Raw genomic sequence first — 72089 nt, 5'->3', positions numbered from 1 at the left:
CTCCTTTTACAATATTTTCACGAAAGTTTAGCATCCGAAAAATGTTCTATGTTTAAATTCATGCGTCTTTCTTGGTGAAAGAACGCATAAAGGAATAAATAATAAAAAAAATAAAATGGCGGGAAAAAGGCTCAAATTTCAAGTCCGTCTAACTCCCTTTAATATTAAGCTATAATTTTCAAACTCGGGCGGAAAGTTGGCCTTTATGAGCCAAACCACCGTACCGAGATAAATTTTTATAGACCATATAAGGGGGCCACAAAGGCCCCTCAAGTATTTTTTTTTAGCTAACCGGGAGAGTGTACTTGAAGCTATGTAGTAGCCTGATCTCCGTATAAACGTGGTACAACGGCTAAGACCGCCTGCTAGTGATTTACGCCTTAAGCGAGGGGGTGCCGGTTCGAACCCGGGCCGAGGTCAATTTTCAAATTTTTTTTTATATTTTTTCTTTTTTTTTTGCATCATACTATTTATTTAATGTGTTTTTCGATACATTAAAGGATCCTACAAGCAAAAAAAAAAATTTTTTATTTGAGAAATTTCAAATACAGCTTAAAAACTGGAAAATTCCCGGAAAATTAGTCTTTTTATATTATTAATTTTTTTACTCCTTTTACAATATTTTCACGAAAGTTTAGCATCCGAAAAATGCTCTATGTTTAAAATCAAGCGTCTTTCATGGTGAAAGAACGCATCAAGGAATAAGGAATAAAACAAAATAAAATGGCGGGAAAAAGGCTCAAATTTCAAGTCCGTCTAACTCCCTTTAATATTAAGCTATAATTTTCAAACTAGAACGGAAAGTTGGCCTCTATGAGCCAAACCTCCCCACAGAGAAAATTTTTTATAGAATATATAGGGGGGCCTCAAAGTCCCCTCAAGTATTTTTTTAGCTAACCGGGAGAGGATACTTGAAGCTATGTAGTAGCCTGATCTCCGTATAAACGTGGTACAACGGCTAAGACCGCGTGCTAGTGACTTACGCCTTAAGCGAGGGGTTGCAGGTTCGAACCCAGGCTGAGGTCAATTTTTGAAATTTTTTATATTTTTTTCTTTTGTTTATTTTACATATTATTTATTTAATGTGTTTTTCGATACATTAAAGGATCCTATATGCAAAAAATAATTTTTTTTATTCGAAAAATTTCAAATACAGCTTAAAAACTGGAAAATTCCCGGAAAATTAGTTTATTTATATCATTTTTTTTTTACTCTTTTTACAATATTTTCACGAAAGTTTAGCATCCGAAAAATGCTCTATATTTAGAATCAAGCGTCTTTCTCGGTGAAAGAACGCATAAAAGAATAAATAATGAAACAAAATAAAATGGCGGGAAAAAGGCTCAAATTTCAAGTTCGTCTAACTCCCTTTAATATTAAGCTATAATTTTCAAACTCGGGCGGAAAGTTGGCCTCTATGAGCCAAACCACCCTACCGAGAAAATTTTTTTATAGACCATATAGGGGGGCCTCAAAGGCCCCTCAAGTATTTTTTTTAGCTAACCGGGAGAGGGTACTAGAAGCTATGTAGTAGCCTGATCTCCGTCTAAACGTGGTACAACGGCTAATACCGCGTGCTAGTCCCTTACGCCTTATGCGAGGGGGTGCAGGTTCGAACCCCGGCGGAGGTAAACTTTTAAATTTTTTATATTTTTTTCTTCTGTTTTTTTTTACATTATAATATTTATTTAAAGTGTTTTTAGATATATTAAAGGATCCTATATATAAAAAATTATTTTGTTTCATTCAGGAAATTTCAATTAATGCTTAAAAACTGGAAAAATCTCGGAAATTTAGTTTATTTATATTATAATATTTTTTTTACTCCTTTTACAATATTTTCACGATAGTTTAGCTTGCGAAATGTATTCTGTGTTTGAAATCAAGTGTCTTTCTTGGTGAAAGAAAGCATAATGGAATGAAAAATAAAATAAAATGGCGGGAAAAAGGTTCAAATTTCTAGTCAGTTTAACTCCCTTTAATATTAAGGGATAATTTTCAATTTCGGACAAATAGTTGGCCTCTATGAGATAAACCACCCAACCAAGAAAATTTTTTATAGACCATATAGGGGGGCCTCAAATGCCCCTTAAATCTTTTGTTTAGCTGACCGGGAGAGGGTACTTGAAGCTATGTAGTAGCCTGATGCCCGTATAAACGTGGTGCAACGGTTAAGACCGCGTGCTAGTGACTTACGCTATAAGCGATGGGGGGTGGGTTCGAATCCCGGCTGAGGTAAATTTTTAAAAAAAATTTTATATTTTTTCTTTTTTTTTTATTGCATTATACTTTTTATTTAACGTGTTTTTCGATACATTAAAGGATCCTACAGGCAAAAAAAAATTTTTTTTATTTGAGAAATTTCAAATACAGCTTAAAAACTGGAAAATTCGCGGAAAATTAGTTTATTTATATCATTTTTTTTTTACTCCTTTTACAATATTTTCACGAAAGTTTTGCATCCGAAAAATGCTCTATGTTTAAAATCAAGCGTCTTTCTTGGTGAAAGAACGCATAAAGGAATAAATAATGAAACAAAATATAATATCGGGAATAAAGCTCAAATTTCAAGTCCGTCTAACTCCCTTTAATATTAAGCTATAATTTTAAACTCGGGCGGAAAGGTGGCCATTATGAGCTAAACCACCCTACCGAGAAAAATTTTTATAGACCTTATAGGGGGGCCACAAAGGCCCCTCAAATATTTTTTCTTAGCTAAGCGGGAGAGGGTACTTGAAGCTATGTAGTAATCTGATCTCCGTATAAACATGGTACAACGGCTAAGACCGCGTGCTAGTGACTAACGCCTTAAGCGAGAGGGTGCAGGTTCGAACCAAGGTAGAGGTCAATTTTTAAAATTTTTTATATTTTTTTCTTTTGTTTTTTTTACATTATATTATTTATTTAATGTGTTTTTCGATACATTAAAGGAACCTACAAGCAAAAAAAAAATTTTTTTATTCAAGAAATTTCAAATAAAGCTTAAAAACTGGAAAATTCCCGGAAAATTGGTTTATTTATATCATATTTTTTTCTACTGCTTTTACAATATTTTCACGAAAGTTTAGCATCCGAAAAATGTTCTATGTTTAAATTCATGCGTCTTTCTTGGTGAAAGAACGCATAAAGGAATAAATAATAAAAAAAAAAAATGGCGGGAAAAAGGCTCAAATTTCAAGTCCGTCTAACTCCCTTTAATATTAAGCTATAATTTTCAAACTCGGGCGGAAAGTTGGCCTTTATGAGCCAAACCACCGTACCGAGATAAATTTTTATAGACCATATAAGGGGGCCACAAAGGCCCCTCAAGTATTTTTTTTTAGCTAACCGGGAGAGAGTACTTGAAGCTATGTAGTAGCCTGATCTCCGTATAAACGTGGTACAACGGCTAAGACCGCGTGCTAGTGATTTACGCCTTAAGCGAGGGGGTGCCGGTTCGAACCCGGGCCGAGGTCAATTTTCAAATTTTTTTTTATATTTTTTCTTTTTTTTTTGCATCATACTATTTATTTAATGTGTTTTTCGATACATTAAAGGATCCTACAAGCAAAAAAAAAATTTTTATTTGAGAAATTTCAAATACAGCTTAAAAACTGGAAAATTCCCGGAAAATTAGTCTTTTTATATTATTAATTTTTTTACTCCTTTTACAATATTTTCACGAAAGTTTAGCATCCGAAAAATGCTCTATGTTTAAAATCAAGCGTCTTTCATGGTGAAAGAACGCATCAAGGAATAAGGAATAAAACAAAATAAAATGGCGGGAAAAAGGCTCAAATTTCAAGTCCGTCTAACTCCCTTTAATATTAAGCTATAATTTTCAAACTAGAACGGAAAGTTGGCCTCTATGAGCCAAACCTCCCCACAGAGAAAATTTTTTATAGAATATATAGGGGGGCCTCAAAGTCCCCTCAAGTATTTTTTTAGCTAACCGGGAGAGGATACTTGAAGCTATGTAGTAGCCTGATCTCCGTATAAACGTGGTACAACGGCTAAGACCGCGTGCTAGTGACTTACGCCTTAAGCGAGGCGTTGCAGGTTCGAACCCAGGCTGAGGTCAATTTTTGAAATTTTTTATATTTTTTTCTTTTGTTTATTTTACATATTATTTATTTAATGTGTTTTTCGATACATTAAAGGATCCTATATGCAAAAAATAATTTTTTTTATTCGAAAAATTTCAAATACAGCTTAAAAACTGGAAAATTCCCGGAAAATTAGTTTATTTATATCATTTTTTTTTTACTCTTTTTACAATATTTTCACGAAAGTTTAGCATCCGAAAAATGCTCTATATTTAGAATCAAGCGTCTTTCTCGGTGAAAGAACGCATAAAAGAATAAATAATGAAACAAAATAAAATGGCGGGAAAAAGGCTCAAATTTCAAGTTCGTCTAACTCCCTTTAATATTAAGCTATAATTTTCAAACTCGGGCGGAAAGTTGGCCTCTATGAGCCAAACCACCCTACCGAGAAAATTTTTTTATAGACCATATAGGGGGGCCTCAAAGGCCCCTCAAGTATTTTTTTTAGCTAATCGGGAGAGGGTACTAGAAGCTATGTAGTAGCCTGATCTCCGTCTAAACGTGGTACAACGGCTAATACCGCGTGCTAGTCCCTTACGCCTTATGCGAGGGGGTGCAGGTTCGAACCCCGGCGGAGGTAAACTTTTAAATTTTTTATATTTTTTTCTTCTGTTTTTTTTTACATTATAATATTTATTTAAAGTGTTTTTAGATATATTAAAGGATCCTATATATAAAAAATTATTTTGTTTCATTCAGGAAATTTCAATTAATGCTTAAAAACTGGAAAAATCTCGGAAATTTAGTTTATTTATATTATAATATTTTTTTTACTCCTTTTACAATATTTTCACGATAGTTTAGCTTGCGAAATGTATTCTGTGTTTGAAATCAAGTGTCTTTCTTGGTGAAAGAAAGCATAATGGAATGAAAAATAAAATAAAATGGCGGGAAAAAGGTTCAAATTTCTAGTCAGTTTAACTCCCTTTAATATTAAGGGATAATTTTCAATTTCGGACAAATAGTTGGCCTCTATGAGATAAACCACCCAACCAAGAAAATTTTTTATAGACCATATAGGGGGGCCTCAAATGCCCCTTAAATCTTTTGTTTAGCTGACCGGGAGAGGGTACTTGAAGCTATGTAGTAGCCTGATGCCCGTATAAACGTGGTGCAACGGTTAAGACCGCGTGCTAGTGACTTACGCTATAAGCGATGGGGGGTGGGTTCGAATCCCGGCTGAGGTAAATTTTTAAAAAAAATTTTATATTTTTTCTTTTTTTTTATTGCATTATACTTTTTATTTAACGTGTTTTTCGATACATTAAAGGATCCTACAGGCAAAAAAAAAATTTTTTTATTTGAGAAATTTCAAATACAGCTTAAAAACTGGAAAATTCGCGGAAAATTAGTTTATTTATATCATTTTTTTTTTACTCCTTTTACAATATTTTCACGAAAGTTTTGCATCCGAAAAATGCTCTATGTTTAAAATCAAGCGTCTTTCTTGGTGAAAGAACGCATAAAGGAATAAATAATGAAACAAAATATAATATCGGGAATAAAGCTCAAATTTCAAGTCCGTCTAACTCCCTTTAATATTAAGCTATAATTTTAAACTCGGGCGGAAAGGTGGCCATTATGAGCTAAACCACCCTACCGAGAAAAATTTTTATAGACCTTATAGGGGGGCCACAAAGGCCCCTCAAATATTTTTTCTTAGCTAAGCGGGAGAGGGTACTTGAAGCTATGTAGTAATCTGATCTCCGTATAAACATGGTACAACGGCTAAGACCGCGTGCTAGTGACTAACGCCTTAAGCGAGAGGGTGCAGGTTCGAACCAAGGTAGAGGTCAATTTTTAAAATTTTTTATATTTTTTTCTTTTGTTTTTTTTACATTATATTATTTATTTAATGTGTTTTTCGATACATTAAAGGAACCTACAAGCAAAAAAAAAATTTTTTTATTCAAGAAATTTCAAATAAAGCTTAAAAACTGGAAAATTCCCGGAAAATTGGTTTATTTATATCATATTTTTTTCTACTCCTTTTACAATATTTTCACGAAAGTTTAGCATCCGAAAAATGTTCTATGTTTAAATTCATGCGTCTTTCTTGGTGAAAGAACGCATAAAGGAATAAATAATAAAAAAAATAAAATGGCGGGAAAAAGGCTCAAATTTCAAGTCCGTCTAACTCCCTTTAATATTAAGCTATAATTTTCAAACTCGGGCGGAAAGTTGGCCTTTATGAGCCAAACCACCGTACCGAGATAAATTTTTATAGACCATATAAGGGGGCCACAAAGGCCCCTCAAGTATTTTTTTTTAGCTAACCGGGAGAGTGTACTTGAAGCTATGTAGTAGCCTGATCTCCGTATAAACGTGGTACAACGGCTAAGACCGCCTGCTAGTGATTTACGCCTTAAGCGAGGGGGTGCCGGTTCGAACCCGGGCCGAGGTCAATTTTCAAATTTTTTTTTATATTTTTTCTTTTTTTTTTGCATCATACTATTTATTTAATGTGTTTTTCGATACATTAAAGGATCCTACAAGCAAAAAAAAAAATTTTTTATTTGAGAAATTTCAAATACAGCTTAAAAACTGGAAAATTCCCGGAAAATTAGTCTTTTTATATTATTAATTTTTTTACTCCTTTTACAATATTTTCACGAAAGTTTAGCATCCGAAAAATGCTCTATGTTTAAAATCAAGCGTCTTTCATGGTGAAAGAACGCATCAAGGAATAAGGAATAAAACAAAATAAAATGGCGGGAAAAAGGCTCAAATTTCAAGTCCGTCTAACTCCCTTTAATATTAAGCTATAATTTTCAAACTAGAACGGAAAGTTGGCCTCTATGAGCCAAACCTCCCCACAGAGAAAATTTTTTATAGAATATATAGGGGGGCCTCAAAGTCCCCTCAAGTATTTTTTTAGCTAACCGGGAGAGGATACTTGAAGCTATGTAGTAGCCTGATCTCCGTATAAACGTGGTACAACGGCTAAGACCGCGTGCTAGTGACTTACGCCTTAAGCGAGGGGTTGCAGGTTCGAACCCAGGCTGAGGTCAATTTTTGAAATTTTTTATATTTTTTTCTTTTGTTTATTTTACATATTATTTATTTAATGTGTTTTTCGATACATTAAAGGATCCTATATGCAAAAAATAATTTTTTTTATTCGAAAAATTTCAAATACAGCTTAAAAACTGGAAAATTCCCGGAAAATTAGTTTATTTATATCATTTTTTTTTTACTCTTTTTACAATATTTTCACGAAAGTTTAGCATCCGAAAAATGCTCTATATTTAGAATCAAGCGTCTTTCTCGGTGAAAGAACGCATAAAAGAATAAATAATGAAACAAAATAAAATGGCGGGAAAAAGGCTCAAATTTCAAGTTCGTCTAACTCCCTTTAATATTAAGCTATAATTTTCAAACTCGGGCGGAAAGTTGGCCTCTATGAGCCAAACCACCCTACCGAGAAAATTTTTTTATAGACCATATAGGGGGGCCTCAAAGGCCCCTCAAGTATTTTTTTTAGCTAACCGGGAGAGGGTACTAGAAGCTATGTAGTAGCCTGATCTCCGTCTAAACGTGGTACAACGGCTAATACCGCGTGCTAGTCCCTTACGCCTTATGCGAGGGGGTGCAGGTTCGAACCCCGGCGGAGGTAAACTTTTAAATTTTTTATATTTTTTTCTTCTGTTTTTTTTTACATTATAATATTTATTTAAAGTGTTTTTAGATATATTAAAGGATCCTATATATAAAAAATTATTTTGTTTCATTCAGGAAATTTCAATTAATGCTTAAAAACTGGAAAAATCTCGGAAATTTAGTTTATTTATATTATAATATTTTTTTTACTCCTTTTACAATATTTTCACGATAGTTTAGCTTGCGAAATGTATTCTGTGTTTGAAATCAAGTGTCTTTCTTGGTGAAAGAAAGCATAATGGAATGAAAAATAAAATAAAATGGCGGGAAAAAGGTTCAAATTTCTAGTCAGTTTAACTCCCTTTAATATTAAGGGATAATTTTCAATTTCGGACAAATAGTTGGCCTCTATGAGATAAACCACCCAACCAAGAAAATTTTTTATAGACCATATAGGGGGGCCTCAAATGCCCCTTAAATCTTTTGTTTAGCTGACCGGGAGAGGGTACTTGAAGCTATGTAGTAGCCTGATGCCCGTATAAACGTGGTGCAACGGTTAAGACCGCGTGCTAGTGACTTACGCTATAAGCGATGGGGGGTGGGTTCGAATCCCGGCTGAGGTAAATTTTTAAAAAAAATTTTATATTTTTTCTTTTTTTTTTATTGCATTATACTTTTTATTTAACGTGTTTTTCGATACATTAAAGGATCCTACAGGCAAAAAAAAATTTTTTTTATTTGAGAAATTTCAAATACAGCTTAAAAACTGGAAAATTCGCGGAAAATTAGTTTATTTATATCATTTTTTTTTTACTCCTTTTACAATATTTTCACGAAAGTTTTGCATCCGAAAAATGCTCTATGTTTAAAATCAAGCGTCTTTCTTGGTGAAAGAACGCATAAAGGAATAAATAATGAAACAAAATATAATATCGGGAATAAAGCTCAAATTTCAAGTCCGTCTAACTCCCTTTAATATTAAGCTATAATTTTAAACTCGGGCGGAAAGGTGGCCATTATGAGCTAAACCACCCTACCGAGAAAAATTTTTATAGACCTTATAGGGGGGCCACAAAGGCCCCTCAAATATTTTTTCTTAGCTAAGCGGGAGAGGGTACTTGAAGCTATGTAGTAATCTGATCTCCGTATAAACATGGTACAACGGCTAAGACCGCGTGCTAGTGACTAACGCCTTAAGCGAGAGGGTGCAGGTTCGAACCAAGGTAGAGGTCAATTTTTAAAATTTTTTATATTTTTTTCTTTTGTTTTTTTTACATTATATTATTTATTTAATGTGTTTTTCGATACATTAAAGGAACCTACAAGCAAAAAAAAAATTTTTTTATTCAAGAAATTTCAAATAAAGCTTAAAAACTGGAAAATTCCCGGAAAATTGGTTTATTTATATCATATTTTTTTCTACTGCTTTTACAATATTTTCACGAAAGTTTAGCATCCGAAAAATGTTCTATGTTTAAATTCATGCGTCTTTCTTGGTGAAAGAACGCATAAAGGAATAAATAATAAAAAAAAAAAATGGCGGGAAAAAGGCTCAAATTTCAAGTCCGTCTAACTCCCTTTAATATTAAGCTATAATTTTCAAACTCGGGCGGAAAGTTGGCCTTTATGAGCCAAACCACCGTACCGAGATAAATTTTTATAGACCATATAAGGGGGCCACAAAGGCCCCTCAAGTATTTTTTTTTAGCTAACCGGGAGAGAGTACTTGAAGCTATGTAGTAGCCTGATCTCCGTATAAACGTGGTACAACGGCTAAGACCGCGTGCTAGTGATTTACGCCTTAAGCGAGGGGGTGCCGGTTCGAACCCGGGCCGAGGTCAATTTTCAAATTTTTTTTTATATTTTTTCTTTTTTTTTTGCATCATACTATTTATTTAATGTGTTTTTCGATACATTAAAGGATCCTACAAGCAAAAAAAAAATTTTTATTTGAGAAATTTCAAATACAGCTTAAAAACTGGAAAATTCCCGGAAAATTAGTCTTTTTATATTATTAATTTTTTTACTCCTTTTACAATATTTTCACGAAAGTTTAGCATCCGAAAAATGCTCTATGTTTAAAATCAAGCGTCTTTCATGGTGAAAGAACGCATCAAGGAATAAGGAATAAAACAAAATAAAATGGCGGGAAAAAGGCTCAAATTTCAAGTCCGTCTAACTCCCTTTAATATTAAGCTATAATTTTCAAACTAGAACGGAAAGTTGGCCTCTATGAGCCAAACCTCCCCACAGAGAAAATTTTTTATAGAATATATAGGGGGGCCTCAAAGTCCCCTCAAGTATTTTTTTAGCTAACCGGGAGAGGATACTTGAAGCTATGTAGTAGCCTGATCTCCGTATAAACGTGGTACAACGGCTAAGACCGCGTGCTAGTGACTTACGCCTTAAGCGAGGGGTTGCAGGTTCGAACCCAGGCTGAGGTCAATTTTCGAAATTTTTTATATTTTTTTCTTTTGTTTATTTTACATATTATTTATTTAATGTGTTTTTCGATACATTAAAGGATCCTATATGCAAAAAATAATTTTTTTTATTCGAAAAATTTCAAATACAGCTTAAAAACTGGAAAATTCCCGGAAAATTAGTTTATTTATATCATTTTTTTTTACTCTTTTTACAATATTTTCACGAAAGTTTTGCATCCGAAAAATTCTCTATGTTTAAAATCAAGCGTCTTTCTTGGCGAAAGAACGCATAAAGGAATAAATAATGAAACAAAATAAAATGGCGGGAAAAAGGCTCAAATTTCAAGTCCGTCTAACTCCCTTTAATATTAAGCTATAATTTTCAAACTCGGGCGGAAAGTTGGCCATTATGAGCCAAACCACCCTACCGAGAAAAAATTTTATAGACCATATAGGGGGGCCACAAAGGCCCCTCAAATATTTTTTCTTAGCTAACCAGGAGAGGGTACTTGAAGCTATGTAGTAGACTGATCTCCGTATAAACATGGTACAATGGCTAAGACCGCGTGCTAGTGACTTACGCCTTAAGCGAGGGGGTGCAGGTTCGAACCAAGGCAGAGGGCAATTTTTAAAATTTTTTATATTTTTTTCTTTTGTTTTTTTTACATTATATAATTTTATATTATTTCGATACATTAAAGGATCCTACATGCAAAAAATAATTTTTTTATTCGAGAAATTTCAAATACAGTTTAAAAACTGAAAATTTCCCGGAAAATTAATTTATTTATATTATTATTTTTTTTTTACTCCTGTTACAATATTTTCACGAAAGTTTAGCATCCGAAAAATGCTATATGTTTAAAATCAAGCGTCTTTCTTGTTGAAAGAACGCATAAAGGAACAAATAATAAAACAAAATAAAATGGCGGGGAAAAAGGCTCAAATTTCAAGTCCGTCTAACTCCCTTTAATACTAAGCTATAATTTTTAAACTCGGGCGGAAAGTTGGCCTCTATGAGCCAAACCACCGTACCGAGATAAATTTTTATAGACCATATAAGGGGGCCCACAAAGGCCCCTCAAGTGTTTTTTTTTAGCTAACCGGGAGAGGGAACTTGAAGCTATGTAGTAGCCTGATCTCCGTATAAACGTGGTACAACGGCTAAGACCGCGTGCTAGTGATTTACGCCTTAAGCGAGGGGGTGCCGGTTCGAACCCGGGCTGAGGTCAATTTTAAAAATTTTTTTTATATTTTTTCTTTTTTTTTGCATCATACTATTTATTTAATGTGTTTTTCGATACATTAAAGGATCCTACAAGCAAAAAAAAAATTTTTATTTGAGAAATTTCAAATACAGCTTAAAAACTGGAAAATTCCCGGAAAGTTAGTCTATTTATATTATTACTTTTTTTACTCCTTTTACAATATTTTCACGAAAGTTTAGCATCCGAAAAATGCTCTATGTTTAAAATCAAGCGTCTTTCATGGTGAAAGAACGCATAAAGGAATAAATAATAAAACAAAATAAAATGGCGGGAAAAAGGCTCAAATTTCAAGTCCGTCTAACTCCCTTTAATATTAAGCTATAATTTTCAAACTAGAACGGAAAGTTGGCCTCTATAAGCCAAACCTCCCCACAGATAAATTTTTTTATAGAATATATAGGGGGGCCTCAAAGTCCCCTCAAGTATTTTTTTTAGCTAACCGGGAGAGGATACTTGAAGCTATGTAGTAGCCTGATCTCCGTATAAACGTGGTACAACGGCTAAGACCGCGTGCTAGTGACTTACGCCTTAAGCGAGGGGTTGCAGGTTCGAACCCAGGCAGAGGTCAATTTTTGAATTTTTTTATATTTTTTTCTTTTGTTTTTTTTACATATTATTTATTTAATGTGTTTTTCGATACATTAAAGGATCCTACATGCAAAAAATAATTTTTTTATTCGAGAAATTTCAAATACAGCTTAAAAACTGAAAATTTCCCGGAAAATTAATTTATTTATATTATTATTATTTTTTACTCCTGTTACAATATTTTCACAAAAGTTTAGCATCCGAAAAATGCTATATGTTTAAAATCAACCGTCTTTCTTGGTGAAAGAACGCATAAAGGAATAAATAATGAAACAAAATAAAATGGCGGGAAAAAGGCTCAAATTTCAAGTCCGTCTAATTCCCTTTAATATTAAGCTATAATTTTCAAACTCGGGCGGAAAGTTGGCGATTATGAGCCAAACCACCCTACTGAGAAAAATTTTTATAGACCATATAGGGGGACCACAAAGGCCCCTCAAGTATTTTTTTTAGCTAACCGGGAGAGGGTACTTGAAGCTATGTAGTAGCCTGATCTCTGTATAAACGTGGTCCAACGGCTAAGACCGCGTGCTAGTGACTTACGCCTTAAGCGAGGGGGTACAGGTTCGAACCCCGGCTGAGGTCAATTTTTAAAATTTTGTAAATTTTTTTGTTTTGTTTTTTTTTTTACATTATATTATTTATTTAATGTGTTTTTCGATACATTAAAGGATCCTATATGCAAAAAATAATTTTTTTATTCGAATAATTTCAAATGCAGCTTAAAAACTGGAAAATTCCCGGAAAATTAGTCTATTTATATTATTATTTTTTTTACTCCTTTTACAATATTTTCACGAAAGTTTAGCAACCGAAAAATGCTCTATGTTTAAAATCAAGCGTCTTTCATGGTGAAAGAACGCATAAAGGAATAATTAATAAAACAAAATAAAATGGCGGGAAAAAGGCTCAAATTTCAAGTCCGTCTAACTCCCTTTAATATTAAGCTATAATTTTCAAACTTGAACGGAAAGTTGGCCTCTATGAGCCAAACCTCCCCACAGAGAAAATTATTTATAGACTATATAGGGGGGCCTCAAAGGCCCCTCAAGAATTTTTTTTAGCTCACCGGGAGAGGGTACTTGAAGCTATGTAGTAGCCTGATCTCCGTATAAACGTGGTCCAACGGCTAAGACCGCGTGCTAGTGACTTACGCCTTAAGCGAGGGGGTACAGGTTCGAACCCCGGCTGAGGTGAATTTTTTAAATTTTTTATATTTTTTTCTTTTGTTTTTTTTACATTATATTATTTATTTAATGTGTTTTTCGATACATTAAAGGATCCTACATGCAAAAAAATTTTTTTTTATTCGAGAAATTTCAAATACAGCTTAAAAACTGGAAACTTCCCGGAAAATTAGTTTATTTATATTATTATTTTTTTTTACTCCTTTTACAATATTTACACGAAAGTTTAGCATCCGAAAAATGCTCTAGGTCTAAAATCAAGCGTCTTTCTTGGTGAAAGAACGCATAAAGGAATAAATAATAAAACAAAATAAAATGGTGGGAAAAAGGCTCAAATTTCAAGTCCGTCGAACTCTATTTAATATTAAGCTATAATTTTCAAACTCGGGCCGAAAGTTGGCCTATATGAGCCAATCCACCAAACCGAGAAAAATTTTTATAGACCATATAGAGGGGCCTCAAAGGCCCCTCAAGTATTTTTTTTAGCGAACCGGGAGAGGGTACTTGAAGCTATGTAGTAGCCTGAGCTCCGTATAAACGTGGTACAACGGCTAAGACCGCGTGCTAGTGCCTTATGCGAGGGGGTACAGGTTCGAACCCCGGTGGAGGTCAATTTTTAAAATTTTTTATATTTTTTTCTTTTGTTTTTTTTACATTATATTATTTATTTAATGTGTTTTTCGATACATTAAAGGATCCTACATGCAAAAAAAATTTTTTTTATTCGAGAAATTTCAAATACAGCTTACAAACTGGAAAATTCCCGGAAAATAAGTTTATTTATATTATTATTTTTTTTTACTCCTTTTACAATATTTTCACGAAAGTTTTGCATCCGAAAAATGCTCTGTGTTTAAAATCAAGCGTCTTTCTTGGCGAAAGAACGCATAAAGGAATAAATGATGAAACAAAATAAAATGGCGGGAAAAAGGCTCAAATTTCAAGTCCGTCTAACTCCCTTTAATATTAAGCTATAATTTTCAAACTCGGGCGGAAAGTTGGCCATTATGAGCCAAACCACCCTAGCGAGAAAAATTTTTATAGACCATATAGGGGGGCCACAAAGGCCCCTCAAATATTTTTTCTTAGCTAACCGGGAGAGGGTACTTGAAGCTATGTAGTAGACTGATCTCCGTATAAACATGGTACAACGGCTAAGACCGCGTGCTAGTGACTTACGCCTTAAGCGAGGGGGTGCAGGTTCGAACCAAGGCAGAGGTCAATTTTTAAAATTTTTTATATTTTTTTCTTTTGTTTTTTTTTTACATTATATTATTTATTTAATGTGTTTTTCGATACATTAAAGGATCCTACATGCAAAAAAAAATTTTTTTTATTCGAGAAATTTCAAATACCGCTTAAAAACTGGAAAATTCCCGGAAAATTAGTTTATTTATATTATTATTTTTTTTACTCCTTTTACAATATTTTCACGAAAGTTTAGCATCCGAAAAATGCTCTATGTTTAAAATCAAGCGTCTTTCTCGGTGAAAGAACGCATAAAGGAATAAATAATAAAACAAAATAAAATGGCGGGAAAAAGGCTCAAATTTCAAGTTCGTCTAACTCCCTTTAATATAAAGCTATAATTTTCAAACTCGGGCTGAAAGTTGGCCTCTATGTCCCAAACCACCCTACCGAGAAAATTTTTTATAGACCATATAGGGGGGCCACGAAGTCCCCTCAAGTATTTTTTCTTAGCTAACCGGGAGAGGGTACTTGAAGCTATGTAGTAGCCTTATCTCCGTATAAACATGGTTCAACGGCTAAGACCGCATGCTAGTGACTTACGCCTTAAGCGAGGTGGCGCGGGTGCAAAACCCGGCTGTGGTCAATTTTTAAAAAAAAAATTTTTTATTATTATATTATATTTTTAATGTGTTTTTCGATATATTAATGGATCCTATATGAAAGGAATAACTCTTTTTACTCGGGAAATTTCAAATAATTCTTAAAAACTGGAAAAATCCTGAAAAATTACTTTATTTGTATTATATTATTTTTATTAAACTCCTTTTACAATATTTTCACGATAGTTTAGCATGCGAAATGTGTTCTGTGTTTAAAATCAAGTGTCTTTCTTAGTAAAAGATCGCATAATGGAATAAAAAATAAAGTCCGAGGAACTAACGCTTCACCGTTATAAATTTTGAACATTTTAAGCCAGTATTATAAACGAAAAGGAGTTAGTGCTATAATTAAAACATTTCAAGCATGATTTGGCCTAGGAGAATAAATTAGATAAATTTGGAAGAGATGCATAAAATAGTAAAAAACAACAATCTCGAAGACACTTTTCCATACATTGACGTTTGTCATATGTTTTTCAAGCGTGACATTGGACAATTGTCATTCATGATAGCTAGATGCAGTGGCGCACGCTCATTCTCCATACTAAATTTGGTAAAAAATGACTTAAGAAAGAATGAGTCATCATGAGCATTGAATATGATGTGCTGGAAAATGATTTTAGCAATGTGATAGAAGGCTTCACCTCTCAAAAAGTATTGCTATCTTAAACTTTTGATGAAAATGATGTAATTAAAGCTTTTATAATAATGTATAAATGTTTTACTTTCTTAAAATTATTCAAAAGTAAAATTTTTTCTTTGATATTATTCATAAAGAGCCCCCTAATGAAGACAGGCCGAGATCCCCCAAAACGGCTCTGCCTTTTGGATTATAGATTTTCATTTAAAAAAGTTTAATATATTACCTTAACGCTAGTTTCTTGTACAAAATGAATAAATAATGAAAATGTGATCGAGCTTACACTTTATCGTTCTCATTTATCTGCTATATAACTGAAGTTTTTCTGGAGAGTATGCATAGCGCTATCGAAAGGCGGAGCTCCAAAACTAGCACAGCAGTACGTTGTAGTTCCGGGAGGTAATGTCCCAATAGTTTCGTCAAGAAAGCTGTCCAAAGTTTAGAACAATTAATGTTAATTTTACTTTGTGTGTATTTCATCATATCTCGAAAACTTATAAAAAGAATTAGAAAAATTTTTGCTCTCAGTTATAATGATCGTTTATCCAAAAGAAAATTCTATGCAAAATATAACTTATAGTAAATGCTAATTATTTTATTTAATAATAGTCGAAAAATTGAACTGCAGGGTAGAAATTTTTTTCAAAATTTAACTTTTCACTAATTGACCGATTTTGCTATTTAAAATTGCATTCTTTAAAATGATGTAAAAAAATTATCTACTATACAATTCAAAAATTTTAAGACTTATATTAAATAAAAAACCAATGATCATTTATTAAAAGATATATTTTGAGTGGAATTAAATTAAAATAAACGAATTTTACAACTGTGAACAAAAATCTTTCAATTCGTTTAAAAAGTACTAAAAAAAAAAATTAACATGAAGGAATCCAAATTTTGGAATTCTCTTCTGTCCAAACTATTGGAAGCATATTTCCAGAGTTCCGGCTGCCCCCAATATCTTGGGGGTCAGACATCTACATCACTAAAAAAAAAAAAAGTTGATTTACTCAGAGAAAGTGCATTTTTGTGTCTGATTTCATAAAATATTGTTACTGTAAGACTGTCTTTTTTGTGTTAAAAGGGCATTTATACTCTATTCTTTTATTACTTGTTAAAAGCCCCAAATACTGTCTTTGGAGATTCAGGACCTCATTTCAAATCAACTTAAATAGAGTTGAACCGTTTAATGCTCATTATATGAATTATTTGCTTATGCTTAACTGCTACTTCGTAACCTGAATTAATAGTGCTTTGTCTTTTTTAATAAAGTGGAAAACTGTATTCTTTCTTCTTAGAATAAATCAATTATATTTTAAATGGTGATAAAAAGTACATTAAGTGCTTAATTTCTGGATCACTTTTATCAATATTAATGTACTTAAGTGTGTACTCAATAAAAGTTAATTTAAAAAAAGGAGCTGTTTTTGTACAATTGTTTTTAAAAATTCTGCAAATCAAGTTTCGTTTCTTTTTTGCCTACTATGGCAGGTAACACAACTTTTATTTTTATAACAATTAATTTAAGGCAGAAAGTAAGATTTGTATACTATTGAATTTGTAATTTTTGTTGAGAAGAATATAATTACATGTAGAGAATCTGCATTTTATGTTTAAATTTCATATTGGTTCAAAATCAAAGTCACTGATCCTAACCTATTTCAAGCATTGATTTGAAATAAATACTGTACTAAAATTTGGATATATGTCCAATTTTATTGTGTTTTTAATCGATTTTATTAACACACTGCGTTTTTAATCGAATTTATTAACACAGAAACTGTTCGTGTAGAACAGTTTCTGTGTTAATAAATTAATTCAAATATGGTGTTTTATGCTTTTTAAAGTGTTGACCACGCTGTAATTGGTCTTGTACCAGGCAGGTTCTGGGTTCGAATCCCGCTTAGTGCATAGGTGTAATCTATCTGTCCTTTTAATGGTGACGTTGATCCACCTTAGTGGGACCCACAAAACAGAAATAAACAATAGTGCCTGTCACGTGCCATATGTTGCCAAAAGTGGTGGGCATTGAAATAATATTTCTGAAAAATATTAATCTTTGGAATATCTGGCACATCATTCATACAAAGTCATCTTAAAGACTAACAGTTAAAATTGAGTCAGCTACTTTAAAAAAAAAATCTTTCTTGTGTTTCAAATTTTATAAATTAGAATGTCTTTAAAGATTAACAGAATATTGTATTTTAAGTTTATACAATTGTATAATATTTTTATGCTCAATTGACTGAATTAAATGATAAATTCTATATTATGCCTTTTGAGGTAACAATATGTCTTTTTAAATCTGTTTTGGCTCTTTCTTTTAGTATCTTGCTTTTTTTTTGATGTGTCACGTTGATGCATTCTTTTATATATATCTAACGTCGTTGCCGAGAGGAAGGATAAAAACAGATCTTAGGCAGGGAAAGAGGGTACAATATTTAATTTTTAGAGAGAGAACAATCATCCAAGTGACACAAAATTGTTGTGTTCTTCAATAAAAGTTAGTTTCCCAAAACTGTGGCTTTTCTTCAAGTCAAGTGTTCTATTGTTCAATACTTATCAGTGTTTCAATCAAATGACTTCTACTAACGTACTATTGGACATATTTTCTAAATTTAAGAAGTTTTAAATTAAATACAGTAGCATTAAATTCTAAATTGAAATTTATTTCAACTGAAACAGTTGCAGTGAAATAGTAGTAAGCTTGTATATAAAGTGAACTAAGTACCTTGGATAGATATTCTATAAAATAGCAGCTTTCCCTTAATCTTCAAGAAATGATAAATAAATGAGATACATTTTCTTTTGATAATTTTTATTTTTACCTTTTTATTTATTTTTTAGTGGTAAGTAAGAGTACAGCATATATGTAAAAAGTACAAAATAGGACACAAAAAAAAAAGTTCTTATACAATATACAAAGAGTATTGGTAGACAGCTTGACTCTATGATGGTGCAATCACATAAGGTTTATGACAGCTACTAGTGGCAACATCCTGAGAAAAGGAGCACTAAAAGTCTTGTCTGCTTATTCAGCTGTAAAATAGAAGCATTTTTCTTGATAAAAAAATTTAAATCATGTTACCTTAAAGTTCTGCAGTGGGTCAGAATCTAATCTAAGACATAAATTATATTAATATCTGACAACTATGCCAAATAATGAAGAGCTTAATTATTTTTTATGAATTTAAAATATTTACAATTATATCTAATACATATAACAAAATTAATGACTAAATTTTGACTTGTTATGGCACAGAGATATTCTTCAAAGCGAATGAAAAAAAAAAAAAAGGTGCTTGTAAAGGAGGTATAAATTTCATGTTAAGGAGATTTTGTGTAAGTGGTGAAATTAAAATTTTTGATTAGCGAAATTCCGAGAAAATTTTGTTGAAATATAAATTATTGATTTACGAAAGTCCGTTAATCAATAATCTTGAGAATCGCGGAATTCTGCAAATTAACAGAAGAAACACATGCCTAATAAGAATAGAAATTCCCAATAATCGCAATTTAAAATGAATTTTAAAAATCAAATTGAATAAGTCAAATATATTAAAAAAATAATCGTAGATAAATAAAAAGGATTCTACCTATACATTATTAGCCCTTACTTTTTATATTCAAAACTGCAATGAATTTATCTTAAAAAAAACATACCTTTGGCATCTCCAAGATTAGAAAATATAGTTTTGATTTTACAAAGAATATTTTCAGTAAGTTCACGAGATTTTACTATCATTGGAAAAATATTTCTCTGATTATACACCAATTCCTAAAAGAAACAATATATAGCTGTAATGAAATATTACAAGTCATAAAATTATAATGTTAAGTTTTATAGTGTAATGAATAAAACAGTTCAACACATTGAATCAGCAATAATATATATATATATATACACACACACAACAAAATAAATAAATACAAGAAAACACGAAGAAAGTTAAGAAAAACAATAACTTTCATTTATTGTGCATAAGCTGCAAGTAAACAGAACTCATTAGATAAGTTCAAAATAAAGATAAAACAAAGGAAAATAATAGACATAAGAAGAAAAGAAAAAAAAAGGGAGAAATAACTTTTTTTCTCTTTATTATTCCCCCCTTTATTTCTTCCTATGTCTATTATTATCCTTTGTTTTATCTTCATTTTGAATATATATATATATATATATATATATATATATATATATATATATATATATATATATATATAACAATTGCATTCTAGAGATTAAAAATGCAATCTGAATATTTAGTAAAAATGGCTGCTCTAGACACAGAAGTTACCCATAAGATTTCTTTTTGCGAGTAATGCAGATTTTTGCTAAACATTTTTAAATAAAAAAATTACAATAATAAAAACAAATTCTGAACAAAAAAAAATCAAATTTAATTTAACAAAAAATAGCTAAAAAATAATATTGACCCAACGGGGGAACGATTAGGTAACAAGCAATTGTCCTTAATTAAGACAAATAACCTATTAAAAATACACATAAAGCATTTAAAAAATTTCGTCAAATAATGTTTTTTTTTTCCTGAAAAAACTCCCCCCCCCCAAAGATTTTTTTTACATAAATGAAAATTTCTTTTGGAAATATCAACTTTGCTATTATCTCATAAAAATAGAAGTATATTAAATTTAGAAATATTTTCATAATACTCTTTGTGAGTCTTGTTTTCTCATTTAATACTAAAATAATACTAAACATTTACATTCATTGTGTAAAACATTTACAAAAAAAAATGGATAGTTTAAAATCATATGTTGAATAAAAATAGGGTAATTATTTACACTTAATTCATGAATTCATTATAATAAATAATACAGATCTCAGTGAGCAATGAAGTAAACTCAGTGAACTGATGTGTCAAAATAATTACTGTTTTTTGAAATAAATTTCCCTTCAAGGTATAGAATTTTTTCTCTAGATACATCAAAAATAAATTTGAAAGCTAATTTAGATCATAGTTTAAAAAGTCTTTATTAACAAATTTCCTAACATAAATTTCTTCTCCTTCAATTTTTTAAAGTTGCAACACCCGATATTTTCTTTATGTTTCTCATGGCCAATCATAAAAAATGAATCATATGATCAGAATAAAAATTGCAATTTAAATATTGTTTTAAAATCACTGAGGTTTAAAGTAATTATTTCCTTAATTAAAACTTATCTTTAAAAATTATACTTACATTTAAATTATAATTATATTTTGTTAAAAAAAATTCATCAACACAAAAATTGTAGTTGGGTATAATATTAGGCAGGTGAAAAACTGAAAACTTCAGCCAAAACACCATCTTCTTCACGTATAAATAAACAGCAAATTCACAAAATACATAATATGAAACTTCTCATTGAAAAACAAATTATGAAAATAATTTTAGAAACTAACAAGTAGTAGGTAATAAAAAATTAAAAAAAAACTAATTATAAAGCTTAAGAACACAGACTCATTTCTTTTAAAAAAAATAAGTGATATAATTCAAAGATGATATGAAAAACTTGTGATACCTATGATATATTAACAAAACTCATGATATACTAAAAATTTACAAATGCAATAAATATTACTTTTAATATTTATCTGTGTTTAGAAATAAACACTTGTTGTTAAACGAAATTTGAAAATATTTACAACATTTAGATAAATGACTTAGTTTAAAAGAAAGAATGTATGTGAAATATTCAATTTAGAAATTTTTTTATAACAATGAGCTCATAAGTAAATTATCAATTTATTTTAAAAAAATGATATCAAAAATCTTTACTTAAATAATGATAGTAGAGAATAAAGATAGTAGAACTTATAAAATGTTAACTTTTTAAAATTGTTTTATATTTTAAGAATCAGGGATGAGAGCAGTTGGAAAGTAAGAAAGAGGAAATTCAAGAATATATATATATATAATACAAAAATTATAAATACTTTTGTATTAATAAAAGAATTAAAACTCTTTCGGTTTCATAAAATGTCTTTGTTAAAGAGTAAGCGGAGAGGTATTCTATTTTGGGAATTCAAGGTTGAAAACATACCCAGGGTTGCCACAGAAAAAAATGAACAAAATAGTTGCTTTTAGTAGCCTAAAGCATGAAAATAGTAGCCAAAAACTAGGAAAATAGTTGCCTAATAAGAACAAAAATTCATCAAAAATATGACTAAAATTTTGTTAATGACTTAATTGTCATATACCATCATCCATTCAGTCAAGTTGGTGGCAAATATGATAATTTTCATATAAATGTTTATATATATATATATATATATATATATATATATATATAAAGTGATTACTAAAATTCGAAATTCACGCATTGTAATACCGTTAAAATTTCTTTTTTTTTTTTTTTTTTAAAAATTTAAAAAATCATGCAGAATTTTTTAGTGATAATCATTAAAAAGGTGATCGAGATATGAAATAGACTTACAATGGAATTTGTGCAGATTGAACAAATTAAAAAGTGAAGACTCAAATTTGCAATTCAAAATTTTTAACATTTTTTATTTTTTATTCATTTTTTATTTTCTTTCACTAATTTATGCTTGAAAAAAAAAACATTTCTAGGAGTACAGAAAAGTCACCCAATAGTTTCCTTTTCTTGAAAATAGTTGCTTTTTTAGCCTTTTCAGGCAAGAAAAGTTGCCATAGTCGCCTACGCCTAAAATAGTTGCAAATAGTTGCATTTTGGTCGTCTGTGGCAACCCTATAATCAGGCATAATGATCACAGATTTGATAAACATTTAAAAAAAATATTTTACAGATTTCAGTTTTTATTTTTTTATTTCTTTAAAGAGCTTATTGATAAGAGAATAATAAAATTTTGCAAAATTATTTCAAACATAATGTTTGACAAACAAAACTACTTCATTGGAATACAGCTAGTAGAAGAGAAAAATGAAAAATTAAGTGAAGTAACAGAAATAAAAAAATTAGCATAAAATAATCCAAATCAAGACGTTTATTTACTGAAAATAATACCAGGACAAGAAGTTTGCTTAAAATTTTGTAAAAATATGTTAGTGCTCAGAACTAGCATTCAACTTTCTTAGTTTTGCTGACTAGTAAAAATTAAGACAATTAACGCTCGTTAGCACAACTCTCTCTATTACTACAACCCTTCCATTTTAACGACCAATATATGAAGTATCACAAGCTTTTCGATTCCATAGACGTAATGTTATTGTAATATCCACCAGAGAGCCCGAACTGAACTGTTCATTTTAATATAGCACCTGAAATTTTATCTTTTTGCTTAATTCTAAGAAAATTACTTCAAAAACAGAGGTTAAATATTATTATGTGCTTTTGAAGTAAACATTCTCTCCAGGAAATAATTCAAGCTAATATTTAGTTTGATGTTATATTATAATAGTTTTATGCCAATAAATCTCTATAAATCAAAAAAAGGACACTTTATTCTTACCCTAAGTAGTCAGGTCTACTTTATAGTCAAAGAGAGGGTGAAATATTGATAACTTTTCATTATAGAGATTTTGAAGCGTATATTGTGTTCCTATACGAAAATCGGAGTCACACCTGTTTGCATTCATAACATTTATAAATTTCTGTACAAACGTTCAATTAATTCATGAATCTTGTTTTTTTCATTTGAAGGTGGCATTTACTCTTTTGTAATGTGATTAAGTGGCTTATTTTGGAATAAAAACTCATAGTATTTATAACATTCTTCTTAATTTTATTTTTGCTAAGTATTTCTTTGGAGGTATGTTATTTAACGAAAATGGCTGCCTGTAACCAATGTAAACATCATACGTTTCAAACAAAAATTAAAAATGTTGAAGGAAGCTGATAAAAGAATAATCTTTTCGTTAAATTCTTTATCAATTATTATAATTGTTTCTTCATGAAGTATATGTTTCATTCTTATGATTTATCAATAATATGAAAAAATTATTGCTTACTCATCCATTGAAGTCATTTTTTCACATTCAACAGAAGTTGCTTTAGCATCAAACACCAGACTTTGTATTAAATCTTTTTCACCTAAAACAAAGAAGGAAATATTTAATGATTTCAATTTTTATAGGCTAACCATAACAGAAAGAAATATTTTTCAGTTCCAAAACAAAGAATAAAAGCAGTGGGTTTGCTTTTTTGGCAATGTCATAATAATATAGATAAATTTGAAGATAGTTAAAAGTAATATTAATAAATGTAATACGTTTGCTTCCAATCAGTAGTTAGTGAAAGTCACCTAGGAGTTAAGGGCATCAGCAGAAATTTTTCTCAGGGGGTGCAACTAGCAAAATGTTCCTTTAAATAATTCAAAAACCGTTTTTTATTGCAAAATATATTTATGTGTGTTGTAGATCAGAAATTTTCACAATTTCAATAATTTAACTGCAGCTACAAAGCAAACAATTTACAATTTTTATTAATATGCAAAAATTAAACAAATAATAAATAGCAAACTTTATTTAAGTTTTTTAATTAAAATATAGTATGAGCTCAACAGGAATAAACAGAGCTCTAGTGTTCCATAATTTTAAATTTAATATTAAATAATTGTTATATCTTCCAATCAGAAAAAAATATATTCATCTATCCATCGTTTCAACAATCAGTGCAGGTATAATAGTTAATTTTAAAGATATAAATTTAAAAATGTAACATTTGCAATAAGTTTATAAAACAGATATTTTTTTCTTCAAAACTTTGATTTTTATTGATTCTACAAATAACTTTACTAAGCTAGTGTTTTTTAAATTTAACCCGTTTAAGAACCAGTTATCCAGTTGAATTAATTATGTCTTAATTTTCTTGAAGTGATTATTTAAATTACATAAATGTCTGTCCTCAAGACATTAGTATGTTCCTGATTTTGTTTTTATGTCTTGTTATGAGCTATTATGCAATATAGAAAACAAATGTTCTTCCAAATACTACAGTTTTCTTACTTGAAAGTGACCTCATTTTTTATGGTTTTAGAATTGGTTAACAAAGAGAAATTTTACAACTGTTAAACTGTATTACATAACTAAGTGCTTATTTCTCAAATAAATCAATATTATGTATCAATTGTTATATTGATACATAAAGATTTAATGGCAAAGAAACTAAAAATTTATAAAAGTTTTTAGTCAAAACAAATTGTTTCATTAAAACAAATAATTATTTAATATCTACAAAATTAAATAAATATAAAATAAGAATGGGTTCAAAACGAGAAATTTTCAACGTTACATTGATACATAAAGATTTAATGGCAAAGAAACTAAAAATTTATAAAAGTTTTTAGTTAAAGCAAATAGTTTTATTCAAACAAATAATTATTTAATACCTACGAAATCAAATAAACATTTATACACTCACATATTGGTTTGTCAAATATTGGAAGGACGGGTGGTGCTTGTTCTCCATCTAAAATTTTGATTAGCAAGAGAGTCAGTTAAAAACGTTCTAATACTGTCTTCAGCAGATGTATAACCATCATCCTCTTTTTGGGGGTTTTCACAATATACCCTAATATAAACAGAAATTAACAAAAATGTATTACATAATGAAAAAATGGTAAACAGTAGAAAATTAAGTGTAAAAAAATACAGAATTGGAATAAATATACATCTGTAAATGAATACTTTGTACGCATAAAAGGCTAACATAACCCTAAAAAAAGGGACGGATTCGTTTCTTTCTGTTGGCCACAACAATGCCTTAATTGCATCAAGAAACGAAACACGAATAATTCCTGATCGCGAGCACTAAGTTAAATAGCAATGACTAAATGAAATTTGAGGATCAGGACCAAAAGTCATAGAATAATTCAGTTTTCGCCACTATTTAGCGCGACATAAATGAAAATTTTTGAATAAATTTTTTAGGCCTAAATGTGTGGAATTATGTTCCTTTTCATTCAGTTAAGAAATCAGTAAAATACAGATGATTGAAATATGCAAGAAAGACAGAAGTAAATGCAAAACATTTCCATGACTTGCACTAGTCATTTTCAAACTTATATTTTGGATATCTAAGTTAAACAAAATTAAACACATATGAAAGAAAAGTTTTATGCCTTTGTTAAGTGGAAATGTAGAATTTTTAAAAATTTAAAGTGTGTCATTTCCAAAATAAATAAAAAATGGCAAGTCAGCATAAGTTGCCAGTGCCGAATTGTTAATTTTAAATTATACAAACGATTATGATATTATTTGTAACTGATCATAATAACTATTAGTAAATAATTTAAGTTATTAAAAAAAATTACAACAATAGTTTTTTATTACTACTTGATAAATTCAATTCAGAATGTTTGTATAAAGGAAGGAAATAACTTTCTTCAAGCATACATTTGCAGCCAGAGTATAGTCCTTGAAATACTGCATGAATAAGAATAATATACTATTATGCTTCATTATCTAGTCAGCAAGCTAAACAAGTTGTTTGTGAGATGATTCAAAAGAATTAACAGAGAAAATTATTCCATGGCAGGGCCTGCGATAAAGATTTCAAATTATTAGCCAGTAAATTAACCAAATATCTTAAGTATTTGCCAATTTTTCGAAGTCTTTGCCAAATGCAAATCTTAAATTTTCATGATTCATTTTTTCTTCTCACAGAAAATTATTTTACGGTAATTTGTTTTAAGCTTATATTATTTGGACCCAATTCTAATTGGTTATGTTGCGCATCCCCGAAAATTACCGCAATTGAATAAAAATATTGATTTGTTTAGAAAAATTCATTTTGAGGGTCGAGTTAAATATAAATTTTTCTTTCCAGTGGAAAAAATAATTTGGCAAAACACAATTTAATACATCAAATTCACGATTTTATCACATTTTGTGAGGTGGCAAATACTTAGCACAGGCCCTGCATGGGTTGAAGAGCAAAGGTGAGCAGGGTTTGCAAACCCCTTGTTCATTAATAAAAACTTTTGCAAAGTATAGAGCTGTGCATTAGCTACTTATCACCCTTTTAGTTTTTTAAATTTAACTAAAACACTTCAGCCTAAAAGTTGATTGGTTAAAACTGTTGAATTAAAACATTATTAAAAATGAAAATTGTTCAATAAAACACGAATAAAAATGAAATAATTAGAGCTCAGTCTATTGTAATTTTCAAAGAAAATAAGAACATCTAATTATCAATTGAATTTTTCTTCAAAATGCACAAATTTATAAACAAAGATATAGTATATGACTAAAATTAAAAATATTTTTGTATCCTTAAAAAAGATTCATGGGCAGAGTTAATGCATTCATTATCAATGCATGAAGAATTTCAAAAAATATTTCTAAAAATTTTAAGGGATACATGCCTTTGGTAAGTTTATTCACAATGACTTAATAAACAGAGAGAAAGTAATAATAATAAATGAATAAATAGTATTAGCATGTTAATTTGAGTTTGAATCTCGATATTTACCAATCAGGATGGACTCGCCAGTTATCACCACGAAAATAGTCCATCCCTAAAACAAAGAAAATAATTTATGTGAACGGTCAAACAAATTAAAAATAAAAATACAAGAATGATTTGAAATGAAAATTTTATTTAAAAAAAGTTAAATTATGAAGACATAAAAAAAGTAGAAGAATTTTACATTAGTTTTGATTTTCTAAACATAAATAAATATAGACCATGAAGAAAAGGAGTATAAAAAATTCAGCACCTTTTCTTTACTTATGGAAAGCTAGTTTAAACTAGTCAATGTGTTAAAATAATAGTAACTCTCCAAACATTATTTAGACAAATGATTAATCTCTATGATCAATTATAACTTTCTTTCTTCTGCATGCAAGTCGAAAAAGGTTTTCCATCAGCAAGATTGTGCACATTAAAGAAATTTGAACTTATAATCCTCATAAAATAGTTAAAAAATAACAAATTAATGAAAATGCATTGTTTGTTGATAATACGAGGAAGAGTTTAAATAGAAAACAAATGTCAAAAGTAGAAAATAACAGATAGTAAACTATTAAAAAACAAAATTATTGTGACAATCTAATAGGTATTCAGCAAATAACAAATGAAATCTTATTAGGTCATGCTAAGTATAATAGAATATTAAATATTAAGTTTTAACTTTTGAGAGAGAACAACTAATCAAAAAATGAATTATTTATGTTAATCATACTTTTTATCCAAGGAAGCTCATGTTGCGTGAGTTTTAAATTTTTTCAATTATCCAAATATTTTATAATTTTGATCCTAATTCAACAGAGATAGATACATAAATTTGAAGTAATATCCTGTATGTAAAAATTGCTGATGCATTGGTCATTATAAATATACATATGTTTTTCCATAACTAAAAGTAGCACAAAAATAATAAAAAGGTTAAAGTATAATATAAAGCTGTTTCTATCATTACCTAAATGCTTATAAACTATGTCTCGATTTTTGCTTCTTATATGCATATAGGTTTATGTTTAAATAGAATCCTAAAACACATTCTAAAATTGAATTAATATCTAAATATTTTATAATCAAAATGTTTTTATCCCTAAAATCTAAATGCTTTCAAATATTGAAAAATTACATAATAAAATATAATTTTGGTGACAAAAAGTAACACCTACAATCTTCTTCTTTTCTTTTCACTTCAACTTTTCCGATTACTCTATAATGGCCATAAGGTTCAGGCAAAGAAACAGCTAATCTATAAGATACAATAAAATAAAAATGTTTCGTCAACACTTTGATAAGTAATAACAGTAATATAGAAAACTTAAATTTTCAGCATGAAAGAATCGAAACAGATGGCAACAAAATAGAAGTTAAGAATTCAAAACAAATTTTTCTATTTTGTTTTTTCCATTTGGTAATAGAATTTTTCATATTTATTTTGAATAACTTTCATGGACAACTAGCATTTTGTTATTAACTTTCACAATTGCTAATACCAATAATGATTTTTTTTCTTCTTTTTTCCAGAAATAAAGTAATGTAGAAAATCAAAATTTTTGGGTGCTCAAATATCAGGAATAAACATCTATCCTGCATATTCCAAGAAGTTAAGCTTTAACTCTCAGTTAAAATTATAGAATTAGAAAATTTTTATTTCTATATCTTTACATAATTATTTGAACAAACCCTTGTAGACAAAATTCCATACTTCTATGAGAGAGAATGATGAAATTTGAAGAATAAAAGTTGATAAAATGTTATGCTACGATAAAATGTATGATAAATGCTACAATAAAATGCTGTTAGTTTTAAGGACTGGAATTTGGAAAAGAAAAATATCCATATTTATTTTGAAAATATTGGCAAAAATCTTGGGTCCTAAATGATTTATTTTCTTAGGGACAGCAGAGAAAGAGAACACTTCAGGACCTGCTAAATGTTGTGCCTAAGACCTTACAAAGTCTAGAGATATTCTGAAATTGAATGTAATAAAACTTTTCATTACCGTAAATGAGTAAAAAAATTGTGAAGTGTACATTGAATGGAACTTTTAGTATAGATATAGGGGCATCAGATATAGTAAAAGACTCTGCCTCCTGTTTTCTAACACTCATCAATCGCTCGGAAAGGGACTCATAACAGAAAATTTTTTAATGCTTTGGCTTCGCTAAGGCTCCAACAATTTTAATATATATTTATATGTGATTTTTAATTTCAGATTTGAAACTTTTATTACAAAGAGAAACAAAATAAGCAAATAAATAAAAAAAAACGTAATCATCAGCTCACACTTAAAATATAAATTTAGTATAATTCCCAGTTCAGATAGTTGTTCATTCTTAAGAAAATAATTGAATCTAATAAACTTTCATTTAGAACTGATCTTAATTCATTAAATTACAAGAATAGCTTTTCTACCACAACTTGGGTAACAGACAATGTAGTTACAATGCAGCAGGTTTCTTGAATGTTTGTAGGACACGATGAAATTTCTGAAACATTGATGCATGAGTATGATAGAGCTGTCACTGCTTTGATTCTAACAAAAAGGAGCAGTAGCAAGGAAGCCACTGTTGGCTATAAAATCCCAAGACAGGGGGCAGCATCATAAAAAACATCACACTAGGATTGACCAGTGGTCAATTCCCACTTCCATGTTGAGACTATCCCTGCAAGTGTGGAGATGAAGGAGAATAGATTCGTTCAAAGGGAACTTATTTTATTTAAAAACAATTCTCTCAATTTTTATCATTATTTTGGAAGAGACACTGGAATGTTCACAAATTCCATTGTGACAGAGGGAACCTCAGATGAAGCATCTGCTCCCCTCTACGTACACTCTATAATAAATCTATTTCTTATTATATGTAAAAGTGATTAACTTATCCATATGAATTAGGCTGCATAAATTTAAGTCTAAGCTAAATCTTACTTCGAGCACGATCGACAATGGAATATGCGTCGATCCAGGTATTTGAGCTTGTTAAGGTTTACCTTTACAGTTAAATGGTAGGTACTAGGCACAATGGGAAAAGTAATTTAAGAAAATTAGGAAGTGGCCAGAAGGTTGAAACAGGGTGGGTGGGGGTGCTGTGATAGCATTAGCACAATGGGGGAAATTTAGGGCTACAGCACCAAGGAAAATAAAGCTTAGGAGTGATCTGGCTCTAGGTCTCTACCCAGGAGAATTGCTTCGCCATTCTACACTATTTCTTATACTATAATCATAATTACAATAAAATACTTTTGAAGAAAATATCATAAAGGGAAGCATGCTAACTTTACTATACAAGAGTTTAAAGGAAAATAAACAATATTAATAAAATATGAGAAACATAACAACATAGAAACTAGACAATAACTATTTCTGGAGACAATATGAAGGAAGACTCAAACACTTACGAAAAAGGAGTGTCATCAATAGGTCCATAGTAGTAAGAATTATTCCGAGTAACAATTCTTTTCTGCTCCAGATAAAAAAAGAACATTAAAATAAGTAACAAAGTAAAAAACCCAAGGAAACAGCAAAATTATTTGTATAATAAACAAAAGCAGTAATAAAGGTAAGAAAAATTCATAAAAATGAATTATATTAAAATCTTAATCGATTGCTAAATAGCAAGATAATTCTAAGATCATATTAGATCACTTCATTATCACAAATTAAAAGAATGCAAAAATTTAATTTATGAAATCTATTGGGAAAAATAATACATTATTTGTTATCATTATTATCTTTATAAATTTTTTTTTAATAATTAAATATGGTTATGAATAATATTTTAATAAAAAAATTCATGTTCACAAAAAATTGTAATTTACTTTAATTTTTTTTCTCCAGCAAGTAAATCTGTGACAGAATAAAATGTAAACAGTTTCTTAGAAATTGCTAAGCAACTAGAAAACTTTAGTTTCGTTTAGATGAGGCGAATTGCAAATAACATTACTTGCATGCATTACAGATGAGACAGGCTCAACCAAACCCCGATACCAGCATTATAACAAAACAAAAAAAAGTTTTCAGAAACTAATGGAGAACTTCCTATAAAATTTAAATATATTTTTTTTCTACATACAAGAATCTGTTTAGTTAAGTTATTTGGTATAAAATATATGCAAAGAGCATTAAGAATTTAGAAATTTTTAATATCACGGTCTGAAAATATTTAATTTTAAATAATGTATTCTATATGTCAGTAAACATTGGCCTTATAAATAGCTTTTAAGAAATTCTCAGCGTTTTTACTTATCAAATCTTTTGCTCAAATCAAAAGATTTTGGGATTACTCTCAAAGAGTGAGTTTGAGCTCACTAGTTTGAGTTGAGCTAATTTCAATACACTTGGACTGGCTACATTTTCCCCATAAGAAGTTTTAGTTAATGACATCATCATCATTGGCATGACAGCCCAGGGTGGGACATAGTCTTCTCTAGAAAATTTCTCCATGTCATTTTTCTTGTCACCAGATCTTACTAGTTCGAAATGCTGATTATTTTAAAATCCCAATGATTGAGTCATTCAAGTTTTGGATGTCCTCTAGCTTTACTAACAACTGGTTTGTGTAAGAATATCTTATGAGTTGGACTAGTTGTATCTAAACAAATGTGCCCAACAAATCTCATTATTCAAATTTTATTATATCTATGTCCTCATAAATTATGAAAATTTCTGTAGAAAGTGCCCTCTTTGACTTTGCCAAAAATGGTTTGCAAGATGTTTTTTTTTCCACAGATGGTTAACATAAGCTTCTTTCTTCGGGAGAGTCTAAGTTTCAGATGTATAGATAAGGATTGGGCATCTAATAGTTTTGCACAGGAGTAGTTTTGTATGTCTCTTTACGCATACTGATCTAAGGCCATTTAAACATTTTTAAAGTATTATTTTAACTTCTATTGCTTTATAAAACATAACATTGCTGCATAAAACATTAAGGTGAAATACTACACAAGGGTATCTCAAATTCCTTCCAGTCTTAAGTCATTGTTAAAAGGAAAAGGGTAACTAACAAAAAGGGTTTCTCTGAAATTAAATAAGTTCCATTTTTCTGAGGAAACAATTTGAGCACACCAACAAAAACTGGGGAAAATGTCGAAGCTAAGTGAATACAACACTAAAAAAAAATTGAGTGACATAAAAAAAGTTGCAAAACTTCTCTGGTTACTTGATGTCATAAAAAATTTCAAATTTTATTGACAATTAATTAAGGAGAACTACTTACAAAGCCTTCAATTGGAATTTTTACAGCCATTTTCCCCCAACCTATTCTTTTGTCTACCATGTTTTTTCTTATCTGAAACAACATAAAAAGTTCATTAGTAACGGAAACCAGTTTTAAAAGTAATTTTAAAATAAAATAAAATTTCATACTTACTATTAGCAACTGATCTTCAAATTCCTTGGAACAGACATAAAAAATACAAGTTGCAGTTAAAAAGAAAAATAAACAATTGATTATGAACACATACAAAAAGTAATAAATTTGCAAGCATTACAAATTAATAACTGTCAAATCTATCATAAGGATTAGATTACTTCAATGAAAATTCCATGCAAACAAAATGTAATAAATTAAAATATTCAGGGTTTATAGGAAATGTAATAATTTTGATGCTATGTCCATAATTACACACAGTCTCATATAAAAGTGTTTTATTATGTTCATGGAAATAGAATTTCCAACCTCTGCTAAATTTTATAAGTTTAAATTACCAGATTAGTCAGGGAATTTTCCAGAACATTTATGCACTGTTGTACATCCTTGGTAAAAATAATGCCATTACTAAAATATTCGATAATGAGTTTTTTTTAAAATTATAGCAGTTTGAGCACACAGTTTTCTGACACAATTTATAGTAAACGGAAACTGTTTCCAGAGATAAATATACCATTTATTAAATTATATATTAAACTACATAGTATTAAATATACACACACCATCTAATAAAGAAAATCGATGTGTATACAGCACCTAACTCTCAGCAGCTAGATTATTGAGGAAAAATACTACCAGTATTAGTTGAATTATGGATTAAAGTCTCCCATTTCTTCTACAAGCAATGCAAAACAAGATTTTCAAACAAAAAGTCTTTAATGAAGGAGTAGTGGTGAGTTTCAAGTCAATATTTCAAAATAGCAAGTTTGATAGTGAAGAATAACTTTAGATGTAACATGAAAATAAAATTTTTTGTCCTTTTTCATTAATTTTTACAGAATTACACAAGTTAAAAATGTACAGAAATATAAGTCACAATTAAGGGCCAGCACTGGATACGAGGCGACTAAATACAACAAATTGTGAATAAAAAATTGCCTGTCAGTTGCAACCGAATTGGCACTTTTTCGTCCAAAATGCACCCGCGTGCATTAGCAAGCAGGTTATTATTTTTTTTTAAATAAACATAGAATTATTCTGAATATTTTTTTATATTCTAAAAATTACTTTATTGCAGCCTTATTTTTTAAATTTTTTCTTCATTTTAGATATGAACACTGCAGCGTTTACCATATTTTGGGAAATGACTTAAATTATTAATAACAACACCTTTTTTAAATTGCTTAAAATTTTCATTTTTTGAAAAAACATAAACATGTTTAAAAAAATGGCTACGGTTGAAAATCCATTGACTAGTATCAAATTTTCTTAATTTTTTCCAATAACTCACAGCATTATTGCGTCTTCACTCTGAAATTTTTATGGGTTTTTATAAATTCCTAAATACAAGTCAAATTAAAGTTGCAAACCAGAAAATAATTTTAACAAAGAAGATCAGACTGAATATGGAGTTTAATAATACAAGACAAAACACTGTGGCAAATTTAAGCAATTAAACTAAGACTGTCAAAAAAAAAAAAAAAAAAAAAGAGAAAGACTACTGATGTATTTCAAAACAGAGGGAGTAATTTATATAAAGCTACTTAAAACTATAACTTTGTTTTGACAAAAAATAATCATATGAGTTGGCTATGTTAATAAGATTGAAATTTTCAAGGATATTAACACAGAGAACAAAAAATAGGAAAGAATAACTTACATACAAACCGGAATTTGTGTCAACTAATTCAACTTCTGTTAGGTCGACATTTCTGTATCCTGGCTTAAGTAACTCTTGAAACTATAAGAAAATATTTCATATCATCCCAGAATAGTACAAAAGATTGCATTTCAATCCAATGCTTCAATTAAAAAAAATTATTAAGGTCTTGGCATACTAAAACTGTACTAATGAACCAATTACATTTTTAAGGCAATTAATTTCTCAATTACTTCATTAGAAAAAAATTGTTTATATTACTTTCTTTAGTAAAATTATTTTTATACAAAGTACTATCTGAAATACAGTAAACATAATATGCACTGCAATAAAATCTACATATTGCATTGCAATGTATTTTACTTAATTTTTTCCCCTCAAAACTGCTAAAATAATGGTTATTAAGATGCTTCTCGTACAATGGACGCTTAATTATTTTGTTTTATGTAGATTTTACTTTGGATAAACGAGAGCTCGACGTGTATGTGTGTAAAATGTTTTTGACTTCCTAATTTGTTCCAGAGATATGGTGAAATATTCAAAACGTCAAATTAATATTAAGGGACCAAATTCTAAATCACACTCCTTTCTTAATTATTGAAATCATTTTTCAAGATTTCAGCTGTCCCCATATTTTGAGTGCCAAGAATTCCAATGAGCTGTAAAAAGTTATGGTTTAATCAAAGAAAGTATATTTTTGTGTGTTTGATTTAAATTTTAAGGAAATTGACAAGCATTTCAGCGTATTTAAAGTTAGTTTCTCAAATCATTAAGATTGCATTGTAGCATACCTGCCAACATTGGAGAAATAAAATAATGGAGATTTTACTAGTGACATTTTTTTAGGCTATAAGTAAAGTTTTGATACATCAAGCATAATGATGTAAGTCAAAATTGGAAATAATATAAGCACTTACCTTTAACGAAGTAAAAAATAAGTAAATAAATCTTAATCTAAAGAAGATCTTTTTAAATCATGATTTATAATTACTTAAACTATTAACACTCAATATACTGCATTACTGGCAATAGCACCATCTGTTGAGGACTAAGAAGTATTTTTGACATCAGCGGATATTTTATCGCCATTTTTTCAACAAAAAAAATTTCTTCAACATATATGGAGAAACTTGGATATGGAAAACTATATGGGTAAAAAGGAGATAGTCATAAAATACAGGAGCCTTCGTTAAAAAAACAGGAGACTTGGCAGGCATGTTGTAGTACACGAAACTCAGATCAAAAGTTATTAAAGCGTTCCATTTTCTTATTTTGCTACCATATATCATATGTTTTATTATGAGCATATCTAATTCCAGAATAATTTTTAAAAAAAACTACTAAAGGAATTAATATAGATAACATATATGCAAGTTCGAATCTATATTGTCAAATCTCAAAAAAAGTAAAAATTGGTCGGAAAATAAATCATAAAAACAATAAATAGGAAATATAAAGCTAATCTATAAGAGACAAAAGTTTTTTTCTCCTTCAAAAATTTTAACTCTCATTCCTATTTAGATTAGTGCCTATAATATAATAATTATTACAGTGCCTAATATGAGGAGGAAATACACAGTTTGCTTAATGCGTAAAATAATACAGAACAAAGAAAGGAGAGAATAGTAATTTGAAGGATGTTGAAAAGCGCTATATTTACAAAATTTGAAATCAATAAATTGATGATTGAGAAATGATTCGAGTTGTTTAAGATATGAATGAAAAATTCTGCACAACATTTTCTTTTAAAGTAATAGAAGAAATTATTCAATGAGACAAAAGAAATTACATTAAAATTTAGAAAAAGTTATAGGAAATGAATTTAATTTAAGAAATAAGTACTGATATTAGTTCAGAACATTTTAATAAACAAGTGATATTAAGTAGCATTGAAAAAAAGTTACCCTAAGCCAGGGATGGGCAAACTTTTTTGGTCGAGGGCCAAAAATCGAGAAAAAAAATTTTTGGTGGGACAAATAAGACTTTCAAAATTTAAAAAAAAAAAGCGATATACAAGTTTTAATTTAAATATTTTGTGAGATGAATGAAATTGCGATTTCGTTTTTAAAAGTTAATATATTAAGGTTCGAAGTGAGATGTGCCTATTTTACGGAACAAGGCTAAATGCTTTTCTGTTAGTCCACTTCTGAAATGATTCTTTCTAAGGTTCAAAGTTGAAAACTCTTGTTCACATATATAAGATTAAGCAAACATAGAGCTGATTTTCTGGGCATGAAATATTAAATTTTGGAAACTAGCTTTTGGTAATGATTTGTAAAATTTTCCGGATAAAACCTTCCGGTGGGCCACAGTTGGCCCACGGGCCATAGTTTGCCCATCCCTGGTCTAAGCTCTGGATGAAAAAGTACATGCTCATTATTTGTAATTGCAAATGAATAAGCATTGACTCCAATCTAAAAAAAAAAAGAATAAATATTTTTATGCACATAATACAAACTTTTAACAATACATGAAATACGACACACACTGCAACCGCCATATGAAATTATAAATAACAAGTGTCTGAAAAAAGCAACGTAAAAATGTTCAACATAGGTTTGAAACTTAGTTCTTGCCCCTACAATTTCTTAAATAAATGTAATAAAAATAATTGCAAATGTTACTTTGCGATAGTAAAATTAAGATAAATTTAAATATAAATCTTAAGATATTAGTAAAACTGTTTTAGTTAATAAGGGGATGTGTGTGTGTTTTTATGGCAAGCAAATTATTATGTTTTTAAAATTTGAAACTTTATTTAAAGTCAAACAGGAAAATACAGATATTTTTTTTTTCCTTAAATTTACAGAATAGTTAAAGACATCAAATTTCAAACATGTAGTAGAAGTAGAATGAGTCACACACTCAACATTATCTACCACAAAAATAATTTCAAGCATACAAAGTAGATTAAAAAATTTTTTTGTAGAAGATTCATTCAAAAAATTTAATTTTGCTGATAATTGGATTTCTAAGATAGTTTCAACTTCTTTTCAAATGTACAGTTTTGAATAGTATACATTGAAAAAACTGTAAGGTAACTTTATTGACCCTATGACAGTTAGAAATAGAAAAAGAAAGTCACATAATGACTTGTAGTTTGTTCTGCATTGTGAAATCAGAAAATAAACAGTGAAGTGGTGTACAGGACAGAACTTGCAAAGCAAATATATTGCAGAAGTGAATAACTTGATTAAGTATATTCTTCCATTAATGCATAAAAATTTCTTAAACACATAGTGAATATTTTAATGCTCTAAAATAAATTTTCTTAAAAAAATATAATTAAGAAGATTTGATTGTCAAAAATAATAAACAGCAATTATTAATAACAGCTGTTTTCCATACGCTAATATTTTCATTAATCTTCTAAGAAAAAAAAAACCTCACTTAATATCAAGTACTAAAAATTCCACATAAGAAGAAAAATGCAATCTTACTGCCATGATTATCAAAATTAAAAAATAAATAGAAAAAAGTTATACGAACAGAACCAATTCTGAGATTGGTCAAAATTTGCTTCAGCGCATTAAATATTATCGCACTGAGTGATCGATATAAAAGACATTCTGAATAAAAAAAATGCAGAGTTCAGAATCAGTTGCAATTAGTATCATGGTGATATTGGCCTTTTTTTCCCTTCAAAACCTTTTTTTCATGCAAAACTAATGCTAGCCTTTAAAACTTGAATCAAGTTTTATCAGAAAATGAGAACCCTATGCACTTTTAATAAATTTTGATTCTTAGTAATTCATTGTAATTTTGATACGAAAAACTGTTTCTATGTGAAAAAATAGCTTCTTGGCTGAAAAATGTTGAATTAAAAAAAAAGCATAAATAAAATAAAAACGCAATAAATGAAACTATATAAGGGCAATAATTCAAAGCAATAGTGTTTTTCAGGTTCAATAGCTAAACTTGAAAACTTTTGGTAAAAAAAAAAATTAGGAAAAATGAATTATTAAAAAATCAGTACATACTTTAAAAACATACTGATTTAAACAATGTTAAAAAATTATTTATATTTAATTTACTATACTGTAAAAAGAAAATCAAGTTTAAAGCTGATTTGATTTTTTTGACACAAATAATTATACTAATGTATATAGTGAATATGAAAGATACCTTATAAGCTCTTGTTAATTTAGTAATTTCCTCGATAGGAACATCAGTAGCAGCCACTCCCAATAAACTAGCAGACTTGATCTAAGAGAAAGTTTATTTCAACTCACAGAAAAATAAATAAATAATAAAAAAACTCTTACAAGAATAAAGAAGGGAAATATGCTGCAAGTTTCACAGTTTGCAACGTTAGGCCAGTATACTTACATTGCGTTTATCAAATACTGGAGTGGCAACTGTAGTCATTAATTGAAGAGGCTGAAAAGAGCAACACTTCATTAGAATTATAAACTTATTTACATAAAAATAACCTAGCTTTTTTATTACAGAGATTAATGGCACTACTTTTCGATTTGTTAAATAAAGATTTTTGCAAAAAAACCAACAATTATTAACACCAAAACGTTGTTAAAGCAAACATTCATTGAACCATTTGTCTTTTTGCATTCTTGTCTTTAGATGCTCTAAATAATAATTAACTAATTTTATTTTCTAAATAAAATGTATTAAAATGCTATGTGCAGGCTAGGGTTTGAAAAACGTTGCAGGGAAAAAAGAATCAAATTTCGTGGAAGATTCATGGTATGCAAAAATAAATAAATACAATAAAAGACTTAGATAATGCAATAATAATAAAATAAAATCCTTATTAAAGCAGCTGATTATTAACAAAAATTCATGCTGTGATATGCATGGCATGTTAAACAAAAGATTCTTTTTTCATTTGTTTTAGTTTGAAGTTATCTACTTTCGCTTTCTTATACTACTTTATACATTCTATCCAAGGTTATGCATTCTACAAAATGAGAATTAAAATTAAGAAAAAAACTCAGAATGTAAAAAAAGACATTATAAACAAAGAGCCTAGATGACTAAATACATCAAATTGTATGGAATTCATTAAAACAGGTGTTTATTTTCAGATTTTTTTGCAGTAATTTAATAATTCGGATGATGAGCAAAATACACCATTGCAGTACTTTAGACTAATTGCTACAAACTCAATAGTTACGTACAAAGTTAAAAAAAGTATAGCGCAAGCTTTAATGATGTTTGGAATTTTAATATATTTAGCATATTATTTTAAGAAATAATAAACATGACATTGATGTTTTTGATTTCAAAAATCAATCATTTTTATAATAATTTTGTAATATTATAATTTCCTGTCTAAGAGCTTTGTTAATCACATTGAAAACTCTTAAAAATAAAATATGACACAGTAGAACCTCAATCCAATGTTCCCCCATGTATCGTCTTGTTTGAACAGTTTTATCCCAAATGCTATTCTTATAATGTTAATAATATCAGTTTTTGTTATGAAACAGGCAGATTCCCACATCTGTTTTTCAGAAATTTTACAACACTAAAAAAAATATCAATAAGAAAAAAAATAGAAGTAATTTCTGATGATACCGATGGAGAAGAAGATAAGGATTTGTTACAGTTTGGGAAAAACGCCTCAATAATCACGCTTGATGTTTATGAATTCATTTCATAAAAATGGTGACATTTGTGGAGTTGTCAGCTTGAAAAATGGTTGCAGAAGCTGAAAAAGTGCAAAATGATACTGATGAGAATGAAATGGAACCACAACCACTGCCAACATTTGCGAAATGCTTTCAAAATAATGAGAGACTTTCCATAGCCACACGGAAATACAGATGAAGAACAATCTGTCGAAAATGTCAAAAGTTAGTTGTTGTTAGAGGAGTGATGTTTTCAATGAAATAGTTCCAAATATTTTAAATAAATATATAAATCAGTTATTCTTCTTTCCTTCGCATCTTAAATATTTTTGCAGCAAGAAAATTTCAATTAAAATTTTAATACTTATTTTAAATTTATTGATTTTCCAGTCTATTATTTCTTTACAACTTTTTATGTGTTTTCAGGTCATTATTTAATATTTTTGTTGACCTGCATTCGCCACTTTCCCGTATCTATACATTGTAATGAATTGTTCAACGGGAAACGAGCAATCGAGGTTCTACTGTACACGCTACTAGCAATGTATGAAATTCGGTATTTTACATAATACCTAGAATTGCCCCACAAAGAATGAAATGATTAAACATTATTTTACATAATATTCAGGCATTCTCTGGCATGTACAAGTATTCTATAGAACGTTTTATCTTCAAAGAGATATAGAATGGTTTACCTTTAAAGAGGTATTGCAATGCTTTCTATCAAGTGGTGGAGAGGTGTTAGAGGGTATATATCTATTTTTATCTATCCAAAACTGATGAAATCGATACAAAAAGGCTAAATGATTTAAAACTGTATCACGAAGAAATAGTGATATGCAGCAGCTTAAAAAAACTTCACATCTTTATTTTCAATTAGATAAATATAAAACAAAGGTATATATTAAATGCTATTTTTTTGTTGTTGTTATAATTATGTTAAGTTTAAATAAATATCAATGTGAATAGTTATTATAGATAATTTAATTATTTTATCTCAAATCCAATTAATGCCATCAATTATTCCAAACAATTAATGGCCTTAGCCTTCGTTGCTAGTGTACCTTTCCTGTAAATGGGCAACTCTCATTAACAGGCAATTTTTTAAGTCTCAAGAGTGTCTGCTTAACCAAGGTTTCCCTGTAATAATAATTTTCATGTTTCATACTTTGCCTCAAAACACTAGGCATCCTACATTATGTAGATGCTTTATATATTTCCAGTAACATACATATAAATAAATCATAACTACATTTTTTAAAGACAGAATCATATTACAGATATATTTCATTTAAAAATTCAGGAAAAATACAAGCCAAATAATGAAACAAAATTTTTAAAAAGGTTTTAAGGGTAAAAATAGAATAATTACACATAGTATAAATTACAATTCAAACATAATAGAGTACACACCTGTTTTTTCTTGAACCTACTACGAGGAATCTAATACATAAATAGCACATGCAGAATGTTTCATGAGATAATGTAAAATTCCAGAATGCAGCATGCAGAGAAATATAACAAAAGCACACTGTTAAAGAGTTATCCATTAATATTTCAAGTAATACAAAAGACATCTTCCATTATAATAATGCAAAAAAGCATCATTCCAAATTTTAGTTTTACACACAATTTTCATTGCTTGTTATAAAAAATCAAAGAAAGTTAAAATAATAAGATTAGTTCAAAACTAATTTTATTTTTCATAATTTTTATTAAAAAACACAATTTCCTTCGCTATAGTTAATTTTTTAAAATTAATTCATCAGTCTAAATGAGATTAAAGGTTTTCTTCAAGACCCTAAAGTGAATCAGTGAATGTTAAGGTAAACTTAGAAATTACAGGGTATGGATTCATGAAATTTGAAATCATTTGCTTGTTCAGTAATTTACTTGTTTAGTAATTTACTAGAAACAACAAACATCAGGATTTGAATTGGGAATCAAGCAAAACATAGGGTCATTAACTTTAGAACAAAACACAAACCCTAATCTCTTTTGTTTCGTGTTCGGGCTCAGGTGTACTATCAGGATCAGCATAATCTTCATCTTCTTGGGCAGAATGCCACTGCTGAATTCGCATTTGATTTAGTTTGATACGAATTTGTTCAAATTCTCTATCTTTCCATTCTGCTAGGTTGAGGCCAGTTGCCTGAATTTTGTTTAAAAGCAGTAAATATAAGAAATTATACCAAGTACTATTTTTGAAAATTAGATTGGCTCTAATTTTTTCTTAAACTGATGAGAAAAATAGTAATAAGAACTCAAATAAAATTTCATCAAAATTAACAATGAAAAAATAGATTAGTGCATAGTGTAAAATTATTAATCATGAAGCATTATGCATAAAATAATTTAGGTTTAAAAAATGATTTTTAAGATCCTTAAAGCTTTAAAAGAAATCCAAAAAACATGCAAGTTTTAAAGTAGTATAGCTGAAGTGGTATAAAAATTGCGGCTAAAATGATATAGCTGAGTTTATTAGCTTATTACTTAAAAAAGATGTTCCGATACATGCTCAAATACTATTATTTTAATAAATTTTTATAGCAGAAAAATGTAAAAATATGTCAAACGATTGTGGAAATATTTAACTTATGAACTTTAAATAAAAAATTATTAATTTAATAATAATAAAAGATAGTGAAGTAAAACTTCTTAAATTATATTTGTATTACAATATATAGAGGACATTCATTATTCATATATTGGATATTCGCAAAATATGAGACATTAAGAAACATTTATTCAATTATTAATTATAGTTCATATTAAATATATTGATAAAAACATCTGTGTTATAGAAACAGACATGTCACTAAAAGGAGGAGGAATAAAAATCTGACAGCACACAATGTGACAATTAAATTTCTTAAGAGTCTAGTTTTGACAAAAAATAAAACTTGTTCTCCAGTTTTTATTTATTGATTACTATAAAACAACTTGCATTATATTTCAGTGTTCTCTTAATGCTACTTATTTCAAAATTCAGAAAATAATTATTTCTATGAGAATGAATATCTCCGTGATCACTAATTTTTTGTAAATAGGAGAGATGGGCAAAATTGGGAAGAGGAATAAAATAGGGAGTAGTCAGTTTTGATTAAATTACTGCTGACATTTATCAGATATGACATGAAACTAGAAGTAGGTATTCATCATTTTATTCAGAGATGAATGAAAGAGAGTGCAGACTATTTCTCTGTCAATAGTAATTATTCGAAATAATTATCATAAAAGTTTTAATTTTTACATCATCAATATTACTCTGTAGTTTTTTGTTCTTTAAAGATTTATTTTCAGTAAAATCATCTGATAATGCCTTTTTTTTAGCAATTATTTAAGCAGATTTCGCATCAAGTTTAAAATAATATAACTCTCCCTTTCTGTTAAATGGCACTGTAGAATAAAACTGAGATTTAGTCAGTTGGACAAAATCAAGTAGTACAAAAGGTTATAAGTTACATGCTAGACCAAGTTAAAATCATAGGAAGGTTAGATACAGAGCCCCAAATGTAAATAATGGACACATGAAGCTAGTACCAATGCAGAGAAGTAGGATTAAAGTTTTATTTATGATTTTTGTTAGGTCAGTTACACATAATTTAATAAAAGTTACAAACATATGAAATTCATAATTACTTATGTTCCTCAATTTTCAAGTTTTTTGCTTAGCAGTGTACAGTTCGCAAAAAAAAGAGAAAGATATCACCCTGAATAACTTTCGTTCTAATGATCGGATTTTCACGAACTAAAAGTCAATGTTAATGGTTCCCGGGGGTGACCTCAAATATGCTAATTAATTAGTGCTAACTATTAATTAAGTTACAAAATCAGACACAAAAACGTACTTTCTCTGATAAAACATGTATTTTTTTTTTTACATATTTGGAATCTAGACACTTGAATTAGGGGGGATAGACAAAATTTTGAAAAAATTTGGTAGCAATAGAGGTTTATATATTTGGCGATAGTCCAGAAAACCGCCAAAAAAAGTCGCCAGCGCTAATGAATATTTTAAGATAACCCATTGACTAATTCAAAAGCTTAATGCTTAATTTTACTAGGTTGCTAGGCAACCTAATAAATGAACTCTGAATGTAAAAAAAATTGAAATAATGTTCTGTGATTGCTGGGAGAGGTTTAATTAATTGTTAATAGAAAATATCTCGAAGTTTCAAGGCAATAGACAATTTTTAAGCTGATTTCTGTAAAAAGCAGAAATTTTTTTTTTAAAATCTCCTTTGAAAAGAAAATTTGAATTGATTTATGAATTATTTATGATTTTTTAATCGTTTAGAATTTAAATACATGAACTTTTTATCTGATATTATTTAGATATGTTGCTTTTGCTATATTTATTCGAGGATTTCTTACTAAAATCAAATTGACATAACTTATTATAGCTAGATACAAAATTTTAGGGATAATCATTTTTACAGATTTAATCGAGTCTTCTAGGCAAGAAAGTTTGAAGAAACAAAAAGTGCTTGAAAAATAAAATGTAGATTGTATAGTAATTCTAATACACATTCACAAGGTTTTCTATAATTTACGATATTTCTTTTTTCTATAACTCTAGGAATTTCTGAATGTTTAGTGGCATTTTAAAAACATTGAAACATGTTATATTTAAGAAAAAAATATTGAAATAATATGTTGCAAATTGTATGATTCATTGTTTAAAAAATCGCTTCATTCTGCTAGATATTTAGGTTACATGGTTTTCTTTGGATAAAGATGATTAGCAAATAGCATGTTTCGATACATTCTGAAACTTACTTTCGCAAATTCACCATAAAATGTCGCACAACATATTCTTCAATTACGATAAGCTACATTTACCCCCAAATACTGCTACTATGATTACTTTTTTTCTTCTTATATATATCTGATACTCTCTTTTTAAGCAGAGCTCGTAAGATCCTTAAGATACTGCAATGGGGGCACAAAAAGTTAAAAGATAAAATATTTAATTTCATTAACTCAAAATATCGGGTCTCAAAATTTTAATTTTTAAGTTAAATATAACTTTTACAATATTGATGCTATTACGTTTTTAAAGACCACATAAATCCTGTTAAAATATGGAAATGCTTATGCTCACTTTAACGAGTGTAAAATCCTTATCAAAATAATGATCAAGACTCAAATGTAAAACGGTATAATTGATGATAAAAACTCACCTGGCCTCAAAAAATATGGAGAGGGAAGTAAAAGTCGACATGTTTCGAGCGTTTAAGTATAATCGCCCATTCTCAAAACTTGTCAAGCTTGAATAACTTGTGACTTTTATTATTGGACACTCAAAACATGTCTATTTTTATTATCATCTATTATTTTTTAAATCAATGAAGCTTTTATATTTTCGATTCAGTTTCTTAGGATTATCTATTTAGTTACACAACATATTAAATTATTTCACTCCATCAGGGTGCGTAGCGTTTGTAAAAAGTACTAAAAGGTGCTTTTTTGGGGATTTCGTTTTTAAAAGCTTTCAAAAGTGCATTTTTCATCTGGCATTTTTTGTCCTGAATAATTTCTTTTCCCTTCAGTGATATCTGGTGGATCCCATGCATTTCACGAAAAATGGGGTGTTTGCTACGTAATCATTCACGCGGACTTCATGTCGTACCCACGTTATGACTTGCGCTTTCATGCACACTTGAAACTGAAACCCGAGTGCTCCAATTCGGATGGAGAATATCAGATCCTTATGAAATGTTTTTCTTTTTAATTTATTTTAATTTTATTATTGTTTATTTTATTTTACTTCTAACACTTTTTTGACTTAGGGGGTACGGGTACTTTTGTTCTGAGTTCAGGGCCAAGTTGAATTCACTCGATGATGTGGGAAAGTACTGATTGTTTTGATTTACGTCTGTTTCTTTTTGGGTTTTTTTTAACGCTAAAACTGTTTACAAAAAGTTTTTGTTTTTCAATGATATCACTGATTGAATATGAATTTTTTGAGTGCTTGAAAATTTTTGTAAAGTGCTTGAAAAGTTTTTAAAAAGTGCTTATTTTCGATTCAAAGATTTGGCTACGCACCCTGTCGATATTAAAATAAGTTTTACATAAGCTATAGATACAGGTCCTTTGATGGAAAAAAATAATAATTCACTACTTTCTAAAAAAATCAATTCCTTTTTTTTTTTTTTTTGCTGCAAGCCTTAAATTTTAAAAGTCGAATGTGAAAATGGAATGTCCCCTAGCACCAGGAATCGAAATTAAATAGTTTCAAGGACAACTATTTCAAAAAATTTTGCGTTTCCGTCCTACTCAAAGTTGTTTGAAAAAGTATTTTTTATATATCGATTCCAAAGTTTATTCTTCATATATTTTAGGGTATACTTTCGGAGTATTTTGATCGAGTTTATTTTTACACCCTTATTTGCTTAAAATTATTAAATAATTTGCTTAAAATAAAATATTCAAGTTACCTGATTTAATGCATTTTTAGTATAATAGTAAACGGGGCTTCCATCGCATATCCTTAACCTTGATACCGCTATCATTAAATAAATGGAATAAGCTTAGATAAATAATAAAATTAATTGTTTTCCCGTTTTAATTTTCAAGGAAATATGTTTCGATCAAATAGATTTCATTCTGGAAATAGCGAAATTATTGAGTAGGTCCCTTGGAGCAATATCATTCTTATCCTCTTTTGACGAAATATAGGAAAAATTGGCTTTCACAATTTCTGAAAAAAGTAAGTTAGCCTTCTTGCCACGTTTTTTTTATTTTAATTTATTTTTATTTTTAATCAAAATAAGATCGGAAATTGCGTATTTTCTATTGCATTTTTTTTAAAAAAAATCAGATGGTTCCAAAATTGGCTCGGCTTCGGAATCTTCTTACAAATTTCAATTTTTATTATTTCCTGCTTAATGCAATGAGGCATTTCTCCTGATAACGAATTATACGACAATAATATCTTGGGAATCGTGCTAAAGAAAAAAATTAAACAAAATAGTTTAGCATATTATCCGGAAAAAAATTTACATGTAATCATAAAGAAAGAGTAAAAGATATAATGAAATAATTATTGAATCACGCGTGGTCAGATAATTAAAAATTTAATTTCACAACTAAGATGTTAGGACGACATTTAAGTTACTGAGATATTTTAAGACGCTTAAAAATTTTGGCTACGTAACCTACAGCTTTTTATGTTCGGTATCTTTAGACTCTTTGTAGTGACTTCTAAAGCATCAACGCTATTTTAGATAATCTATGTTGAAGTCACAAGAAACAAAACAAAAAAAAAGACTATCAATGATTTATATTCCTTTTTCGAAAAAAATAGTATGCTTAGCAAATAATCAGCTGTTTTGCATTAAATAATTGTAAACAGTGGAATGATTTTAATTTCTTAACAAGGTTTTATTCTTAGCTAACAGACAATAATTCTTTTAAAAAAAACTTGACTATAATTTAAAGAGGAACTTTACTTTAAAGAAAACCTAAATTAAAGTACTAAAAAATTGATTAGTATATTAATGAAGAAATAATAAACATAGTAGGGTAAAGAATAGGATTTTTAAAAATGCTAAAATTTGATTAAATAGTTGGTAAAATAGTTTTGCGAAACACTTCCGGACAGGTGATTAAAAAATTACTTCTAACATTAAGACGATATATAAGATGTTGAGAAATTTGCGATGATGTGAGGTATGCTTAAATAGGTTTACTACGTATTTTTACTAATATTTATAAAAAATTTATTCAAGAAATTGATAAATATTTTATTCCAAATCTATTCATACGTATGTATACTACTGAAATTGTATCAGTTATTGAGAAGAAAAAACTAAAAACTAAAAAATAATCACATTAAATAAGCACAATCTGGTGTATAATCATATTCTATCAGAAGCATGCCTGTATAAAACTCGACATTCGTTGAATAAAATGTTTTTTATTCAATAAGATGTTTTATTCAAATTTCTTTACTAAATTGCAAATAGAATTTTAGACTATTAAAAAAGAAACATCGTATTTTATAGTTTAAAAAAAATAAAAATAATAAGATTTGCAAACGATTATTAGCGAAAAAAATATGAATGAAATTTTCGCTACGCGCACAAAGTTAAGTTCCTCGTAAGTTTATCACATTTTAATATTTATCGCCCCACTTAATCATTTCTTCATTGTCGCCAAATTATTTTTTTTTAAATAATTAATTTTAATTTTTCTCATCTTCTAATAAATAAAAACAGTTGAAACTTTCGATTTTTCAATTGAAAAATAAGTTGATTAAAATGGTATAAAAAAATTCATACCTTATAATTCAACTTTTGTTCATCCTCACTTTAATTAAATAATAAAAAATAATAAATAATTATTAAAAATTATTTTTTTCATGAAATTATCTTTGGGTAAATGAGTTTTATGAGTGGGTGCAATTTTTTTTTGAATTGCCTCATTAGTTTTTAAAATATGACTGAAAACGCAAAAAGCGAAATTAACATTAAGGGGCCCGAACTTTGAATCGCTCTCTTGACCAAACTATGGGGACCACATTTCCCAGATTGCGGCTACCCCTTATATTTTGAAGATGAAAAATCCAAATATGTGAAAAAATTTTTTTGTTTATTCAGAGAAAGTACATTTTTGCATCTGATTTCGTAGCTTAATTAATAGTTAGCACTAGTTAATTAGCATAATTGATGTCACCCCCAGGAACCATTAAGATTGACACTTAGTTCGTGAAAATCCGATCATTAGAACGAAAGTTATTCAGGGTGATATCTTTTTTTTTTGCGGACTGTACAAGGTGATTGTGTAAATTTAATACTATAATCAAGCATTATTTCAATGCAAACCTGATTTTATTTGACTAGGTTGGATAAAACCAAGTACTAACATAGTTCCAAAAAAAAATGTATATATAAAAAAAAGACAAACCTTTATTTGCACAGGCCATCCAATTTACTTCATGTGATTCAGTAACTTCCTTACCAATTAGGTATGTAAATACTCTGACCTATAAATTAGTAGAAAAATTAAGCAAGATTGCTTCCATTTAATAAAATTATAAAAAAACATTATATTTAAATGATAACTGCTGTCTTACAATGACAAGAAAACTTACAGGTAAATTTGGGTAATTGTAACGCCTAAATATGTCTTCAAATGTATTAGGAGCTCCATCGGTAATTATCATAATTGTTTGATTACATTGAGTACCCAATCCAGATCGATTGTACTGCAACAATAAAGTAAAATTTATTTTTAGTTTTGATTGAAAACAATTGAAAAACAAAAATATTTTGATGATGATAAAATATCCGTTCCTGTTAACAATACCAAAGTTGATGCAAAAATTCATTAAAAAAAAATAGTGCATTCCTGGAGTCAAATTTTTTGTAATGAAAAGCAAATTAGATATCATGATACATGTGAAGTTGCTAGCAATTATTCAATAATCATAAAATTCGCACAAAACAAATTCAGAGCCATAATACCATTATTTACAACATCCAAATCCACTCTGTTAATGCAAGGCCGCTAATGATTAATATCTAATCTTACTATGGCCTCTCACATTATACGTACAAAACAATAAACATATTTTTCTTTTCCACAGGAAAACAGTCCAAACACTCAGTAAATACACTACTCTTGACAACATGAACATATAAATTTAGTTAAATTTCTAAATATGGTTGCTCCTATTCTTTTGTTGTCAAGGCGACTATAAGAAGTTTTTTAGTGTTGAAATTTAATATATTATGTAACATACATGATTAGATTTCTTAGTAGTGCCTTATGGATCACTGGAGTTGAGGTGTTACAGTGGATTAAATTTAGGTAAAGAGAAAGCTTGTAAACAGACGGTTACAATTAAGTTGTTTTGGTAGAACAGATCCTTAACACAAGGAAACATTTGGAGAAAGTAAACAGGTTTCGCTAACTTATTAAATTTTCTATATTATTTGATTGCAGATTTCACAGCTTTGGGGAAAAACATGTTAAATATTTTGAAAACACTCAAATTTCTGTAATTATGTGGTTTGTAAAAAAACAAAATATAGAATATTATTTTCTAAATGATTAAATTATATCATTAAAAAAAGATGTCTAATAAACAGATTCTTGATATTTTTGTATATTTCAAAACCAATTCTTCCAAATTCCACAAACTACCATTTTTCCTAATAGCATAGTCATTTCATATGAAACAATAGTAGGCAATATACTAAAACAACTTCGGAATTGATTTTTTAAAACACCATCTAGGCATTTTAGTCAGCTTCGAATAAAATCTTCTCTCAACTGTAAAATTTTCCAAGTATAGTAAAAATAAATTTTTTTCAAAACTTTTTTTGAAATTCAAAATTTAAAATAGATAAAAGATTGATCTCTATACTCACATATTCACAAGATTTTTTTTAGTCAAATTCAAAAACATTTAGTTATTGTGGAATGAGTCTTAAGTTTATTCTTTAAAAAAAAAAAAAAAAAACTTTTAATGTTTAAAAAATCTAAATATACAACACATTTTAGTTTTTAAGCTCAAATATGTATATAAGTTCAAAAACAAAGTTTAGAGTGAAAATGTCAGAACAAAATATCGATGAATAAAATATATTTAAAACTTGGAATATATTTGAAAACTATAATTGTTAGATTGAGGTTTTCATAACAATTCCAAGAAACTTAAGCATTGCACTTCATAAATGACTTATTATTATTATTTTTAAATTAGATGACTAAAATTTGTCTTATATTTATGACTAGGAGGCTTCGCCCCCTGCTCGCTCGCGCTCGCCAACCCCCGGAACTGCTTTTGTAGTTCATTTCGGATTGCTTCGCAATCCAATGCTCGCTCATTGGATACGTTCTTAACGTCTAGCTTTTGCATACTTTTTTTAATACTGAAGTTTCGAAAACTTTTCACTGTAGAAAATTCTAAACCTGTACATTTCAATATTATTTTAAAAATCCTAGCAGTTCACATATTTTTCTTAATCACACTATTCTAAATTTCAGTTGTTGAGAAAAGTAACTGTTGTAAGTTTTGTTTCAAAGTCATTCCCACCAGAGGGCTAAAGCCATGTGTTGTAAAACAATATGAAATAGTAGTCTGCCACTGAACGCCGGATGTAAAGCATCGGCTTTGATGAAGATAATTTTGTATTTTTAATTCTCTGAAGGGCGCCACCCTATTAATATAGAATTTGTGAAATAAATGTAGATATTTTTGATTGTTGATGAAGCCCATCATTTTGTGTTTTCATCAGTGTTCAGAAGCAGAACAACTATAAGTTTTTTATTTTATCACAAAAATATAAAATGTATAAAAAACAAAGAAAAGAATAAGAAAATGAGTATAGTCATAGAAAAAGTTAAAATTATAATATAGTATTTGTCAGTAAAAATAAAACTTTTGTTTAAGTCATTTCTAACAATTCAAATTTCTCCGAGGCAATTCTAAAGTATAAATTAAGGTAGTATTGTTAAGTTGAAACACAATATTTTTAGTTTTGATGTCAGCAATACAATTCAATTTTTCACAATTCAAATTTTTCTGAGGCAACTCTTAACCTCTAAATATTACTTTTTTATGTATACATTTCTAAACGTCAGTATTCAACCACAAAACAACTTTTAAGTCCTCAAATTTAGCATGAAGTTGTAAAATGTAATGAAAGAGGGCCATAGCAATAATGAAAGTAGAAGTAAAGTTAGTATTGCAAAATTAAAACAATATTTTTAATCAATGAGCCAAGTTCTTCAAGAAGCAGTTGTAGAAGTAGGTTGTTTATTTAAAACTTTTTATAGAATTTCTTTAAAAACACAATTGTTAATTTGGGCATTTGGCGATACAACACTTATATAATTGAAGGATTTGTTACGTCAAGCGCTCAGGTATCATAATTTTGATCTAGTTGCGCTTCTATGTCATTTTGATTTATGTTGCTAAGTTAACTTTCAAAAAATTCTATGCCTGGCAACAGCATTTTTATTTTTTAACTGGTTTATTTTTATTTCTTTTAGAATTCGTTATTTTTTTAGCGAAATGTTTTTTAACCTAACAGAATTCTTTGCCGACTGATATATGAAGAAAATAAAGTAAATATTTAAGTGTTGTGAAAAGAACCTTATTTAGTTGTACAAAGTACTTCAGCCAAAATTTGGGAGCCACGTAAGAGAATTATATATATTAGATCAGAAACACATCATTAAAAGGCAGAATGCTTTGGTGTTTTCAAAACGTAAACAAAACAAAGCAAACGTTGCCACCGGCGGAAAAGAAATACAGCCAAAATTTGGGAGCCACGTAAGAGAATTATATATAATAGATTATATAAGTAATATTTTTAGAGATAAATTTTTTTTTTGTTGATAAATTTAAAACCACAGGGACAACTTTTTATCACCCTGTAAATTTGAGAATAAAGTTTCTCATGATACACTATTCTGCATGGCATTAATTTCACGATTTCTAGCAGTGAGAAACTAGTTTGGTAGGAATTAAACTATGTCTTATGTTGATTGGAGTTTAGAATTGACAGTTAAAAGGGATAGATGAAATTTTAGTCATATATATTTGTGAACAGAGAATGTTAGGCTGTTAGGTTAAAACAAGGAGAATTAAATGGACAAAAAAGATAAAACAGAGAGTGAAATAATACTATTGAGGCTAAAAGATACACTAATTTTTAAAATATCAATTTTCATAAATTTCCATCAAACTTTTTAGAGGTTTTTGTAAAAGTAATATGAGTTACAGATTTATTGTTCTGATCAGAAGAAAACACACAGAAAATATGCTAAAAATTTTAGGAAAAATATCACTTATTATATCACAGTATTATAAAATTGAAATATTTTATCACTTATTCATTATAGAATTGATAGATTCACAACCATTGAAAACAGATATTTCATGTTTATATCTGTTTTCAGAGGGAAAAAAAATTACAAATCAATCACTGCACAAAATATTAGTTTCAATGATAATTTCAGCAAGCAAATGATAATATTATTTAATTTTAAAACATATGAAACTTACTTTTTAGAGAGCTTCAAAGGCTGTTATCAAGCTCAATGTAAAATTTGCTATATTTGCTGTCTCCATTTTTTTCATATGCTTCATAAATTCCTAAAAAGTATGATATTTAAAATAATGGTATGTATCACAAAAAATAAATACATAAATATTGTTTAACTTCATGACATAACATGCATTAAGAGAAAACCAATTTGAAAGAAAAATTTAAGACTAAATTTTTGTTCTTCAAAAAAGTGACACATGGCTTATTGTAATGAATTTAATTTAAAAAAATTCTTCTTCATAACATTCTTAAATGAAGAAATTGAACAGTTGAGCACTCAAATGATCAAGAATTTCAAAGCAATCACAATCCCAAAAAATATTCAACTAAGATTGAGATGTGAATTCTAGTTTAGTTGAGAAGTCCCAGCCATCCAATTAATTAACAGCAAATTACTACTATCTTATCTTACACAGACAGCTAAGACTATCTTCATAGACAGGATAGTTTTAGTTAAAATAGGATAATTTATAAATATAAGGTAACAATATGCTAAATTATACAACTGATTGAATTGTACAATAGAAAATATGTTAAATAGAGAAAAAAAGTAGAGAATATAGAGGTGTTTTAGTTAGAAATGCTCTCTGAATATTTGGTTTGAAATTTTGATTTTAAATTCACATATCAAACACCGCATTTTATTTATTTAATTGTGTATAAAGATTTGAAATAAGTTAAATCAGATAAATGAATAAGCTGTGGAATAAAAATTACATTATACATTGAATTTTAATGAAAGATAGATCCAAATATCTTTCATGAAACAGAAATTTATAAGAACTTCTGCTAAAGCAAAAAACGTTTTTTTGACGTGCTAAAAAATTGACTAATGAAATGATAAATACATAAAATGTGAACAGTTAAAAAACATACAAACAGTTTCAAAACATTATTCATTAAAAAAAAGACAGATTTATAATTGAAATGTACAAATAAATTTCATGTAAACAATTTAACTCTCATACTCGTACATTTTCTTCATTTGCTTGGACCAAAGCATTTTCAAAGCAAGGAACAACAGGAGTGACTTCCTCCGAAAACTAGGGATGAACATAGTTATCATTCATTATAATCAAAACTTTAGGAACAATTCTTATTTTTCTTAATTTTCTAGTTTGCATAATGAAAATAATTTAAACAATACAGATAAATTTATGAACCGATAGCAATAACAGAAAATAGTAGACAAGTTTAAAATTGACAACATAAGTAACAAGCACTTATTTTTTAAAGCATAATAGACATTTATGATAATAGAATAAATGTTTCAAATATCGCAGAAAATGATAAAAATAAATTTAGACAAATGAGCAAAAACTTATAAAGCATTTTTGGAATCTTTATATATTTTTAGTCACAGTAATTATTCTAGATGATCCATTACTTATCATTAGTACATTTTTGGATTAAAAGTTATTAACAAAGATTAAATGAAATCTAGAAATAAACTTTTTAATAATTCTAATTAATATACAAAGTTGTCTTACACCAAGAATAGTGACAAAATCATCTTCTGTTAATGTTAAAAGAATATCAGTCACAGCATTCCTTGCTATTTCTTTTCTAATTCCTGTCATAGATCCACTACTATCAACAAGTATAACTATGTCTTTTGCTGAGACTGCAGCTTTTACATACCTGAAAATACAAAGTAAATATATCAGAAAACAGAGGATACAGTTAACTTGAATATATATATATATATACATAAGAGACAAATAAAAGAAAAGAGAAAGTTTGAAAGAAAAATTAAGATTTTATTAACTGTGCATAAGCTGCAAGTACATAGAACCCATAATGTAAGTTAAAAACACAAAGAGAACAAGGAAACAAACAAAAAAAGGGAGAATTTTAAGGAAAAAAAGAAAAAACTATTGTAAATTAAAAAAAGTAAAAATTATTGAAAATTAAAAAAGTAAATTTAAATTTAACAATAAAAATATATAATCTAGTAATAAGCTCAAACAATTATAGCTGCAAACCTAGTGCTTTCTAATATTACATTAATATAACAAAAACAAAATATATCAATACAATAGCATAAAAAAAGGCAGTGTGAGAGGCTGATTCACAAACAAAATTTATATATATACACACATTTATATAAATGCACAAAATATGTTTAATTAACACTATCTTACTTATTTAAAGAACTTTTAAATAGCGAAAAGCAATAAAGAGATCTGCGTGAAGGTAAAGAAACTTAATCTTTAAAACAAAGACAGATAACATACGTTAAATGTGAATCAAACTGATATTAAGTCAGTTGCAAACTAAAACTGAAAAATTTAAGTTGGCACTCCCTGTAAGCTACATTTGCATGTGTGTTGCATTTGAGGAATTGCTAATGCATTTGAGGAAAACTTCCCAAATTTTACACATTTTGATCTGCAATCTAAATAGTTATACTTGAAATATTAGGTTTCTTCCAATTATACATATATATATCAGTTTCATAAAAAAAATAGAAAATTGTGGTCGACGAATACCTTATTACAAGCTACAGTTTTGTAAACCTTTTCATTTTTTTCACGAACTAATGCATTTCTCTCATAGTTAGTTGCAATAGGGTAATTTCACGATATACAAATATCAGATTTGAGGATTTTAAAACCATACAGCTCAGTTTAGAAAAAAAAGCAGTTTGAGTAATTTTTGTTAAATCAATTCTTAGTATCATTTATATTTACTCCAATCTATAGTATCTTTCATAAGTTTAAAAAAAAAAAAAAAACCAGACGTTACGATATGTAAAAACTGTAAAAGCCATGTTTTAATTCTTTTTTTTTTTTTTAAAAATTACATTTCTAAAGGTTGGTAAATATTAGTAGAACTGCTTGATTTTATTAAACTAGGTGAAAGTTTTATACATCTGAAGACTGCAAAGATATAAAGGATGGTATTGCCCTATATTAATATTCATATATAGTGCTATACTAATATGCTTCATGGAAGGAATGATGACTATGTCCCATCCATGAAGCATAATACTAAAGGTTGAAACATGGGAAATGTAAAATAACTTATAATGATGCTATGAGAATAATTAAATAAAGTAACACCATTATTAAGTGACATTATTTAATTTTTGTCACCACTTATTAAAATTAAGACCCCTGGGAATCCTGTAAAAATACATATTTAGATTTCTCATCAAAATTTTAAATCTCACCAAGAGCGAGTTCGGCAATCATAAATGTCTGGCTTTTCCCTGCCTTCTTTCACCCAAGTAGTGGCTGTAAAAATGAAGAAAAAATTTTGAAACTGAAGATAGCTTAAAAATAGTAACAATAATTAATTGCCTAACAAAATGGAAACATTTATGATTTTTTAAATTTTTTATATTGCAGAGATTGGATCTGAAATAAAGATAAATTGAAACAGTATTACTCAAAAACTAGTTAACTAATATAAAGCACTTATTAATTACATTTGAGTATTATTAATTTAAAATAATTTGTATAAAAGAAACACACAAAAATTAGATAATTTAAAAAACATGAAGTGACATTATTAGATATAAGTTATCAGAGACTAATATGGTCAATTTTACTAGTTTACTATTTCCATTTCTAAACTAGGAATACATCAATTATAACTATAGTTAAATGCTTCTGCACTTAAAAAAAAGTATCCAACAAAATAATTTGTCACGGTCTTCTGAATTGATGACAGTTGCAGTTTCAGCATTTATTTAATCAACAATAGCTAATTGCAGCTATTTTTTTAATGCAAAATCAATATAATATGATAGTAGTAAAATATTTAGGGACAATTTTAGGGGAAATTTACTTTTTAATCACATACACACACACATGAAAAAAAAAATTAATACCAATAAGAGAAGGGAATTGTTTTGCTTTACACACAATACTTATTGTAAAGTCTAAGTTTATTGCTAGGTTTTAAATCATATTTTCAGAAACCTAACTGGCTAAAAGTTAACATTACATATTTTTTCCCCCAACAAGAATAAGTCTTATTTATTAAAAAAATGACCATAAATTTTTCCTTACCAGGAAATGTGCATAAAAAACCAGTATTACTCCCAAAATATTGCCAATTAAGGAATGGATCAACGGCAAGATTATTTCGAAATGCAGGAGTGAGATATTCTGACCATTTATGGAGTTGAGAACCTTGGGATCTAAATATGAAAATAGCAATGTAACAAAAATATCCACTAAAAAAAAAATAGTTCTAACTACTATGAATAAAATAGATAAATAAAAAATTCCAAAAGAAGGAGCTTTTGAGAAGCTTTAAAAATAGTTAAAACATTCTTCAAAAATCAAATAAATTGAAAAATACACAGCTTAAAAAAAAGAGATGATTTTGTTTAATAAAATAAAAATTACAAACTAATCAAGAAGTAACATTTTATTATGCCTAATATTTATGGCTATTCAAGTCCAACCATTTGAAGATAACTAAGTGAAAGTGGAAATTTGCAGATTATAACAAAAGAAATAATAAAGTATTTTTTTACATTTACAATTTATTATAGAGTCATAGGACAAAACAGTTTCCTAAGTTAATCAGGTTTTAATAAAAACTTGGTTATAATTTTTTATTCCTTAGGTAGTAAATTAGTAGAAAAAGATTTTGTGAAAATTTAATTAGGGCATAAAGAAAATAAGGCAGAAATATACAGCCCGTTGTACCTAAGAAGACAGATGAAAGTTAAATCATGGTATGAATAAATAATTTTAAAGGAAGTTTAAAAGTTTTTTATTTTTTAATTCATAAATACCAATAAAGTACCACTTTAATTGGAGGTAGAAGTTTTCAAGTAAGTTTAATTATTAACGAATTATGACAAAAGTAATCTCTCTACCACCATTTGAAGATTATTGAAAGTTAAATTATAGTAGAGTACAGGTAGCTTAGTTTAAAAGATTTTAAATTCAAAAGTACCAGTAACATACCATTACAATTGGTAGCAAAATTTTTTGAGTAAGTTCAATTAGTAAATAAATACAATATGACAACAGTCTTTACTATAACAAGAATAAGCTAATTGAAAGTCAAAAGACGTTTAATTAAAGTAGTGGTTATGTAAAAACTAAGGATGTAATGAATAGTGATTTGGCAGAATACCAAATGTTCGGGCAAAAATATTGGCCAAATACCGAATATTCGGCACCCAAATAGTAACCTTTTTTTAAAATTATTAATAAATGATAGTTTTTATACATAAATAAGTTTAGTCCTTATTGGTCGGTAGGGCGCTGGGCCCATATCCAAGAGGTCGTGGGTTCGATCCTCGCTGGCCGAAGACTCCCCGTGTAGTAAATGGTGACTGATGCACGTTAAATCTGTCGAGTCTCAAAGTCCTCCATGTTCCCACAACAAATCAATACCTCTGGGGGTACTGATCCAGGAGTTTCCTTGTCTTCTGGATTGGTTCAAAATTACAAGGCTACGGAGTTGAACGTAAGTAGTCGTAAACCCATGAAATTGGGTCGGCTGTTCAACGACGGTTATAAAATAAAATATTTAGCCGTATTATTAGTATGGGGTAAAGGAAAAAAAACTTCAATAAAAATGCTTAAGATAATAAAGATAATTAGATATTAAAATAATTAAAAACATTTAAGATTAAAAAAAAACTATCTAACAGCTATTAAAAAAACTAAAATTGCAAAGTTGAAAAAAAAATATTGTCTTCATTTTTAAAACAAAATTTTAATGCTAAAAATAATATTTTCCAGAAAAAATTATCTGTAACACATTGAAAGAGAAAAAAACTGTATCAGAAACGTTTTTAAAAAAGCACCAGTATCATAAAAACGCCCATATAAAAAAAGGTTATAGAAAAAAGCAAAACCGAAAAAATAAAATTCGATGATTTCTCAAAGAAAAATCGATGACTTTTTGAAAGAAAATTTTAAAGCTAAGCATCTCAGTTTTCCAATTACCTTATTTTCAAGAAAAAATGAAGTTTAAAAGATTAATAGAAATACTCTTAATTGTCGTGCCATAATAAAAACAAAAATATTTTTGAAAAAGCTAGATAGAAGTCAAAACAAGAATTTTTCTAATTTTTAAATGAAAGATTTAATACTAAAAATCTCAATTCAACTTTTTTACAAAAAAGTGACCATAAAAGAATAACGTTCATTAGAGATGCTCTTTAAAAAATGCTGTAATAATAAAAACGACGATAAAAATGAAAGTTAGCAAAAGAGAAGCAGAAATGTTTTTTCTTCTTAATTCTGAAATATAACTTTAACGTTGAGAATAATAGTTTCCATGTCATTGGTTATCTGTCTTATTGTACAGGAAAAAAGTGACAATAAAAGAATTAAGTCTATTAGAAATGCACTGTTAAAATGCTCTGCTATAGTTAATACAGAAAAAAAAAGACAAAAATGAAAAATTAAGAAAAAGTTCTCAATTTTTAAGACACAAAATTTTTAAAACACGGCAAAACTGATTTGCCTGAATGTAAACAAATAAATTAAAAAAACAAATCAGCATTACAAAGCTCATGGTTCAGTATAAAGTAATCTAGTTGCGATTCTTCACATTTCGTTTTTCCATATGTCTTTCAGAACCTATACTAACTAATTAACTTAACTTGAACTTACAAATATGCGTAAAAATATCTTTAAATAATGTTTAGTAAAAAATTCGATTTCAGATATTCTTTATTAAATCTATTCAAATTAACCTTCCTCTTCCAAAAAAAAAAAAAAAAAAAAAACATTTTATTGAAAAATAAATTTCTAGATAATACTTTGCCGAATATTTGGCAATGCCAACCGAATATTACGCAAAAGGATCGAAATTCTCCCATATCCGTTAATTACATCCTTAGTAAAAACTAAAACCAAAGGAAGATAAAAGAAATGATAGTAAGCTGGAAGAAAGCTTTGCGCCAATGAGGATAGTTTAGCAAAATGACATTCCAGTCACAAAAGTTGTTTGAAAATAAATAGTCTTCCAATGGTGGACAGGCAGTAAAATCTGTTTATATCTAAGAAATAAAAATTATTATTAATGATTTTTACTTCTTTAATGCAAGTTAATGTAAGCTTCTTTAATGCAACAACATTTATTTTATGTTTATATTACCTTTATCATAAACATTTGTAGGTACATGAACAGAGCTATGTTTAAAATTTACAGGAGCATTAGCAAAATTTCTGTGCGGTTTCATATCTAGATCTCTAATACTCTTTTTGGGCTTTCTTTTAGTTACTACATCATTAGAATCAATTTCATTATTTTCTACTTCAACCTCTTTCTCTTCCATTCGAGCATTATAATATTCATGCTGAAATGACAAAAATTTATTTTATTGTATATGGTTTGTTTTTTATTTAACAAACTTAAGAAAGCATCATTAAACAGAATGTGTGGAAAAACAATATTTGAACCCTTCATAAATGCTGTGTTTAGCTCTCGAATTTGATTTCTTTTTTTCTTCTTAAATTTTATCAAACTAATCACATATGTTAACAGGAAAATAAAGTAAAAATATCAGGTAAATAAAGTCAAATTAAAAAAAAAAAAAACCTTAACTCAAAATTCCCTCAAACACGTAAATCAGCTGCTAAAAATTAACTTGTAAATCTCAAAACATTTAGAGAACAAGCTTTGCAAAGGCCGATAAAAGATAGGAGGGATATTTTTTTTTAACTGCGAAACAGAGACATTCCTAAGTCGAAATAAAAGTTTGTTAAAAGAGATATATGCTTGATAAATATCATCCTTAAATAGAATTTAATGTTAAATAAAGCAACACTTTTTTTAAATGTAGAATAACAATGCTTAAATAATATTAATGAAAATAAAAAGAGATAGAAACATTTAAGAAACATACAATAAATGTTTTAAAATAAAACAAAGAAGCTTTTTCATTTCAGGAAGCACAAATAAAGATTTATCTATTAAAATATCCATAAGCATCATAATACATACATATGACAATGCAAGAAATATTTTTTATTTAACATTTTTGTTCCAAATGTGCATGGTATAAAAATTAAGCTCCTTATAACCGATATTTTAATTACATAATAAATACACAAGGACTTTAATATAAAAAGTACCATCAATTTTCTACCAATGCCTTTAGGCATTTCCGATCTAATCTTTAAATCCTTTCAAGATAAAAATATTAGCCCACTCAGCTTATGTTTTTTTTAAATTTTATTTTTAGCATATTTGCTGAAGCTTTGTTTTTATTTGCCCTAAGGTGTCAAATTAATACCAGCTGAATTAACTTTTCTCCTTACTTTCAAGAAATATTTATTGAATCTAAAACCAAAGTGAATAGGGAAATAAACTTAAGAAGATCATTATTTTCTTTTTTTAAAAAAAGTTTTTAGATTCAGAAAATACTTTTTTAATTTCAATTAAATATATATATATTTTTAACGTAAAATCATTCTAATTTTTCTAAAAGCTTTCAAAATGATAAAAAAAAATACTTAGCAATTTTAATGCTTATAATGCCATAAAAGGGAGTTTAAAATTTTTTAATAAATTTAAATTGGTCTTTTTAAAGTATATAGGAGATAAAATAATGGTAAGTCAGCTGAAAATTAACATTTAAACTTTATAATCAGTTTTTATTTTATTTAAAGTTAGTGAACACTAACTTCTTAACATGTTTTTTTTCATAAATTTTTCAAAGAATTTATAATAATGTGCTTAAGTTTGAAACAAGATACAAAGAAGCCTAATCCAAGAATCTAAAACCAAAGAGACTAGGGAAATAAACTTGAGAAAATCATCACCTTTTTTAAGAAGTTTTTAAGATTCAGAAAATACTTTTTTAATTTCAATTAAATATTTTTTTTAAAAGTAAAATCATTCTAATTTCTCCAAAAGCTTTTAAAATGATAAAAAATAAAAATTAAAAAAAAAATACTTAGCAGTTTTAATGCTTAAAATGCCATAAAAGGGAGATTTTAAAAATTTGTAATAAATTTAAATAGGTCATTTAAAAGTATATAGGAGATAAAATAATGGTAAGTCAGCTGAAAATTAACATTTAAACTTCATAAAAGTTTTAATCAGTTTTTATTTTATTTAAAAGTTAGTGAACAATAACTTCTTAACATGTTTTTTTTTCATAAATTTTTCAAAGAATTTATAATAATGTGCTTAAGTTTGAAACAAGATACAAAGTCGCCTAACCCAAGAATCTAAAACCAAAGTGACTGGGGAAATAAACTTGAGAAGATCATTATTTTCTTTTTTTAAAAAAAGTTTTTAGATTCAGAAAATACTTTTTTTAATTTCAATTAAATAAATTTTTTTAAATGTAAAATCATTCTAATTTCTCTAAAAGCTTTTAAAATGATAAAAAAAAATACTTAGTAGTTTTAATGCTTAAAATGCCATAAAAGAAAGTTTAAATTTTTTTAATAAATTTAAATTGGTCATTTAAAAGTATATAGGAGATAAAATAATGATAAGTCAGCAGAAAATTAACATTTAAACTTTATAATCAGTTTTTATTTTATTTAAAGTTAGTGAACACTAACTTCTTAACATGTTTTTTTTTTTTAATAAATTTTTCAATGAATTTATAATAATGTGCTTAAGTTTAAAACAAGAAAGAAGCCTAATAAACATTCGAAATAATCATGGAACAATAATGAAAAATGTAATTATTACTAACTTTAATATTTTAATCAAATTGATATCCAGCAGCTGCATGTTCTGCCACTTCTGCAATTCGCTGAGAAAGGGAAAAAAAATCCACATAAGGCATAAAATATGAATACATACATTTTAGGTTTAATTTTTTTTCTGCAAGAAATAAAAGAACAGTAGTACCCGAATTATTCCAGACATTTCTTGACTTGCTACCAAACCTACTTGAAAAGTTTGCTAAAGACTCAACCATTATTTTTAGCTATATTCTGATTTCCACTCATAAATTACTGTTCCAATGCTTAATCAGTAATCATTATTCATATGAATTACAATGTTCAAATCATCTAACATCTACAATTTATAAAGCATAAAAATATGAATGGTGATTTAGTATTAAAAAGCAATATTTAATTATACTTATGACTCTTTTTATTATTAGCTTCAGGTATAGCACCTTCATAATAAATCAGAGTTTGTACACTTAGTAAAATGTTATAAACTACAAATTAATTGGCAATTTCGATAATCAAGGTTTTACTACGTCAATTGGAAAGGTTTAAATAGGAAAGTTGAATGATGTACAGCAATAATAAATATTATATTAGAAAATTACAAACTTGTAAATTTTTTATAAAACTTTTATATTATCGTCTAAGCTATTTGAAATAGCCAATTTAATATTGTACTAATTTAATATAAATAGAACTTTCTTTTTCATGTAACTAAAATAAAGGACATAATATCTTTTCAGGATTGATAGAATTATAATAGCTCACTTTTCCTTTAAAGTGTTAAATTTTCATAAGAAAGTAAAATACTCCAAATTTTACACAAATTTATTCTTAATGATCTAAGTACATATTAAATACAAGTGAAAAATAATTGTAATTCTGTAAACTGTAAACATATATAAATAAAACAAAATCAGTGGTCAGAAAAACTAAATTTTTTTTTGTAGTTAATTAGTCATTTTTTTCTTCCGAATAGAGTGACTACTAGCAATGTTTGAAATGCAGTCACTATTTCAGGCAATAAACTTTGCTAATCTCAGTGGCGCGACAGCCCATAGAGGGCCAAGGACTACCTCAGCTTTCTTGACTTTGGGCTCTGGGGTGCAGGAGCAGATGTTCCGGTCAGGCTGTCAGCCAAACGCGGAACCCCCAGTTTTTAGTTCCCAAGCATGCTTGGTACTCATTTATCGACCCACTGAAGGGATGCAAGTCTGAGTCAACTGAGTTGCCCGGACTGAGGATCGAACCCAGGGCCTGTGGTGCGGGAGTGCGAAGCGCTACCACTCAGCCACCGGGTGTCATGAACTTTGCTAGAGAACTTAATTTTCACCTATATTTATGATGGTTTAGAAAACTAAATTGAACTTACAAGAAAGAACATAACATCAGATCTTTTGACTGTTATCAACTTTTTAAATGTCAACAACTTGATGAAATTCAGAAAAGGATTAGAGACAACAATGAAGTACATAACACTGAAGTACTATGAGAATTCATAGAGTAAAATATGTTCCCTTCAATTGTATTAACATGCACACATTCTTTAAGTATTTCACTAGTTCACTGTTCCCAAATAATTTAATTTTATTTTTTACAAATAAAGCCATATTTATATTAACTTGCTATTTGCAAACACAGATTTCCATAACATAACAATCCCACTCATGTAAGGTCAAAACCAATTTTTCAGACATAAGTAGGTTTGCTTCAAAAGTTATGATTAGACAGCGGATAATATGCAATTGCATACATGGATATGCAATTGCATATTTTAGCACTTTTTGCCTTTTGTGCATATAAATGCATAAAAAGGTATATTTGCTCTTATAACTGCATATTTTCAGCATTTTATGGCTTTTCCCTCATAAAACCATATCACTATTCTTTTTATGTTAGCATAAGGAACGCTTTAAATTTTGTTTTGTCATTCTTTATCACCTGAAAGGGTCAGCTGGATTGATGTTGCTGGGGGTGATTGCAATCACCTGAAAAAGATGTAGAAATGAGGTGTGTGTCAGGAAGGGGGTACAAAGGGCCCACCCAAACAGACATTCGTCATAGAAACCTCAGAAAGGGATGGTCAGATATTCTATGAAGGGATGTCTTTTCCTGGAATAAATAATTGTCAATCTGTGTGGGAAAAATAAGGCTTATGTGGGTAGGTAAAAAATGACCTCCCTTTCCAGTGATTGATTAGTTAAAAGGTGGAGTGAATACATTTTCGGAGAGAGCTGCTATTCTAACATATTTCGATAGTCCATCCGATAGATAGATAGTTTCGATATCCATCAGTTGAATACGTAGTTAGTGAAGCTTCGAACGTGATTTTTGACTGCTGAATTTTATGGATGGGTGATCGTGTAAAACTAAGGGTGGTGGCGCTAGTGGTTAAATTGCTCTCGCAAGACTTCCGGGTTACTGCTTCCGATATATTTTCACGCCGCAGATTGAAAAAACGCGCCATAATATTATTGCATCATATCTTTTGCAGTATTTCACATGTACCGAGTTCTTTCTTTCAGCCTTTAAACTTCAGTATTATCATATTAATATTATAATCATTAGAATATTTTCTAATTAGGCTAACTTAAAAAGATATTTTTAAAGATATTTTTGGCGACATTTTATTCAAATGTAGCCAAATAAGGGATAAAGTACAAAACATGGCAAACCTTAAGAATCATTCACAATGAGATATTAACTTTCCAAAATTTTTTTTGGCCTTACGACCTCTGAGAATCAATACATTTCTGAAAGCTCTTATGAATGGTACAATTATGTTTAGATTTAAACCCAAAGTACAATAACAAAACTGCATAGAATATTAGGCTTGTTCACATATCGCCTCGTATTCATAACATAAGCGGAGGGATACACCGGAAATTTTCTAAATTTCTTCCGGTTTAAGGACGCTTGTTATTGTTTACATTAGGCCACCCATCCATAATATGCCAAAAATTAAGTCGACTAAATCAAATTTAATGAAGACATGGATTTCGGACTATGGGAAGGACTTTACGACCGATGGGGAAATAGTATTTTGTGTGATTTGTCAAAAACACATTTCCTGTGAAAAAAAGTACCAAATCGATCAACATATAAAGACTAAGGCTCACTCCGTGAAGAAAAAGCAGAATACAAAAGGATTTGTTCAAAGTTTATTAACTATTCCTGTTCAAGCAGCTAAAAAGGAAAGTGATTTTTCTAGTGATTTATGCAAAGCCTTAGTAAGCAGTAATATTCCTTTAAAAAAGTTAAATAATCCAAACTTAAGACAGTTTTTAAAAAAAATATTGTACCAATTAGATCATTCCCGATTAATCGACTTTAAGAAAGAACTACCTTCAACCGATATATAATGAAGAACTGGATGATATTCGACGAGATATTGGAGATGGCCCTATATGGATTGAAGTCGATGAGACGACAGATAAGTGCGGTCGCTATATTGCTCATTTTATTTGTGGAAAAATGGATAATATTCCTACTCGACCACATCTTCTAGCAAGCAAAGCCCTTGAAAAAGTCAATCATTCAACCATAGCATGGTTTGTCAATGATTCTATCAGATTATTATGGCCTGATAGAGATGGTTCTGAAGATGTTTTGATTTTTGTCAGTGATGCCGCTCCATATATGGTCAAATCTGCAGCAGCACTGGAAATTTTTGTACAAGCACTGAATAGCACTGGAATTGTACAAGTTTTGTCCAATAACATCGGTTGACGTGGAGAGGTCATTTTCTACTTTCAAAATGATCTTAAATGACCGACGACATCAATTCACCCTTGAAAATTTGGAAAAACACTTAGTTGTGTATTGCAACAAAAATTATTCAGTTTAATAAAATCTTTCCCGAAAATGCGATGATTTTTCTTCTCTCATTTATCATACTTCAGTTTTAGGCTTTTTCTTCAGAAATGTGTAGATTCAAATAAGAAATATTTTGATTTTCTTCCTTTTAACAAAAAAATGTTTTAGCTGTGTTTGTTGGAAAACTTGTTGGTAGAAGTATTTAAATAAGTTGAACTTTTAATTTCTATTTTAAATGCATATTTCTAGTTTTGAGAGCATATATTCAAGTTTTTTAGTGCATATTTGCATGCATATTTTGTCCGTTTTTTAGTGCATATAATCCGCTGTCTAGTTATGATGATGTAGGTATAGAAATGAATGATTATTTAATTTTTTGGAATAGAAATAAATTTCAAAAATTATACTTTTTCCAATTTTCTCTTTTAATAAAAAAGGAAATCCATGTAAATTAATAAAAGGTAAGTAATTAAGTATTCCTCTAAACTTTTTTCCATTAAGAGCATAAAATATGATGATAAAAATCCGACATAAGTTCCGTCCCGTTTGTAGTCAAATATAGCTTTGGAAATAAAGGAAAGAAGTGCTATAAAATATATTAAATAGTTACTGCTAGTTTTTTCCAAGATAAGACGTTCTGAACGTCCACTCGCATTTCTTCAATCATTTTTGTAGCATCTACTGTAACACCATTAACTTCTACTGTAGCAAGTCATTAAATTTCTGAGAGAATGAATATTTAAATAACACAAAAAGGGATGTATTGTAAAATTTAACAATCTTAATAATTAGTTGTTGTTTTAAATAAATTCCCTTTGTCATTCAATGGAAAAGAACAGCACCACAGAAATATTTTTGAATAATTTTGCTTTATTTAACTCTTAGAGGATTTAGTAATTATTAGAGACACTAAATAAGCACAGCCTCCAGTATATACTTTTGGAATCTTAATCAAAAGTAAGTAAATGCATATACATTATGGGTCTCAAGTTTATATTTAAGCAAAGAAAAAAAAAATATTATCAAAATTTGATAAATCACTCATAAGGAAGAACATATAAAACAGTTTGATTACTAGATGAAAACATTTTCTGGTAATTGCTTTAAGTTTCACAGCTTTCTCCTGCAAGCAGGTTTTACTGTTTTTGTTTGGTTTTCCTAAACAGTGATTCATAAGATTATTATATTTTTCTAAGATTAAATATTAACTTATACTTTTTTTAAAACGATTTAAAAAAAATAGTTAAGACATAGATTACAGAATCCCCTAAATGTAACATAAATTCATGTCTTCATGATTTAAAATATTCTTGATATTTAATAAATAGGGTTGAAAATATTTTTTTTCTGGTATAGGTAAATATTTAAGAAAGATTAAAACTTATGCAGAAAATGTCTTGGTTAGCATAAGGCACAACTAATTAAGAATATGTTTTCCAGGTGAAGAGTACAGTTAATATCATTGGAGTCAAACTTTGAATGTCCCAACAGAAAAAATTGTGCAGATTTCATAGAATATATTTTTTTTATAACTTTCAACTATGGAAATTCTTAATCTTAACTATAAAAAATGAATGCATCTTCAAAAATACATCTTATGTCAAATTTGTAACTTAGTTAACGTTAATTATTTAGCATTGACGCAAAAATAAAAAATTAGAAGGACCACTAGAACACAGTCTTATAATGTTTTTTTTTTTTTTTTTTTGATCAGAACATTTTCATAAATGCTCTTAGTATTATCCTTAGTAAGTACCATTACTTTTGCTCATACTATATACTATATCTGAAGCAATTTCAAAGTTTGATCGATCTGAAGCAATTCAAATGAGAACAAATAAAAACAGATTTCTAATACAAATTTATACAAATGTTTATTTTGAGTAAGTATTGATGATGGAAATTTTCCGGTTGCCTACTTCTGTGCTATTTTAGATTTATTTTATTGTTGGTTTACCAAGTTGCAAAGCAAAGGTAGCGCTTGGGTAACTACAGAGCCGTCCCGATACTCATTCCACCGGTTCTAGACTGCAACGGTATCACAGTGTACGAATATTCATTCTGAAGTCGAATCAAATCATTAGCAATAATGCCATTATTTAAATAAGTTTGGTTACAAATACTATTAGATAATTCACATTGAGTAGCAGGATTATTTAAGTGGTGGTTATTATTTCCGATCTATTTTTATGTCTAAGCTTATAAAAAAAATGCTTTTTGTATTGTTATTGACTTTTACTGTTTACAATATAAATTGCTCTACTGACTAATCTCAGTAATAAAACTTTCTAGAATATCAATATATATGTAATATGAAATAAAAATGTTTATAACATAATATAAATTAAAAATGTATATAATGTAATACGAAATAAAAAGCAAACGAAAATTTTTTAAGAGGAATTTAAAAAAAAAAAATTTAACAACAACTAATCAATCTTAATTTTCAAATACCAAATTTTTAAATCTTGATAATGAAAAGAAAATAATTAGATTGGACGTAGTAGCAAAATGCTTCAAGTGGTTTAAAAAACAGCAAAATTAAATTTAACGAGTGTTGTTGATACAGTAAAAATAAAGAAGAAAAAAAAAGAAAACTTAATAGTGAATAACTTACTTCATAATTGCAAAAAAATTCATGCCAATTTAGAAAATGAGCGAATTTGCCTAATTGAGTTTACCATTTTAATTGGTGTGCAGCATTCGACATTATTTGAAGTAAATGGAAAATATTAGCTGGAGGCAGATTAATAAATTGACATGAAGTGGTTGAAAGTTTTCTTCCTCTTTTTGAAACACATATGTTGGAATTTTTATAGTAAATTTTGTTTATTGGCGGAAGTAACATTAAATCTACAGATTGTATTTAATTGTTCATTTACTAATAATTATAATACTTTTGTATATAATCCTGATTTTTAATTTTCACTGAATTAAATGATTATTCTGTTATGTTTTTAAATAAATTAGTGATGAAAATGATTGATATTTTAAATCCATTTTTATAAGGATTATTATTTAATTGTAAAAAGAAACCCTCAAAGGAAATGGTGGTATTTTGTGGTGCCGAATTCATACATATTGTTAATTTTGGGACCATTTGAATGGTTTTTGGAGTTATTCCAAGAAAAAAAAAGGTTTTTATGCTGCATAAAAGAAAGAGAAATATTGCAATTATTGTAACGTCTTTTTGATAAATTCTTTGTTCCTTAAAATATGTGGAGGGGTAATTGCAGTGTAGCAAAATGACTTCAATAGTTAATACTCAGGACACAGAATTGTTAATTTCACTTTTTGTGTAAATGTCTGGAGTTACACCGATGTTGAGTACTTGTAACTAATCACATGATTATGTCTAATTACGTGGTTGTGCATGGCGTGTTAACGTAGCACCTTGAGGGCATGTTTTTATTATCATGTTGAATCAACGTTTTAGATCAGATTTAGTAGGATATCTGCTAGCGATGTCAGGTGTGTTTCGCACCATGCATGCTGACCCATGGAGCACGTTACTTGCTAGCATCCAATTTTCAAATTTGTTCACATACCATCTTCCAGATAAGTTTTAATAAAATTGGCAGACTTGACCAATTTTAATGAAATTTGGCATGAGCATAGGTTATAATAATACAAAAAAATGATATAACAGTTATAATACACAATCATGATTGTGTGAAACGTTTGTGGCGTAACTACCACTATAAAATCAACCATCGATATTGGCATGTTTTTATCACGTCTGGGTCACCATTGAAGGGATTTAATCTTAAGACTCTGTCAACCTTCATCTATCAAAAGGTACCTCTGGTGGAATCAAGTTAACATGTCTTATATACTAGTGAATTGGTATTTAATATTTGTAGTGGTAGTTAAGCTACATTCACTATAAGTCATAAGATATGGAATAATGCTTACATAATTAAACAAGAAATTGATTAATAGGGGGGATATGGTCCTTATTGTACAGGCTAATAAAGTGATTTCATAGTAGAATTAAAATGGTTGAAGAATCTGTAGCACTTGAGCCCAATAATTCATCAATACTGTTTTCAAGCTGTGAATGACGGTCGGAGGAAAGTTGCAAATTCCAAGAGCTTTAAGACCTCATTCATATAACCTACATGAATAAAAGTGCCTCGGTTGAATTCAAGTGGGCCATTTACATGATGTCTGCCTAGATCACGAAACCTCCGCTAAGATGATGATTGATTTCTAAATTTTTTTAAAGCAGCTATCAGATTCCAACATATCTCTTAAAGAATGAAGAATTTAAACCAGGAACTCGCTATCTGCCAAGTAATATCCGAGAAAGTAATAAGGGAAGGCATTATGTTGAACTCCCGCTGATCACGAAATAGTGAACTTTAGAGTTGGGATTAGGTTTTGAATCCTTTTGTTTACTTTTGGAGAGTGTTTATTCTAATAGAAGACGATACGAATCCTTACAGAGTTCATCTGGTCTACGATTCTCTTAAAATTAAGCAAGAAACTTTCACTGGATGAATTGTTCAGTCAGATCTCCAGACCTATGGAGCACATGTCTAGGACTTTCCGAAGGAGGAAATTAAACTCACATTTCCTCTCCGACAACCATTTAGGGCCTGAAAATTTCAAAGCTTATAACAATAATTATAATTATATTTACAATTGTGACCAATTTTTATAGAAAGTTCTATACTGCTTATTTACATTTTTGGAGTTGCAATGTTAAACAATTTCTATCTCTAAGAGTGAGTCATATCGTATCTTCACATATTTTTTTCCCTTGTTCGATTCTGCAATAAATAATTCATACCTTCCGATTCAAGCCAGTGTTTTACACAATTATGCTTGTAGATTACAACTATTTAATAGATATTTTATTGCATTACATTTAAGTTCATATCCAATTTTATTAACATCAGTTCAATAATTCGTAAGATAATCGACTAAATATTGAAATTATTTTAATCTATTGTATTTCAGCGAATGAAAATTTAGTTGCATACAATTATAAAACTAGTTGATCTTAAGAAAGTTCTATGTAAAACAACATTTTTATAAGAATTTATTATTTAATTTATAATGGTCGAATTTTTGTTAAAAAATAGTATGGTACATGAATGTTTATATTATTTTAAACTACGTATATATAAACAACATTAAGTCTTTTAGTTGAGAATTATAAAGAAAACAATTTTAATATTTATTCATAATTGGAACTAACCCATAAGCATTAAAAAAAGAAAGAAACGCCGTTGTGGCCGATAACTTAAAAGAAGGTACTATAGTCCGTTCAACGAGAACTGAGAGTGAAAGTAAACAAAAGGGTTGCTGTTTGATCGCCAACATTTGCCATTTTAACGGTTTCTTCGCTGAATGGGCGATTTCATTTGAATCGACAGAGCTTTCGCTTTTATAGAAAAACGAAAACAATATTTGGCTTTTGATACCTTAAAATTAAATAAGAAAGTGCAAAATTAAAATATTTTCATGAAAATACGTTTCTAAGTGTTTCAGTAAACACATAATTTTATTTTAAGAATAGTTTTAATATATATTTATATTTCTTTAAGTTTTGATTAAATTAGTTTTAATATATTTTGTATAAATATCTATGAAAAACATAACTTTTATAATTTCATCGTAAAAGTCGTATAGAATTGAAAGTTATGTTAAAAAAAATACTCTTTTATTTTCATAATTAAAATTTTTTTAAAAATTTATTAGAAGTTAAATAATATTTAAAATAGTTTTATGCTTCACCGATTGATTTAAAAATATATTAGAAGGAACTGCATTTATTTGTATTTTTAAATTGTTAATTATTTTTATTTTTCTAAGGGAAGTATATTACGAAAATAATTACACTAAAAGAAACTTGGAACTTTTTTGTATGTCTCACAAAATCTTTTGTTAAGAAAAATATACCCACTTAACCT

General features: G+C 28.5%; 1 pseudogene across 1 annotated transcript; it reads right to left on the bottom strand.

The window, feature by feature from the left end:
* Nucleotides 1-18448: 18448 nt before the first annotated feature.
* LOC147817019 (voltage-dependent calcium channel subunit alpha-2/delta-3-like) lies at nt 18449-62542 on the bottom strand (annotated as a pseudogene). Its single transcript, XR_015431432.1, has 25 exons — nt 62525-62542; nt 62367-62426; nt 59807-60008; nt 56743-56873; nt 55899-55962; nt 54214-54364; nt 53692-53766; nt 52681-52770; nt 48754-48867; nt 48567-48645; nt 45731-45750; nt 41641-41805; nt 38392-38442; nt 38188-38268; nt 36384-36476; nt 34063-34143; nt 32403-32426; nt 32250-32321; nt 30433-30494; nt 28203-28282; nt 27046-27091; nt 24994-25143; nt 23583-23664; nt 19311-19425; nt 18449-18686 (listed from the first exon to the last, which is right to left on the bottom strand). The product of XR_015431432.1 is annotated as a voltage-dependent calcium channel subunit alpha-2/delta-3-like (transcript).
* Nucleotides 62543-72089: the final 9547 nt, after the last annotated feature.

Source organism: Parasteatoda tepidariorum, chromosome 1 (genome assembly GCF_982258835.1).
Source record: "Parasteatoda tepidariorum strain Cologne lab strain chromosome 1, Ptep-v5.0, whole genome shotgun sequence".
NCBI classification, from domain to species: Eukaryota; Metazoa; Arthropoda; class Arachnida; order Araneae; family Theridiidae; genus Parasteatoda; species Parasteatoda tepidariorum.
This window is presented reverse-complemented; position numbering and strand designations above follow the sequence as displayed.